The sequence below is a fragment of the Lethenteron reissneri genome, chromosome 27 (genome assembly GCF_015708825.2).
Source record: "Lethenteron reissneri isolate LAM-NWPU_2019-01 chromosome 27, ASM1570882v1, whole genome shotgun sequence".
Classification (NCBI taxonomy): Eukaryota; Metazoa; Chordata; class Hyperoartia; order Petromyzontiformes; family Petromyzontidae; genus Lethenteron; species Lethenteron reissneri.
In genome coordinates this window covers 16,943,043-17,010,960 of record NC_083805.1, presented here as the reverse complement: position 1 = coordinate 17,010,960, position 67,918 = coordinate 16,943,043, and the positions used below count along the sequence as shown (strand labels likewise).

Genomic DNA, 67,918 nt, shown 5'->3' with positions numbered 1-67,918 from the left:
AAAATCAGCAGGGGATCAAATATTTTTTCCCTCACTGTAAGGGTTAGGTTAAGGGTTCAGTGGGTTAGAGGTTTGGGGGTTTATGGGTTAGGATTTTAGAGGGTGATGGGTTAGACCGTTATGGTTTTAAGGGTAAAGGGGTTTGAGGGTTGGGTTTTAGAGGGTTACAGTTTAGAAGGACATGGGTTTAAAGGGTTCTCGGTTTAGAGAATTAGGTGTTTAGAGGATTTATGAGGTTTGATTGTTAAAGGGTAGTGGTTTAGAGGGTTAGGAGTTTATAAGGTTATGGGCTTAGGGGTAAAGAGGTTTTGGGTGTTTCAAGGGTTATGATGTTTCGGGGTTGTGTGTGTTAGAGGTTGAGGGGTTTAGAGGGTTAGGGATTTCGGTGTATTTGGGTTAGGATTTAAAAGGGTGAGTTTAGACAGATAGGGTTTTAAGGGTAAAGGGGTTTAGTTAGAAGGTTATGGGTTTAGAGGGTTTGGGGTTTAGAGAGTTGGGTGTTTAGAGGGTTCATGGGTTTTGATTGCTCGGTGTATTGGTCTACAAGGTTAGGAGTTTTAGAAGGTTATGGGTTTAGAGGTTTTGATGTTTAGGGGATTAGGGGTTTATAAGGCGAGGGGTTTAGTGGGTTACGGTTTTACAGGTTTAGGGGTTTCGACGGTTTGGGGTTTATAAGGTTAAGGGTTTAGGCAGTTAAGAGTGTGGGGGTTTATGGGTTGCCGTTTTATAGGGTGAGGTGTTTAGACGGTTGGGGTCTTAAGGGGAAAGTCCTTCAGAGGATTTGGTGTTTAGAGGGTTAGAGTTTAGAACGTTTTGAGTTTAGAGGGTTTAGAGAGTTACATGTTTAGAGGTTTATGGGTTTTAGAGGGTTAGGGGTTTAGAGAGTTACGTGTTTAGAGGTTTATGGGTTTCAATTGTTGGATGTTGAATGGTTTAGATGGTTAGAAGTTGAGGAGGTTATAAGGGTATGTGTTTAGAGGTATCGGGGTTTCAAGGGTTAGGATTTCCAGTGTTAGGGCTTTAGTGGTTTGAGAGTTGAGGGTTTAACACCTAGACTTTCACAACTAATATTGTCCGTAAAAGTGTTTTTTTTCGTTAGTCTCCAACACTTAATGGAACTTTTTGTTGATGTGACAAATTTTACTAATTGGCTGTTTCGGGTGGTGGTTGGTTTAATGACACGTTTATATTACATAATCGAACAAAAAAACCTTTATGGGTTTAGAGGGTTACGGGTTTAGTAGATTATGTGTTAGAGGGTTAGCATTTTAGGGGCATAGGTGTTTTAAGGGTTATGCGTCTAGAGGGTTCGTTCTTTAGAGGGTTGGGGTTTAAATGTGTTGGGATTAGGTTACGGATTTAGGGTTTAGAAGGTTAGGGTTTCAAGGTATAGAGGGTTAGGGATTCAGAGGGTTTAGAGGGTTTGGTTATTAATGGCTTAGACGATTAGGGTTAAAAGAATAAGGGGTTTAGAGAGTGAGGGTCTTGGTGGGTTAGGGTTTAAGGGTAAAGGGGTTGAGGGTTAGGGGTATAGGAATTTAGAGGTTAGGGGTTGAGATGGTTAGGGTTTTGGGGGTTTAGAGGTTAAGCTTTTAGAGGGCGAGGGTTAAAGATTAGGGTTGTAAGAGTAAAGGGGTTGAGAGGGTTAGCGGTTTAGATGGTTATGGGTTTAGATAGTTAGGGGTTTAGAGGGTTTTAATTGTTAGAGGTTTAGTGGTTAAGGTCTCTGTGCGAGTCCAACATGTTTGCATGAGTCTATGGTAAGATAAAAAGAGTTCAGTTTAATTTGTATATTTCGAAACAATTTGTTTACCTTTCCTGTGATGTTTTTGTATTGTATTTTGTTGTTATTTCTGACCCACCCGATTGGACGTCTGTGAAAACAGATCGTTATAGCTCATCAGATTCATCCAGTAGAAATAAATATTCAAATTCAAATTCTATTGACCTCTGTGCGAATTTATGGATTTCTGTGTGAGTTTTTGGGCCTTGAGTGTATGGATCTCTATGTGAGGCTATGGGTCTCTGTGCATGTCTATCGGTCTCTGTGAGTATGGGGTCGCTGTGTGAGTCTGAGTGTCTGTAGGAATGTATGGGTCTCTGTTGGAGTCTATGGGTTTCTGGGTATGGTTGTTTGTGCAAGTCTTACATGCACAAATTTAACTTAAAATGGCCATTGAGGGTTGCAGAATCCAAGTTGAATATTAAGTTCCTGCAGTGCAAGCCAGCTCTCTAGTCGTGTCATCAAACAAGCCCCTTTAATTCTTTATAATAATAAAATAGACTAGTCCAGGAAATCCACACTGAGTCACAGTCGGGTCCTGAATTGTTTTTTTACATTTTCGACGTATGAATGATGAGTTCTTACACAAGTGGGGGAAACCGGAGCACCTGGAGAAAACCCACGCATATGAGGGGCAGCACTTTAAACCGTGCAGGCAAAGATGGCGATTATCCCACTTTCTGTACTGCCTTCTCCTGGCCAGCCAGCCAGGAGAAGGCACCTCGATGCCCACGGAAAGGGGGTTTCACAACATTCACTGTGTAATCCACTCACCCTTGCTGCCTTCCACTGCTGGATTACAGGCTTGCAACACCACCGCCTGGCGAATAATAGTAATAATTAATAGTTTTATAGCGCGCACAAGAACGACTCAGAGGCATGAGGAACCACAGCCGTGCAGGAAGGAAGCCACGTGGTGAGCCAGTACCAACAATTGTCCAAGCTCTGCGGTCCTCTATGGAGGCATTATGCGCTAATTAATGACGAGTGTTTATACCAGTGGGGGAAACCGGAGTACCCGGAGAAAACCCATGCGTGCGAGGGTGAAACACTCTATCCCTGTACAGGTGAAAATGGCGATTAGTCCACTTGCTCTACTGCCTTCTCCTGGCGAGTCAGGTTATGGCACCTCGACGCCCACGGGAAGGTGATTTGGCAACATCATTGTGCGGTGATTCACCAACCCTCGCTACCTTCCAGAGTGCTGGATTAGAGACGTGCACTACCACCAGGCGAATGATAACAATAATAATAACTTTCTACTTCTAACTTGATAACAATAGACGAAAAATAACAACAGGAAAATGAAACGACAGTAATTATTATTTCCACTTAGAACTTGATAACAATAATTATTTCTACTTTTAACGAAATAACAATTATTTCTACTTATAACGTGATTACAACAATAACTGTTTCTATTTTTACTTGAAACAGGCGAATGATAACAGGCAAATGATAAAAACAGGCAGCACATCTACGCCTCTACATAAGGAACGAAACAGGTGAATGTCTCCTCAAATCTGGCTGTCGCCTGATGAAACTAGTTGTAATTACTCGCGAAACGTCGTACTCAGATTGTAAATGTTGAGGCTTGACTCTCCAACACACCGTGTGCTGTACTAGTTACAAATTGGCATGTTCTGACAACCCTTACTAGTTGGCTGTGTCGGGTGGTGGTGGGTTTTAACGACACATTTAAATATTTACGCGATCTACCCAAAAAATAAACCTCTATTATGGATGATATGGTCGCGAAAGTCTACGTGTTAAACAAACGCGAAGGAATCAGAGGAAAATCGACGTGACCACGAGAGAAGATGCAAACTCCAAATATACAGACATCAGGGTTGGGGTCAAAAATATGAATTCCAATATACCAGTTTAACACGTCGGCTTTCGCGAGGGGGTTTGCATTCGTCACTGTGGTGCCTCATTATCTGACTCACCCACCCACTAAACTACTAAAGCCACCCACACACTCACTCACCCACTCACTCTGCCACCCACTCACCTTGCCACCCACACACCCTGCCACCCACTCACCCTGCCACCCACTCAACCGCTAACTCACTCGCTCAAGCACACACTCAGCCACTCAAGAACTTACCTGTGCACCCACCTACACACCCACTCATTAAATCAACGACCCACCCACCAACCCACTCACTCACTCTAGACTCCACTCACCCACCCACTCACCTATTCACTCCCCCACTCACACACCCACCCATCCACCCACCCACTCTCTAACTCACACACTCACCCACCAACCCAACCACCCACTCAATCAATCACCCACCAACCACTCACCCACCCAATAAACGAAAACGGAACTATTTCTCATTGTACCAGCTAAGGCCCACAGAGCTATATAGATCTTTTTCAAAAGCGACCTTGTTACAAATTACAGGTAAACAAAGTGGCTTATCACATATACATTTATTGCAGCCAAATCCTCTGAATGCAAGTTTATTCTCAATGCAGAGGTAAAACCCCGAGGACCCGGAGAAAAATCCACGTGACCACAGGGAGAAGATGCAAACTCGAAATATACAGGCGGCAGGGTCGGGATCAATTCCATGACCTCCTGTATACTATGCAAGCTATTTAACAACTCACCACCATGGTGCCCCATTCTCTGACTCACTCACCCACCCACTCGCACACTAACTTCCCCACTCAACCTCCTACACTAACTTACTCACCCACCTACCAGCCACTCACCCAAACACCAACCCATTCACCTACTGACTCGTAACACTTACTCAAATACTCATCCACTCACACAATGACCCAGCCACTGACTCGAACACCCACCAACTTACCCACCCAACCCCCATTCAACCACCCAACCACCAACCCACCCATTCACTCACTCACCCACTCGCCCACGAAACAAAAAACTAAACTGTTTTTATTTTACCAGGTAAGGCCCACAGGGCTATATAGATCTTTTCAAAAGCGACCTTGTTACAAATGACAGGTTAACTAAGTGGCTTATCACTTACACATGCATTGCAGCCAAATCCTCTGAATGCAAGTTTATTCTCAATGCAGAGGGAAAACTCCGTGGACCTGGAACAAAAATCCAACAACCACGAGGAGAACAAGCACAATCAAATATACTTGCGACAGGGTCGGGATCGAATCGACAACCTCCTGTATACTAGGTGAGGAAGTTACCATCTCACCACCGTGGCACCCCATTCTCCGACTCACTCATTCACTCAAACACCCACCCATTCACCTATTCACGCACACCACTTACTCAAATACCCACCCTCTCACTCAATAACCCATCCACTCACTCATGAACCCACTGAAGCACTCACCGATACAAAAACCCACTCCCACTCACTCACCGACTCACTCACCCATGAAATCGCACACCCATCTTCTCAACCACTCAGCCAGCCACCACTCAATCTCGTACCCACTAACTCTCTCACTTCCTCACCAACCTACCAACCCACCAGCGACGTGCGGTCAGGGGAGGCAGAGCCTCACCTGTCATACTCCAATGACAATAGTTGTTATGAAAAGTAAAAAAAGAGAATAATAAAATAAAAATTTAGATTTTTCCACTGATCTGTGTTATAAATGTCATTTCTGTACGATTCCAATCATTTTTATAGTCAAAATTGCCAAATTTGCGGAGCTCCGCTGCAAATACAGGAAGAGACGAGAGGCGAGGCAGCGACGAGCTCAGCCTCCCCTGATTACGCAACCCCTCAGTAACTGGATGGAGCGCGGGCAATAAGCGCGTGCCTGTTACTATCACAGTATGTCACCAATGTAATGTTTGTAGACCCCTTCATTTCATGTCCTCGCCTTCCATACTCCAGGTAACTTATTTCACATATGTGTATTGAGATATTTAGCCTCGCTGGTCTCGTCATGAAACTGCAATGAAAAAGCACCAGGGGAGGCAGCCATCACATTTGCCTCACTGAGGAGGATGCGTCTAACACGCCCCCTCCGTGAGGCTACGTCCCCTCAGTGTGAATCTGGCCTGACACAAGCCAGTGCCTCCCCAGCCATTGACCTCACCACACGTCACTGCAAACCACCCACCCATCTCCTCACTCAACCACCCACCCAGTCGATCATCCACCCACTAACACGCACCCACCCAACAAATCACTAACCCACCCAGCACTCACTCACCGAGCCAGTCAATCTCTAACCCACCAACTCACTTTTAAACTGACTCTCTCAACTACAACTCACCCAGTCACTAACCCACTCACTCAATTTATAACCCACCCACTACCCACATAACCTGCTACCCACACACTCACTCATCTACAAATCCACTCACCCCCTCACTCATCCATCCACTCACATACTCACCCAGCCACTCACCGACTCACCCAGTCACATACAACACTCACCATGCCACCCCACTCAATTTCTAACCCACCCACTCGCCCAACCACTCCCTCAGCAACTCACCCACTAACCACGTAATTATTCACCCACCCACCCATCACTCAACCACCCAATAATTCAACCACCAAAACATTCAACCACCCACTAACTCAACCACCCACTACCACCCACTAACTCAACCACCGAGCCACTCACACTCACCCACTCACCCACCCACCCACCCACTCACCCGCCCACTCACCAACACACTAAACTAAATCTAAATTGTGGTTGTTTAACCAGGTAAGGCCGACAGAGATAAACATCTTTTTCAGAAATGACCTGGTTAAAAATTATAGGTCAACGAAGTGGCTTATGACATGTATTGCAGCCAAATCCTATAAATGCTTGTTGATTTTAAATGTGGAGGGAAATATACAGGTGTCAGTGTCGGGATCAAACCCACAACCTTCTGCATACCAGGCGAGGTAGTTAACATCTCGCCACCGTGGTGCCCCACTGTCTGACACTCCCACCCACTAACCCACACACTCACCCACTCATTCAATCACCCACTCACTCAACTACTGAGCCATTCATACACTGACCCACTCACTAAGCCACCCACTCAATCACTAACCCACACTCATGCACCCAGCCACTCACTCACTCAGCGACTCACCTACGACGCATCACCCCATCCACTCACTCATCCACCCACGCCCCACCCACTCACGCACGACCCACTCATCCACACAATAACGAATATTTAATTGGTTTCATTTTACTGGGTAAGGCCCTGAGCTATAGATCTTTGTCGGAAGCCACCTCAGCACAAATGACATTCAATTAAGTGGCTTTTCACGTAGAATGTTATTGCAACCAAATATATAAATGCATGTTCAAATGTGGAGGGACAACCTGGAGAAAATTCCACGCGACCACGGGGAGAACATAGAAACTCCAAATATCCACGCGGAAGGGCTGGGATAAAATCACCCACAATCTCTAACACACTCACTCACCACTTCCTCAATCACTGACCCACACTCACAGACCACCCAGTTAATCACCCACTCTATGTGTAGTCCTTAGCTCTTCTGGTAATGTGAGATATTCTTCCTCCCAGCGGTATTTTACCAGGTAAGGCCCACTGAGCTATAAAGATTGTTTTCAGAAGCATCCTCGCCACAAATGATAGTTCAACAAAGTCACTGTAAACATTTATTGCACCAATTCCTGTTATTACATGTTTCTAAATGTGGAGTGAAATATACAGGCGTCAGGTCGGGATCGAACCCACAACATAGCAGGCGGGTAGTTAACATCTGCCACCGTGGCGCTCAATTCTTTGACTCACCCACTCAACTACTAAAGCCACCCACTAACCGACTCACAAACCCACTCACCCTGCCACGCACTCAATTTCTAACCCACTCACTATACCACTCGTCCACGCACCCACCTACACATGCACTCACCAACTCACTACCCAACAACCCACCCACCAACTCACCCACCCACTCACTGACCAACTCACGCACCAACCCACCCACTCACACTGTGACCTACTCCATATCTAACCCAACAACTCACTCACCCAGCCCTCACCTACTAACCTAACCACCCCAAACTCACTCACCACCCAGGCACTCAACACCCACTCACCCAACTGTAAACTAATTTTTTTTTACAAGGTAAGGCCCACAGAGCTATACAGATTATTCAGAAGCAACGTGGCCACAAAAAACCCGAGGTCTCGGAGAAAAATCCATGAACCACGAGGAGAACATGCATCTCCAAATATACAGGCATCAAGATCGAGACCGAACCCATAACCTCCTGTACAAAAGGTAAGGTAGTTAACATCTCGCCACCATGGGGCTCCACTCTCTGACTCGCAGCCACCCACTCACCTACCCATTCAGCCACATACCCATTCAGCCACATACCCACCACCTACCCATTCAGCCACATACCCATTCAGCCACATACCCATTCAGCCACATACCCACTCACCTACCCATTCAGCCACATACCCATTCAGCCACATACCCACTCACCTACCCATTCAGCCACATACCCATTCAGCCACATACCCATTCAGCCACATACCCCTCACCTACCCAATCAGCCACATACCCATTCAGCCACATACCCATCAGCCACATACCCATTCAGCCACATACCCATTCAGCCACATACCCATTCAGCCACATACCCATTCAGCCACATACCCACTCAGCCACATACCCATTCAGCCACATACCCACTCAGCCACATACCCACTCAGCCACATACCCACTCAGCCACATACCCATTCAGCCACATACCCATTCAGCCACATACCCATTCAGCCACATACCCACTCAGCCACATACCCACTCAGCCACATACCCATTCAGCCACATACCCATTCAGCCACATACCCATTCAGCCACATACCCATTCAGCCACATACCCATTCAGCCACATACCCACTCAGCCACATACCCATTCAGCCACATACCCATTCAGCCACATACCCATTCAGCCACATACCCATTCAGCCACATACCCATTCAGCCACATACCCACTCAGCCACATACCCACTCAGCCACATACCATTCAGCCACATACCCATTCAGCCACATACCCATTCAGCCACATACCCATTCAGCCACATACCCACTCAGCCACATACCCACTCAGCCACATACCCATTCAGCCACATACCCATTCAGCCACATACCCATTCAGCCACATACCCATTCAGCCACATACCCACTCAGCCACATACCCACTCAGCCACATACCCATTCAGCCACATACCATTCAGCCACATACCCATTCAGCCACATACCCACTCAAAGACCCACACACTTTGCTAACCACTTACCTACGCACCCACCTACACAACCCACTCACTGACTCACTCACTCAACAATTAATTCACCATCCACTCACCATTTCACTCCCCCATCGTACCCCACCCATCCACCCACTCCATTTCTAACTCACAGACTCACCAGTCCACCCACTCACCCAGCCACTTACCTACTCACCTTCTCACCCTGCCACCTACTCGACCTGCAACAGACCTACCTACCCAACGAGCCACCTACCCCCTAAACTAAAACTACTTTTTATTCACCAGGTAAGCCCATTGAGCTATATAGATCCTTTTCAGTATAGACCTGTGAACAAATTATAGATAAACGAAGTGGCTTATACATAGACATTTATTGCAGCCAAATTCTCTAAAACGCATGTTGATTCTTAATGCAGAGGGGAAAACCCGGAGGACCTGCAGCAAAATCCATGCGACCATGTGTAGAACATGCAAACTCCAAATACAGGCGACAGGGTCAAAATCGAATCCACAATCTCCTGTATACCAGGCGAGGCAGTGCACGTCTCACCACCTTGGCGCCTCACTCTCTGACTCACCCAATCCAATCACTCACACGCTAACGTACCACTCAACCTCCCACATCAACTCACCACCACTCGCTGACCCCACTCAGTCAACAAACTCACCCACCCACCCAATACTCCCTCACCGAGCCACTCAATCTCTAACCCACCCACTCACCCAACCACCCACTCAATCTCGAAACCACACAAAACCCTGCTACTGACTCAATCTCTTAACCAAAGCTCACAAACCACCCATCCACTCACTCACCCAGTGACTAACCACTCACTCGATTTCTAACCCACCCATTCACGCACTACCCACCTAACCTCCTACCCACACACACTCACCCACCCACACATCCATGCACCCACACACTCACCCACTCACTCAACCATCCACTCACTAAACTCACCAGCCGTGCACCTACTCACTCACCCACTTTCAGATCCACTCACCCTGCCACCTACTCGATTTAAACCCACCTATCACCCACCCACCAGCCACCACCCGCCTACTCCCTCAGCCACTCAGCCACTCACCCACTACCACCGTAATTACTGACCCACCCACTTTAATCACCTACTAACGTAACAACCCACAAACTCAACCATGAGTTACTCGAACTTACCCACTCACCAAGCCACCCACTGAATCTCAAACCCACACTGATGCACTCACCACCCGCCCACAACAACCCTTAACTAATAAAAAAAAAATTTCCCCAGTAAGGCCCACTGAGCTATATAGATTGTTTGAGAAGCAGGGTTGTATCGAACTACGAACTTAAAAATACCAGGCAAGATAGTTAACAATTTGCCAACATGGCACTCCACTCTCTGACTCTCCCACCCACGATAACACACACTCAAACACCCACCCACAAACTAAACCATCCATTCATTCAACCACCGAGCCAAGCACACACTCACCCACTTACCAAGCCACCCACTCAATCTATAGCCCACACTCACTCACCCAGCCAGACCTACTACCCATCAAACTATTCTTAGGTTTTTTCGGTAAAGTCACGTGGGTAAAAAATGAATTAATAAAAGTAAAATAAAAACACCCATCAAACATCGCACTCACTCATCCACTCACCACCCAGCCACTCCTCTGCACACTAAATGAAAATTACGCTTTTTATTTTACCAGGTAAGGCACTCGGCTATATAGATATTTCAAAAACCATTTGACCACAAATATTCAACTCAATTAGGGGCTTTTCACGTATAAAGTTATAGCAGCCAAATTCTATAATTGCATGTTTTTAAATGTGGAGGGAGAACCCGGAGCACCTGGAGAAAATTCCACGCGCCATGGGGAGAACATGCAAATATACAGGTGTCAAGGTCGGGATCGACCTCACGACCTCCTTATAAAAGGCGAGGTAGTTAACAGCTCGCCACCACGGCACTCCACCACTCACCCATTCAAAACCACCCACCAACCCACTCACAAACCCACTCACCCTGCACCCACTCAATCTCAATCCACTCACTCAACAATTTACTCACCCACTCACTACTCAACTAATCACACCCCACTCCACACCCACCCATTCACCCACTCAATCTCTAACCTACCCACCAAATCACTCAATAACCACCTACCACTCACCCACCCAATAAACTAAATTAAACAATATTTTTTAATTTTACCAGAAAAGGTTCAGATCAGAGGTACGGGTACCGTTCCCTACCCGTACCCTACCCGAAATGAGTGACAAACGGTTACTCACCAGTGACTCACGGCCTATCCGTAACCGTACCCGGCCGCCAGGGTCGCAAACGGCTACCGACCGTACCCGGCGGCGGGTACGGGTAGCCGGGTATCGGGTAGGGTACGGGTATCGGGTACCCGGTTGCGACCTCTGGTTCAGATAACTAAATTAATATTTTCAGAAGTGACCTGGTTACAAATGATAGGATAACGAAGTGAATTATCATGGAGACATTTATTGCAGCCACATCCTCTAAATGCATGTTGATTTTAAATATGGGAGAGAAAACCTGGAGAACCCGGAGAAAAATCCACACGACCACAGGGAGAACATGCCAACTCCAAATATACAGGTGGAAGGGATGGGAGCGAATACACAAAATCCTGTATACTAGGCGAGGCAGTTAAACATCTCACCACCGTGGTGCCTCACTCTTTGATTCACCCACGCACCCAATCACACACTAACAACTCACCTGCTCAACCTTCGATATTCATGACCCACCACTAACTGACTCACACCCACTCACCCAACAATCTACTTACCCGCCCACTAACCTATTCACTCAACCCCTCACTCACCCACTCCCCCACCAATATCGCACTGACCTACCCACGCACTCACTCACACAGTCACTCACTAATTCACCCACCCACCACCCACTCACCTATTCACCACACTACTCAACCATCCACCCACTCATGCCCATACACTCACTTACTTATCCAGGCACTCACCTACTCACCCACCGACTGAATCACCCATTAAGCCACTCACCCACTCACCCTCCCAATCACCTAGTTAACACCCACTCAATCTCTAACCCACCAATTTTCTCATCCACTCACCAACCCACCTCTCACCCACTCCCTCATATCAATCCTTCAAACCATTCACTCACCCACCCACCACCCACTAATTCACACAATCACCCACACACCCACTCAATCTCTAACCCACACCCACCTACTCACTCACCCAACGACTCACTCAACAATCCACTCCTCCACACATCATATTCACTCACATTCAACAAACCCACTTCTCTAAACACACTCACTCACCTACTCCCTCAACCACTGACCCACCCACTCACCCACCGACTCACCCACCGACTCATCCATAACTCACTCACAGACCCACTCAGTTAATCACTGTGTAGTCCTCACCTCTTCCAGTATTGTGAGATATTCTTCCTCCCAGCGGTATCTTCACGACAACGCCCTGGGGGGTGGGCAAGCCTCTCAACGAGTCGGGCGAGCGGGGCAACAGCCTGGTCATGTTGGGTTCTAGCGCAGTGCGGCACACGCATACACACAAGCAGACCACCACACATATGAACACAATAACAACAGTGGGAGCCACTCACGCGATAGGGATGGGCCGCATGGTCCACTCCAGCTCGATGTACGGCTTGCCCGGATACAATGTTAACTACCTCGTCTGGCATACAGGAGGTGTCGGTTAGATCCCAACCCGACACTGTATATTTGGACGTTTGCATGTTCTCTCCGTGGTCAAGTGGATTTTTATTCTGGATCCTCTGGATTTTCCTACACATTTAGAAACAGGCGTTTAGAGTAGTTGGCTGCTATAAATTTCCACATAAGGCACCGGTTGTTGACTATCATTGTGGACAGGTCACTTCTAAAAAAGAGTTATGTTACTCAGTAAGATGGTTGAGACACAGGTGATGAGCCTGTGTGTAAGGGGTTGAGTGAGTGAGCGGTTTAATTCATGATTGAGGATCTGATTGTTGAGTGAATGGCTGATGGTGAGTGAGTGAATGGTGAGTGACGTGGCCGAGTGAGTGATTTATGGAGCGATTGGTTCAGTGAGCGAGTGGGTGGTTGAGGTGAGTGAGCTGAGTGGTTCAGTGAGTGAATGGTTGAGTGAATTAGTGAGTGATTGAATGAGTATTTGAATGAGTGAGTGTTTGAACCCATGAGTGAGTGTTTGAGCGCATGAGTGTGTGGTTGAGTGAGTGGTTGAGTTAATGACTGGAGTGAGTGATTGATTGAGTGGTTGAGTGATTGGCATGGTTGAGTGAATGGTTGAGTGAGTGGTTGAGTGAGTGGTTTGAGTGAGTGAGTAGTTGAGTGAGTGGTTTAAGTTAGTGGATGAGTGAGTGAGTGGTTGTATGAGTGGCTGAGTGAGTGAGTGGATGAGTGAGTGGCTGGCGCGCACCTTGGCTGCGTTGTCCAGAGTGTCCCGCTGGTGCAGCCCACTGTGTTGCTGCACTCCGCCAGGGTGAGAGCGGCGGTGCCGCTCCCGCAAGCTGCTATCAGCGACTACGCCATCTTGCCCAGCCCCCTCCTGGCGAGCACACAAGCATGCCCTGGAGCTCCCATCACATGGTGCTGGCAATCTGAGACACCCGCCTGTAGCACACACACAGAAGAAGAGATACGGGAATGGATTAGGGAGACCCGGGTGACGAGAAGGTCACTACTTCGCCTGGTATACAGGAGGTTGTAGGTTTGATCCAAACCCTGATGCTTACATATGAGGAGTTGCGTGACTTTTCTATGGATCCTCTGGTTTTGCCCTCCACATTTATAAATATGCATTGACAGTATTTGGCTTATTACATTTCATCGTGATAAGCCACTTCATTGGGCTATCATTTGTGGCAAGGTCATTTCTGAAAAAGAGCTATAGAGCTCAGTGGGCTTTACCTGGTAAAATGAAAAATGCGAGTGGGTAGATGAGCGAGTGGATAGGGAAGTGGGTAGGTTAGTGGAAAGGTCAGCGAGGGGTAGATGAGCGAGTGGGTAGGTGGTTGAGTGAGTGAGTGGTTGAGTTAATAATTGAGTGAGTGATTGTTTGAGTGAGTGGCTGAGTGAGTGAGTGGTTGAGTGATCGAGTGAGTGGTTGAGTGAGTGGGTTAAATGAGTGGTTGAGTGAGTGGTGAGTGATCGAGTTGGATTGAGTGATCAGAGTGGTTGAGGTGAGTGGGCTTGAGTGAACTTGGAAGTGGTTGAATGAGTGAGTGCGTCGGAGCGGCTGAGTCAATGAGTAAGTGAACTGAGTAAGTGCCTTGAGCTGAGTGGCTTGAAAGGGGAAACTGGTTGAATGAGTTGAGTGATTGGTTGAGATGGATTTAGGAAGTGATTAAGTGAGGGAGTTGGTTGAGTCGAGTGAGTTGAGTGGTGAGTGAGTGAGTGGTTAGACTGAGTGAGTGGTTGAATCATCAAGTGAGTGGTTGAGAGAGTGAGTGGTTTGAGTGAGTGATAGAGTGTGCAAGTGAGTGGTTAAGTGAATAAGTTGTTACGTGAGTGATTCAATCAGTGGTTGAGCGAGTGAGTGTTGAGCGAGTGAGTGGTTGAGCGAGTGGAGTGGTTGAGTGAGAGGTTGAGTGAGCTGATAGAGTGTGCAAGTGAGTGGTTAAGTGAATAAGTGGTTAAGTGGAGTGATTAATCAGTGGTTGAGTGCTGAGTCAGTGGTTGAGTGAGTGAGTGAGTGGTTGAGCGAGTGAGTGAGTGGTTCAGTAGGGGTTGAGTGAGAGTTTGAGTGAGTGAGTGGTTGAGTGATCGAGTGAGTGGTTGAGTGAGTGTTGAGCGAGTGAGGGGTTCAGCGAGTGGTTGACTGAGAGGTTGAGTGAGTTAGAAGTTTAGTATGCAAGTGAGTGGTTGATTGAGCGAGTGTTGAGTGAGCAAGTAGTTGATCGAGTGAGAGGTTGAGTGAGTGAGAGGTGAGTGAAATGGTTGAGTGAGCGGCTGAGTGAGTAGTGGTTGAGTAGGTGGTTGAGTGAGTGGTAGAGTGAGTGGTTGAGTGAGTGAGTGGTTGAGCCAGTGAGTGGTTGAGCGAGAGAGTGGTTGAGCGAGTGAGTGAGTGAGTGGTTGAGTGAGAGGTTGAGTGAGTGGTTGAGTGAGTGGTTGAGTGATCGAGTGAGTGGTTGAGTGATCGAGTGTGTGGTTGAGTGATCGAGTGAGTGGTTGAGGCGAGTGAGTGATTGAGTGAGCGATAATTGAGTGAGTGAGTGGTTGATTGAATGGTTGAGTGAGTGGTTTTAGTAAGTGGTTGAGTGAGTGGTTGAGTGATCGAGTGAGTGGTTAGTGATCGAGTGAGTGGTTGAGTGAGGTGGTTTGAGCGAGTAAGTGGTTGAGTGAGTGGCTGAGTGAGTGCTTGAGTAAGCGTTTGAGCGGTGTGAGTGGTTTGAGCAAGTGAGTGGTTGAGCGAGGTGAGATGGGTTGAGTGAGTGGTTGAGTGAGTGATTGAGTGAGTGGTTGAGTGATTGAGCGAGTGGTTTGAGTGAGCGAGAGGTTGAGTGCGTGAGTGGTTGAGTGAGTGTTTGAGCGAGTGAGTGGTTCCGTGAGTGGTTGAGTGAGAGGTTGAGCGAGTAGTGATTAGTTGAGTGTGCAAGTGAGTGCTGATTGAGCGAGTGGTTGATTGAGCAAGTAGTGAGTGTGTGAGAGGTTGAGCGAATGGTTGAGTGAATGACTGAGTGAGTTAGTGGTTGAGTGGGTAGTTGAGTGAGTAGTTGCTGGAGCGATTGAATGGTTGAGTGAGTAAGTGCTTGATGAGTGGTAGAGTGAGTGAATGGTTTGAGGTGAGTGAGAGTGATGATTGAGTGGTGAGTAAGTGAGTAAGTGAGTGAGTGGTTGAGTAAGTAGCTTAATGAGTGCGCGGCTGACTGGTTAAGTGAGTCGTTGAGTGAGTGGCTGAATGAGTGAGTGGCTGAATGAAAGAGTGAATGGCTAAGTGAGTGAGAGAGTAATTGGTTGATTGGTTGAGTAAGTCATTAAGTGAGTGTGTTGAGTGAGTGAGTGGTAGAGTTAGTCGTTGAGCGAGTGGTTGGGTGAGGGGTTGAGTGAAGGTTGAGTGAGTGAGTGGTTGAGTGAGTGCTTGAATGAGTGGTTGAGTGAGTGGTTGAATGAGTGGTTGAGTGAGTGATTGAGTGAGTGACTGAGTGAGTGGATAATTGAGTGAGTTGGTTATTGAGTGAGTGGGTTGAGTAGTTGAGTTAGTGGGTTGAGTGAGTACTTGATTGAGCAAGTGAGTGATTGAATGAGTGAGTCTTTGAGTGCATAAGTGCATGGTTGAGTGAGTGGTTGAGTTAATGATTGAGTGATTGGTTGAGCAAGTGGCTGAGTGAGTGAATGGTTGAGTGAGTGAGCGGTTGATTGAGTGGTTCAGTCAGTTAGTGGTTGAGAGAGTGAGTGGCTGAGTAGTTGAGTGAGCGAGTGGTTGAGTGATTGAGTGAGTGACCAGCTGAGTGTGTGGCTGAGTGAGTGAATAACTGAATGAGTGAGGTGGCGGAGTGAATGAGTGAGTGGTTGAATGATTGAGTGAGTGGTTGAGTTAATTATTGAGTGAGTGGTGAGTGAGTCAATAGCTGAGTGAGTGAGCGGCTAAGTGGTGAGTGAGTCGTTGAGTGAGTGTGTGGCTGAGTGAGCGAATGGCTGAATGAGTGGAATCAATACAATTAATCTCGATTCATGATCAACAAAGACCATATATGGGAAACTCTCTGATGGGTGATTTTGATTGCATCATATTGCAGCGCACCTTTGATGATGTTATAAGCACTTGCCCCAACAGTCTGTTAAAGGCTACAAGGGGATAGAGAGAGAGAGAGAGGCGGACCATAGTGAGGCTGGGTTCCCCTCCCCTACCCCAGGTGAGGGGCTGGGGGGGCCGTTCCAGGATCCTCTGGAAGATTCCGGGGGTGGAGAGTCCCCGGGACAAGTATAAAAGGCGGCTCTCTCGTCTGTTCGAGGCAGTGCTACGAAGACGAAGACCAGCTAGGCTAGGACCCTGGAACCCGGGACCTGACGTCCTTGTAAGGGCCGGGGCCGAGCGCGGACCAGTGGTCAGGAACCCGTACCTTGGCTGGGTCGGGTCAGTTAGCCTCCCCTAGGGTACAGATAGCCGGAGGGCTGAGAGCCAGATTACCCAGTGCGAGTGCACACTAGACCCGAGGCCGTGCCTCCCTAGATAGTGGGAGTTAAGGGAGTTCTGTATTGTCGTTTACAAGAAACCGTGTTGCCTCTAACAGACGTTTCCAGTCTCCGTGGAACCAACTACAAGTCTACGTGTCTGGGGGTGAGGGGGCGGGTCGCGAAGGGGAGGGGCATGGGCGGGGGTTGCCAGGAAGGGGGAGGGTCGCGACGGCGGGTCGGGGAAGGGGGGGCATGGGGGGCAAAAGGGGGGCCACGATGGTGGGGAGGGCGGGGGCATGTGGGGGGTCGCGAGGAGGCGCGCGGGAGTCATGGGGAGGGAGTCGTGAGGGAGGGGCATGGGGGGTTGTGAGGGGGGAGGGGCAGGGGGGCAAGGGGGGTCACGAGGGCGGGGGGGGGGCTGGGGGTCACGAGGGGGGTCACGATGGTGGGGGGAGCGGGGGGGGGGCAAGGGCGGTATGAGGGGGCTGGAAATATCCGCTGACATGGGCAGGAGGATGGACACATCACAGTCAGTTAAGACTTTACCTGGTTAACGTCCTTCCAATGATTGCTCAGTTTGTACCCATCCTATCGGTTGAAGGTGTGTCTGTGTTTATATATCTGGATGGCTTCATGAACAAATCTCTGAAGGTAGCCGGTAGGTTTGCAGAGTACCTCCGTCTTGGAACAATCTATTTCGTGCCCTCGCCGAGGAGACCGCTCTCCTATCTTACAGTTACATGCGAATTTCTCACATTAACATCACTAGCCCCGACCACTTCTTTATGGCCCTTGGGCTACACCCATTGCAAGCCTTTTACAACAGTCTGCCTCAGCAGCAGACCATGCTTTCCCACCTGATGACGGACGCTTGTGTTGCGCCTGAAACGTCGTGATTTATTTTATACCTACGTGACTTTACCGAAAGATCCAAAGAGTACGATGATGGTTACGATAATCGGGAGGGTGACAAGATGTTAAATACCTCGCCTAGTATACAAGAGGCTGTGGGTTCAATCCAGACCCTGATGCCTGTATATTGGAGTTTGCATGTCTCTCTCGCCGTGGTCGCATGGATTTTACTGCAGGTCCTCCGGTTTTCCCCTCTACATTTAAAAACATGCATTTAAAGTATTTGTCTGCTATAAATTTCCACTCGATAAGCTACTTCATTGGGCTATAATTTGTGGCCAGGTCACTTCTGAAACAGGACCCTGCGGGGTGGGCTGGTAGGAACGAACAATTGAATGGCTATAATAAAATGAAATGGCAAAAAATGGCCGCCAATAAGTGGATGCCCCGTGGCCCCGCCCTCCACCCGCGTAACCCCGCCCCGGCCACCCGTGGCCCCGCCCCATCTCGGTGTCCTCGCCCCCAGCTCGTTGCCCCGCCCCTTACCGCCGTAACCCCGCCCCAACCCCGCGTAGCCCCGCCCTCCACCTCGTGCCCACGCCCCCTGCCGCCGTTGCCCCCCCTAGCCCCGCGTAGCCCCGCCCCCTGCTGCTGTAGCCCCGCCCAATACACCCCTAGCGGGGGAGAGATTCCCAGGCATGGCTCTAGGCTGGAGAGCCGCCGACGAGGGGGGGGTAGGGAGTTGTTTTTAATGTAAAAGCTTTAAATATAAATGTTTCTATAAAAAAACATCAGGTAATGTAACATTGTTAAACATTAACTCCCTTTCACACACGCGGGGGAACGATACGAAGGGAGAGTTTGAGGCCTATGTCTAGGCTTTAGGCCTAGCTGAAGGCTTTAGGCCGCCGTGAGTTAATTTTTAATTTAACTGTTTTTATTATTTATGTAAAAGCTTTAAATTTAAATATTTCTATTTAAAAGCATCAGGGAATGTAACATTGTTAAACATTAACTCCCTTGCACACACGCGGGGGAACGATACGAAGGGAGAGTTTGAGGCGTTGTTCGAGGCTTTAGGCCTAGCTGTAGGCTTTAGGTCGCTGTGAGTTAAATTTTAATTTACAAGTTTTAATTAAAAGCTATCTCAGGGAATAATAAGGGAATGTTACACTTGTTTAGCCAGGAAAGCCTCATTAATTGAAATGTTTTAATTAAAAGCTATCTGAGGGAATTATAAGGGAATGTTACACTTGTTTAGCCAGGAAAGCGTCACTGAGTAAAGGTTTTTGTAGGGTCATGCCAAGTGTTTGCAGTAGGGGGCGATGTTGCTACACGGACGGACGGACGGACGGACGGACAAACGGACAAACGGACGGACGATATAATCTATTGTAGGCTGGTCCACTTCGTTCCTACCACTATAAGAGCTATGTAGCTCATTTGGCCTTACCTGGTATAATAAAAAAATTACATTTTATTTAAATCAGCTCCCTTAAATAGTAAAAATGTATTTTTTTTAATGTCTGAAAAAACAATGATTTCTATAAATAATACCAGTGTCTTCATGCTCACTTTTATCGAGCATCGCGCAGAGCTCATCTGCAATGGTGGCACTGCACTCGGAGTGACGAGTCCACATTGCAAGACTATCCGTGGAACAACCGATATACAGTGATACCTCGGTTCACGAACTTAATTCGTGAACTGACTCTGGTCGTGAACCGAATTGGTCGTGAACCGAGGCACAGTTTCCCATAGGGTTCAATGTAAATCCGCTTAATCCGTTCTGACCTTTTTTTTGGTTTTTGAAGCACAAAAATATGAAACAAATGACAATACACATTACTGTAGTACTGTACAGTATAGTAATGTATAAAGAGAGAACACTAACCTTGCTTGAGATGACTTCTGGCATGGAGGAAGGCAGGTGGGAGGCGGGTGGGAGACAGTAAGCACTCAAACGGGTGAACTGTACAATACAGTAAGTACAGTATTGTACAGTACAGTAGTACAGTACAGTACTGTATGTGCTAAAAAGCACACCAAAAATCAAAAAGTCACTGAAAGTGTCTTCACAGTACTCACAGTACTTCTTTCTGTGTCTCTTCTTCTCTCCACGATCTTCCTACAGTAAGTCACGACCATGTGACAGCCTGTAATTAGCATAAAAATGGGCGCGGCTCCTGTTCGTGAACCGAAGCGGAGTTCGTGAACCGGAGCATATTTTTATGAAATTTTCTGTTCGTGAACCGAGTTGTTCGTGAACCGAAGCGTTCGTGAACCGAGGTATCACTGTACTGACAAAGCAGAATATCAATGCACTAAAATGTCAGTATACATTTTAATTAAGGTGAAATAAATTGCAGAAAACAATAGGTTTAAGCTATGGTAATATAATTAAATTAAACTTTTTTTTACATAAATATCGCTATGCTTGCCTGAATTTTAGTTTGAAAAATAATTACATTCACATTTGGTCATTTGTTATGCAAGCAAAGTTATTGTTTTAATTCAGAACTTTTGCGTTAAAGTAAACAAACTGGACAGCATAATAACACTCGAGATATATATTAAACATCGTATCGCGCGGCGTTGCGGCAAAGAGATCGACGAGCAAAGTGAAGAGTCCCAAATTAAAATGGCGCTCGGGGGGGTCGACTCGGCCATTATCGTTTCGAGGTTCATAAAATACGCACCGCTTTATGTATGTTTGTTGAACTTCTTTCGCACCGTACATATTCGACCATGGTATTCGGAGGTGCAGGGGAAAGACAAGAAACTAATCGCATCTATATTGAGTTTTCAATCTCGATTCAAAAGATTTATCAGAAGTCAAGAGCGAAAGTCCTATGGAGGGACTGGTACCCGGCGCAGGAATGTGCAATGTCCATCGATGTTCTCAGACGCTGATGGAAACGAGTACAATCCCATCGCCGTTGGGAAATGTTTAATTCCGAAAAAAAATCGTTCCTCAATTATTGCGACGGGATGGGTCGTTGTCTAACCAGCAGTTGAACTCGCACGTTTCTGCATGCGAGTCAAGCGTTCTGCCACAGTGCCTCTCAGCAGTACTCGAATACACACACATTTTAATACCATATTTTAAAAAGGGCCGGCACATTGCAACAAATAAAACAGCAATTCCCCCATTTGACAAATTGGTGACTTGGGCCCGAAATGGCGTCTTTTTGCAAATGTCAGCGCCCTGATTCTTAGAGTGGCATCATTATCACATGCGTGTGAGCTTTTCAATATTCATCCGGGCACGGTGGGCTGTGGCGACCCACCCCTGGTGTGTGTCTGTACATGGGGAAGGGGGGGGGGGTAGTGTAGTGGTTACCGCGCTGCGCTACAAACCTAGAAACCCGAGTTTGATTCTCGGCCAGAGCTGACATTGCACTCTGCCTCTCTGGAAATGGACCATTGCCCGAAACGTTGCCAATTACATCATTTTTCTTTTTACGGCAGTGTTATTGACAAATGTGTTGAGGCTTTTTTTTATTTGTGCCATCTGGTGTCTGAACTTTTCTTGAGTATTTGCAGTGTGTGAACACTGGAGAGACAAATGCGGTTGGATGTTGTGATGACCACATAACTCCCTCGTATGTCGCTCGAACCTAAACAGGCACTCGTCAACAGAACTCACCCCAATCTAAAACGTTATGTATTATGTAACTTTGCATCAAACTAGACCCAATAACGTAAAGAGAGGTGATTCAAGCAAGTGCGACTGCTGATGAGACACTGAATGTTAAAACCAGTCTGGAGTTTTCTTGTCTTGAAACAATGCTGCTGAATGTATGTACTTCCCAGAATGCTGTGCAGCTGATGGGTTGTGATAAGACATTTATGTTTTATTTGGAGATACAAATATGTGAGGACAATTTTGTACGTCTGCACGAAATGAAACATTTAATTTTGTAAGGCAGTAGTGTTTAGCAGCCATCCGTCCACCACCGACAACTGCCTCATTCCACCCTCCCCCACCTGCTACACGCAGTCATTCATGACCTGCAATTAGATGATTAACCGCAGTCAGCTTTAATTGATTACAGGAAAGGTCGATCAATTGTAAAATGTAAAAGTAAATAACAGTAATACATTAAAAGCGAGGCTGGCAGTTGAGGCTCAGGAGCATTGGCCATTGTTTTTTGTGGCGAACTATTGTGGGCGTTTGTGCCAGTTCCAAGGCAATGTGATAGCAGCAATATTTTTGAAAATCTCACATGTGCCTTTGCATGTCCATAAAATCCATAAAATATACGACTTATAAAAAAGCTTTGGCAGGTTATTCGCAGACACAAGCAAATATTGACAAATTAAATCTTGTTTGAATCAGAAGGACCAGTGGAAGGTCATAGGGCAATTAAACCGATCGATTTACATTTGGCATTTAAGGGTTGCTATATGGCAACGCAAGGGGTAATCTACTTCAAAGCTATCAATAACACTCTTTGCACCCCAATATTCATCATTTTAAGTCACCAAGTGGATTATTGCTAAATATTCATTGATAACTTTGCTTCCATCATTGTTGACTTTCCCCAACTGAAACAGATTTGTATATGTGACGGGGCTACTGCCCCCCGATTCCTCTCTGTGTGACATAACTCTGGCCCCTTTAGCCCCCCTTGTTCATTCAAACACCCTCCGCGTGCCTTCCCTCAAACATTGGTAATAACTAGCCGCACGCTACTGTTCAACTCCGTGCACGCTCTAGAAATCGCATGGCAGTAGCCGAAACGTCGTGAGAATTATTTTATTTTATTATGTTTTATTTTTATTATTTTATTACTTCCCTTCTACGTGACTTTACCGAAAGAACCAAGAAGATGAATCCCTGCAGTTACGAAAGCTTTAAATCGAAATCCTGGTCAATGTTTTTAAGGCCAGGCTGGGAGATCGAACCGCGATATTTTAAGTCAATCGTGACAACCATTCCACAGTAATGGCAGCAGCCCTTTTGCAGAAATAAAATATTGGAGAGGGCTTCACACAAGAAACAAGAAGATTTAGTGGTTTGGACGTGGCTCTCCAATGAGTACAGAGAGGGTACCACACGTAGCGGTGCATACTCGGGCGCAAGGAAATAGAAGCAGAGACAAAGAATGAGATAAATCGATGCAATAAAGAATTGGCAGTGGTGCACCAAGCACGACCCCTTGCTGAGCGCTGCAGCAGCAGCCCCCCCCCCCATCCCCGGACCCCTCCCCCCACCCTCCACTTCTCACCCTGACGCCACACAACCCGTGGGTAGGCGATGCCCTCTGGTGGACAAGGCGCGGTACAGGCGGCAGCACGAGACGCCAGCAGCGTTGCGTTGCCAGTGTTACTCCCCGAACACCTCCGTACACTTACACACCACTACACACACCTCTATACACTTACACACACCTACACACACCTCTATACACTTACACACACCTCCACACACACCTCTATACACTTACACACACACACCTCTATACACTTACACACACACCTCCATACACTTACACACACCTAGACACACCTCTATACACTTACACACACACCTCTATACACTTACACACACACACCTTTATACACTTACACACACACCTCCATACACTCACACACACATACACACACCTCTATACACTTACACACACCTCTATACACTTACACACACATACACACACCTCTACACACCTACACACACCTCTATACACTTACACACACCTACACACACCTCTATACACTTACACACACCTACACACACACCTCTATACACTTACACACACCTACACACACCTCTATACACTCACACACACCGACACACACCTCTATACACTTACACAACAACAACAACCGCCATTCGCCACTAAGTGGCGGTGACGTCACCACGACGCTTGTGCTAGTGTAGTAGAGTTCACGACTCTTGGACGCCGGAGTTGGAGGCACACGGGTTTATTTCACACAGCACGGTTGTGGCATACAACACTAGAGGGGGTGTCGGCCCCCTCACCCGGCTAGCTGGGGATACACGCGCTAGCTACTCCTAGCCTGCCTCCTAGTCCTCCACTAACGGGCTAGGGGAGGCTATCTGGCCCGACACTGGTAATTCGGGCCCGGTACCCTGAGTCCCAGACCAGCTCTGACAAGAGCACCGGCTCTGGCTCTCGGGACCACGCCGCTGGCTCGGTCCTGTTCGGCCCTGATAAGGACGGCGAACCAGGGGAGTCCAGGGCTCTAGCTAAGACGTCTTCAGTCTTCACTGGTTAGCTTAACATCAACTCCCCGAGCCCTCCGACACATCCCCTTTTATACCCAACCCCCCGCTGAGGGGTGGGGCCCCGGGGGATCATAACCCCGAATCAGCCCCCCCAGGGTGCCTGGCGCGGACGTCGTAGAGAGCACCTCCCCGTGCACTCACGTAGCCCCGCCCACTGTGTTTGTTTGCCATAAGCTGCCATGCATAACGGGCTCTCTCTCTAACACCCCTACACTAGGCCAAGTGCACCTTGAGGCCACGTGAAGTGTCGAACGCCCGCTGGCAGGAGGTCACGGGGCAGACCCAGGTGCCACGGGTCGACTGACCGAGATGACCGAGATGACTGGCTGATGCACCACCTGTGCCCCCTACTGTACCAACTACCCAGTAGCGTCCTTCACGAGCCTCCTCCACTGAGGCCGATCTTGACACCGCTGGTACCAGTCATCGGCAAGTCCACTCAGTTCCACGTCCTCCTGTACCACATCACTCAATCTCTTCTCTAGCCCGTGCCGCGCCCGTTTAGCCCCCTCGATCCGGCCGAACAAAAGCTGTTTAGGCATGCGGTGGCTGGGCATGCGGGCTACATGGCCCAGCCAACGCAGCCTTGCCTGCCGGAGGAGCTCACCGATGGGATTTTGCCCAGATCTTTCAAGGATTTGTGAGCTCCTCACACAATCCAGCCTGGTTAAACCCAGGATGGATCGTTAGCAGGCCAGCCTAAATGTTTCCAACCGGCGAAGATGCTCTATTAGGGGGGTCCACGTTTCGCAAGCGTAGAGAAGGGAGGGAATGACCGTGGCCGAGAAGACCTGAAGCTTCGTGCAGAGCGACAGACCAGGTAGCTTCCACACAGCGTTACGCAACCGATGAAAAGATATTGCCGCTCGACTGATTCGGAGTGAGACCTCTGCTGTTAAACTGGAGCCGGTCATAAGCACACTGCCCAGGTATGGGAAACTCTCCACTCTCTCCACAACTGCCCCATCACCGATTGGGAGTTGTGGGGGTGGAGTGTCCGATGGTACAAAATACCCAGGCAGGTGCTTAGTTTTGGTGGGGCTGATGGTAAGGCCCCCCCTTTTAGTGGCACGCTCCAGTCTCAGCTGCAGCGTCTCCAACTCCTCTTCTGAATGAGCAGCTATTACCAAATCATCGGCATACATAACGTGGTTGACCAATAGGGAGCCATCCCTTGATCGCACCCGGGCGTCGATCAGCCTCCCATTATATCTGTACCAAATGGAAATTCCCCCGGTACAGCTATTGAAGGCTTCACGAACTACGCAGTCGAAATAGATGTTAAATAATGTGGGAGCCAGAGGACATCTTTGTCGCACCCCAAGGTGTACAGGGAAAGGCTCTGACTCCCGGCCACGTAGTTTTACCCGGGCCTGCTCACCATCATGAAGGTCCTTAATGATCGTGAGAAGAGGGTCAGGGACTCGGAAAGCACGAAGAACAACCCAGAGCCCAGGCCTACTGATGGTATCATAGGCCTTGACCAGGTCAATAAAGCAGAGATGTAGGTCTTGTTGGAATTCCAAACACCTCTGCTGTAGCAGACGGACAGAAAATATGGCATCTGTGCAGGACCGCCCTTTCCTGAAACCGCATTGGGGCTCCGCAAGCCTCTCCTCAGCGTGCCTAGCAAGGCGATGTTGAATAATCCTTGCGAGGACCTTTCCCGGCACACTGAGGAGTGAGATGCCCCTGTAGTTGTTACAGTCTGTGCGGTCCCCCTTCTTAAAGAGGGGGATCACCAGGGCATCCTTCCATTCCTGCGGAACCCGACCAGTGGTCCAGACTGTTGTTATGATGTCATATAGGGCAGTCTGTGCACAAACGCCACCCTCCCTGAGCATTTCGCTTGGGAGATCATACACACACCTACACACACACCTGTATATACTTACACACACCTACACATACACCTCTATACATTTACACACACCTACACATATACCTCTATACACACACACCTACACACACACCTCTATACACTCACACACACCTACACACACACCTCTAGACACTTACACACACCTACACACACCTCTATACACTTACACACACCTACACACACCTCTAGACACCTACACACACCTACACACACACCTCTAGACACTTACACACACCTACACACACACCTCTATACACTCACACACACCTACACACACACCTCTATACACTCACACACACCTATGTAATAAGAGCCTATGTCCGGCTCACGTGGTGATCGGCTCTGCCGGTCCTGCTTTACAGCCAATGGGGGGAGAGCCTGGGAGCATGGCCCTGGCGTGATCGAGGGGTGCCAGCTAGGGTGATTGGTTTTGCTGGTTTTGGCCTCAGCCAATGGGAAGACAAGTCAGGGGCATGGTCCCGGGAGTTGATGGGGAATCTAGAAGATTCGGCGCAGGCTACCAAGGATTGGCTGGAGCATACCACGTCACCCAGGCATTAAATAAGGGGAGAGATGAACGACACGTGGTCAGACGAAGAACGAAGGAAGAGAGGGGCTAAGCGCGAGCGGGGCTCCGAGTGCCACGTGGCGGTGCGTCTCTTGTGGTCTGTCTGCCCACTTCCCGTTGCCTGCCAGCAGCGGGGAGTACTTGTGAACTGGAATAAATAAAAGGACCGATTCCACAAGTCGTCTCCAAGAGTATTATTACACCTACACACACACCAATATACACTTACACACACCTACACACCTCTATACACTTATATACCTACACATACACCTTTATACACTTACATACCTACACATACACCTCGATACACACACACCTAAACACACCTCTATACACTCACACACCTACACACACACACCTCTATACACTCACACACACCTACACACACCTCTATACACTTAAATACCTACACATACACCTCGATACACACACACCTACACACACCTCTATACACTCACACACACCTACACACACACCTCTATCATCATCATGGCTTGGCTTCGCGAACGAAGATCTAGGAAGGACATCCACGTCTTCTGCAGGCACGCTGGTGGCTGAAGAGGCCTATGCGGGACAGGCAGGTCCTGCCACAACAGCTGCAAGTGAAGGTCTCATCTGGGATGGGTGCTGAGGGATCACGGTTCTTCCTCCTTCTCCTTTTGTCCTCCATACGGGCCCTGCGGGTATCTTCGAAGAAGGAGGTGGCCTGGTGGACTGTGTGCCGCCAGGAGTTGCGATCAGCTGCTTGTGTTGCCCACTGACGGTGATCGATGCAGCAAGCAGTGAGGGACTTCTTCAGGGAGTCTTTGTATCGCTTTCGTGGTGCCCCTATGTCGCGATGGCCAGAGGACAGTTCCCCATACAGCACAATCTTAGGCAAGCGGTGGTTCTCCATCCTGGCGATGTGCCCTGCCCAACGAAGCTGTGTCTTGAGGACCATGGCCTCGATGCTGATGACCTTCGCTGACTTGAGGACTTCAGTGTTGGCGACGAAGTCACTCCAGTGAATATTGAAGATTGTGCGGAGGCAGCGCTGATGGAAACGCTCGAGGAGACTCAGGTGACGACGGTACGTGACCCATGACTCAGCGCCATACAGGAGAGTGGTCAGCACAACAGCTTTGTAGACGTTGACCTTTGTGGCTCTTTTAAGGTTTCTGTTGTTCCAGACACGTTTGTATAGTCTGCCAAATGCACTGTTTGCCTTGGCCAGCCTGTTGTCGACCTCTATACACTCACACAAACCTACACACACCTCTATACACTTACATACCTACACATACACCTCGATACACACACACCTACACACACCTCTATACACTCACACACACCTATATACACTCACACACACCTACACACACCTCTATACACTCACACACACCTACACACCCCTACACACACCTCTATACACTTACACACACATCTCTATACACTGACACACACCTACACACACCTCTATACACTCACACACACCTACACACATCTCTATATACTCACACATACACACACACCTCTATAGACTTACACACACCTACACACACCTCAATACACTTACACACACCCTTCAACATACTAATGTAGTGGGTACAATGGAGAGAGGCAAGACCACTCAGCTCCACATGCTCCCGTACCGCATCAGTTAATCTCTACTCCAGCCCATGTCGTGCCCAAATCTTGACTTAACGCTTTCATCCTGTGTGGAGGTGTGAGTAAGGGTATAGAGGTGTGTGTGTAGGTGTTTAGTCCGCATGCCCAGCCACCACATGCTGTGTGGAGGTGTGAGTAAGGGTATAGAGGTGTGTGTGTAGGTGTTTAGGTGTATAGAGGTGTGTGTGTAGGTGTGTAAGTGTATAGAAGTGTGTGTGTAGGTGTGTGTAAGTGTATAGAGGTGTGTGTGTGTAGGTATGTGTACGTGTATAGAGGTGTGTGTGTAGGTGTTTAGGTGTATAGAGGTGTGTAGGTGTTTAGGTGTATAGAGGTGTGTGTAGGTGTGTGTAAGTGTATAGAGGTGTGTGTGTGTAGGTGTATAGAGGTGTGTGTGTGTTGGAAACATTTAGGCTGGCCTGCCTACGATCCATCCTGGGTTTAACCAGGCTGGATTGTGTGAGGAGCTCACAAATCCTTGAAAGATCTGGGCAAAGTCCCATCGGTGAGCTCCTCCGGTAGGCAAGGCTGCGTTGGCTGGGTCATGTAGCCCGCATGCCCAGCTACCGCATGCCTAAACAGCTTTTGTTCGGCCGGTTCGAGGGGGCTAAAACACGGGCTAGAGAAGAGATGGAGTGATGTGGTACAGGAGGACGTAGAGCTGAGTGGACTTGCCGATGACTGGTACCAGTAGTGTCAAGATCGGCCTCAGTGGAGGAGGCTCGTGAAGGACGCTACTGGGCAGTTGGAGGCAGTCGCCCTCCAACAACAACGGAGGGCGGAGGAGCGACACTCACAGCAACAATCAGAGCGCCGGGTTGCTAAAGCACAGCAAGTTGGTACGGTAGGGGGCACAGGTGGTGCATCAGCCAGTCATCTCGGTCATCTCGGTCAGTCGACCCGTGGCACCTGCTGGGTCTGCCCCGTGACCTCCTGCCAGCGGGCGTTCGACACTTCACGTGGCCTCAAGGTGCACTTGGCCTGGCACAAGCGTCGTGGTGACGTCACCGCCACTTAGTGGCGAATGGCGGTTGTTGTTGCATAGGTGTGTATGTGTAGGTGTGTAAGTGTGTAGAGGTGTGTGTGTGTAGGTGTGTGTAAGTGTATAGAGGTGTGTGTGTAGGTGTGTGTAAGTGTATAGAGGTGTGTGTAGGTGTGTGTGAGTGTATAGAGGTGTGTGTAGGTGTGTGTAAGTGTGTGTAGGTGTAAGTGTATAGAGGTGTGTGTGTGTAGGTGTGTAGAGGTGTGTGTGTAGGTGTAAGTGTGTATAGGTGTGTGTGTGTAAGTGTACGGAGGTGTTCGGGGAGTAACCCTGGCAGCGTAACGCTGCTGGCGTCTCGTGCTGCCGCCTGTACCGCGCCTTGTCCACCAGAGGGCATCGCCTACCCACGGGTTGTGTGGCGTCAGGGTGAGAAGTGGAGGGAGGGGTCCAGGGAAGGGGGGGGGGGCTGCTGCTGCAGCGCTCAGCAAGGGGTCGTGCTTGGTGCACCACTGCCAATTCTTTATTGCATCGATCTATCTCATTCTTTGTCTCTGCTTTTATTTCCTTGCGCCCGAGTATGCACCGCTACTTGTGGTACCCTCTCTGTACTCATTGGAGAGCCACGTCCAAACCACTAAATCTTCTTGTTTCTTGTGTGAAGCCCTCTCCAATATTTTATTTGATTTCTGCAAAAGGGCTGCTGCCATGACTGTGGAATGGTTGTCACGATTGACTTAAAATGTCGCGGTTCGATCTCCCAGCCTGGCCTTGAAAACATTGACCAGGATTCTTACAATTCCCTGTTTTTGTCCACCCACAGTCCATCGGTGGGTCGAGTGCAGTGGGCTAAATGGCGAGTACTCCCACCTCTTTCAAGACGTATGGTCAGTGTGGAAAAGTTGGCCAAAAAATACCCACCGGATCAGCACTCTGGACCTCCCTCTAGTGGGGGTTCTTTCACCAGCAGTTGCATGAGCAAGTAATTGCAGGGCTGCACCATTAACCTCACGTGTACAACAATCATCTGGTTTCCGTGCATTTCAGAACTCCTTGATCCAGACCCCAGCATCCCAGTGGTGCAGGCTCAGTGCTCTGCATCGGTGTTACCATTGCGCCGTTGCATCTCTGCAACCACGTGCCACCCGTTGCCGCGTGTAACGTCGCTGCACCCTGTGCACCGCACGTGTCAACAGCCCCTGCCGCTGCTCCGCCGGGACACCGGCTTGATCCTGACGATGTCTCAGGAGCAGGCCGCCTGCCTCCTGGCCAACGCCTTCTTCTGCACGTTCCCCCGGAGCAACGCCACTGGGACCCGGAGCGAGGACTCTGCCTGCCCCGACATCAACGTCAACAGGTGCAGCAGCAGCAGCCCATCACTGTGCATTACACACCGAACACCGTGTGTCATGCAGTACACACACACAGATGCCATGCTCTCTCTATGTAGAGTATTTCTTGCGGTATATGTAGCGTCGGAAATGCAAAGCACACACCACACTGTATGCTTACCTGTAGTTGCAGGCACGAGTCTGCAGGGGGTGCCACCCTGAGTTAGAGAGAGAACCGGGACCGTTGAGAGGCCGAGTCCCCCCCCCCCCCGACCCCAGGTGAGGGGTTGGGGGGTTATTCCAGAGCCACCTGGAAGGTTCCAGAAAGGGGGCAGTACCGGGGGTGGAGAGTCCCCGAGGTGGGTAAAAAAGACGGACCCCAGGACGGCCCGAGGCAGTGCTCTGAAGACGAAGAATGAAGACCGGCTAGGCAAGGACCCTGGGATCCTGGGACCCGGGACCCGACGTCCTTTAATGGGCCGGGGCCGAGCACGGACCAGTGGTCGAGACCCGCACCTTGGCTGGGTCGGGTCAGCATAGCCTCCCCTAGGCCACCCTTAGTCGGAGGACTCAGAGCCCGTAGCCCCAGTGATAGGGCACGTTAGCCCGGAGGCCATACCTCCCCAAGTAGTGGGAGTAAAAGGGGCTTCTGTTATAAGATTTAAATAAACAGTGTTGCCTCTAAGCTACGTCTCCAGTCTCCGTGGGAACCCACTACATATACACAAGAAATGCTGTTCTACACATAACGGCCATGCCATGTTTCAGTTCAAAGTAACGCTGCAGTACGTGCACAGGCTATGCTCCTTTACACATACTCTGTATTATACGGCACACACTTTCATGGTGCTGTGTACACGGTATATGATGCGTTACACATAGGCCATGCTGTATTATAAACTCCGTTCAAAGTATCAGTTTATACGTAGCCAATGCCACTGTACAAAGACAAAAATCCCCCTCATAGCCTTAACAGATTTTTGAGGCAAGTGGTGTTAGTGAGCACCTAATGAGGACTGGCACAGTACACAGGGGAGTGGGTGGCCAACACCATGCCCAGCCGCATTTGTCTCCCTCGTGGTGATGTGTACACACTGCATCAGGTACTCATTTGAGGTTGAGTCGACCATGGGGAGGCCCAGGACCGGTTCAGATATTTCCCACTGTTATACCGGTAGGAACAACAGGTTCCACACTGCCCACCAGGGATTATTTGTCTGTCGTGCATATGGGGAGGGGAGGGTGGGGGTGGGAGGGGTGGGGCTGGGTGGAGAGGGGAGGGTGGGGAGGGGCTGGGGGAGGGGAGGGTGGGGAGGGGCTGGGGGAGGAGGGGAGGGGCTGGATGGGGAGGGTGGGGCTGGGTGGGGGGTGGGAGGGGTGGGGCTGGGTGGGGAGGGGCTGGTCACCCCGTGGTGCCCTTATAAAACTCAACGTTTAACCTACACACTACACTATACACGACACGATAAACTACACCAGGGGTCCTCAAACTACGGCCCGCGGGCCACATGCGGCCCACCGAGGACATTTATCCGGCCCATGGTCACTAATTGGGCTGCGGTGGTGGGCACTCATTGGGCTGCGGTGGCGAGCACTGATTTGGCTGCGCTGGTGAGCACTGATTGAGCTGCGGCGGTGAGCACTGATTGAGCTGCGGCGGTGGGCACTCATTGGGCTGCGCTGGTGAATGGTTCAATGGGCCAATTGACTGGACTTGCCCCCCAGGCCTAAGGCTGCCAGCCCTCCCCTGGCTGTACTTGACTGGCTCTCCCTCCCTCAGCTCACTCACTTGCCCCTCGGCTCCACTCCCAGTGATATTCCTGTGTGCTGAGTAAATGATAGAGGGGTAATAACAGAGTGATCTCTGATCTCTGGAGGGGCTGCCTGCTGTTTTCCCGTGCTGGTCAGTGACAGACAGCCGAGGAGTAGGAAACCCAATTTAAATGACAGTAAGTGCATTTATATTCTGATTGCTATTCAGTTGTATGAGGTTATATGTTGTATGTTGTGTAAGCCCCGGTTCATACTGTTGCGATCTCTGAGCAGTGCGAGTTCAGCCATATGCTTGTATGGCTGAACTTGCATTAGATTCGGAAGAAAAAAGGCACATGTGCCTTCTTTTTTCCTGCAGTGGAATCGGATCGCATGGGTCTTCTCCCCCATGCGATCAGATTCCTATGCGAGTTCGCAGATCGCACTGCGATCTGTGAACAAAACTGCAGGTGTAATTAACTTTTTAATGGCACCCGCACCAGTGTGAGCCTGGGGTAAAAGCGGAGTTCCCCCAATCAGACAGCATTGATGGGCAGTGCAGTCTGTATGTCTCTGTGTGGGCAAAGTTATTGCTGGTATATTGTTTTTGTAGCGCTGTATATGTATATTGGTATTTTACTAATAGCAATTTTGACTCCCTTGGAAACAATGATGTCAAGAAAGAGAAAAATTGACTCGGAGTGTAGGATATTCAAAGAACAGTGGACTTATGATTACTTTTTCATGCAGTACAAGGAAAGAGCTGTGTGTCTGATATGCCAGAACATAGTGTCTGTGTTCAAAGAATACAATTTACGTCGACACTATGAAACTCAACATAAAGATAAATATGATTGGTCGGAGAAGTGAAAAAAGATAAAATATTAAAACTGAAAAATACACACTACAATGACAATAGTTTAAAGTTTAAACTATTGTCATTGTAGTGTGTATTTAATGTGGCGCTGCACTCTGATGTTTTAGGAGAAAACATTTATTAAAAAGTCTATTTAATTAAGTAGAACGTGTTGTCTATATTTATTTAAAGTTGCGCATTTTGATGTGACGTCACATTTATCAACCCCACCCCCCCCCAATCGTCACACATGTCTGACCCCCCCCCCCCAGGTGCGTGACGTCATTTATGGACGGCCCCCGAGTCCCCTGCCTCTGAGAGTTCCCAGCGGCTTGAACAAAAAACCTTCAACCTCGACAGACAACGCGAGACCACTACCACCTCTGCCATTGCCTCATGTCAGCACTGTACTGGCCTGCGTGCTGAACTTCTTCCGCACCGTACGTAGCTAGTCCGAGGTGCTAATTTAGGATCCCTCTCCAACTTCCACCTCTTCGCTGCCCCCCCCCCCCCTAGGGCAGACGTTGACAGCGGGCACGGGCTACGGAGCATGGATCCCGTGCAGGAGAAATGTCGAATGTGCGTGGGGAGCGTCAGCGCAGCACGCGGACACGGCGAGTCCAAGGTGCACGCACACCACAGGCGGCGCAGGCGAGACCCCAGCAAGTCTGGACTTGCGCGAGAAAAATAATAAAATTATCATCTAAATCACTCAACACGAATTGGTTAACGCTTGTCACTTATAATCCAGAGTGACGCCTCGCGTGTCGCTTGTTGTTGTGTTTGTTACCCGGGCATGGCAGCTGCGCGTATTGTGCGTCGTGTTGTGTGTGTTAGTCTGTAAGTTCGTTGTGAATGTTGTGGATTTGCTCTCCAGCACACAACCGATTAGTGCGGTGCTCGTCACGAATTGGCCACGTTCTGTTTACGTGACAAACCCCTTACTAGTTGGCTGTGTCGGGTGGTGGCGGGTTTAACGACACATTTATATTTACGCGATTTAACCCAAAACACGTCTAGTATGTAACTGTGTCTGTATGTTGTATGTATCTGTGTATGTATCTATGTACCCGTGTATGTATGTTGTATGTATATTGTATGTATGTAACTGTGTGTGTAACTATGTATGTTGTATGTATGTATCTGTGTATGTATCTGTGTATGTATCTGTGTGCGTAAGTTGAACTTCTTCCGCACCGTACGTGGCCACGCGTGGTGATCGCGGGCGAGGCCGAGCGACGCGAGAGGGGTGAGGGGGGGGCAGCTGCGGGTCGCCCCCCCCGCGCCCTGGGGGCTCCGTCACCGCCGCCATGGGGGCTCCGCGCGGGGGCGCCAGGAGGAGGAGGCGCCGCGTGATGCACAAGTCGCCGCGTGGCCCCGCGGTGAGCGCCGGGAAGGGCCGTCACCTGACAGTGGCGCCTACGCACGAACCTCCAGCTCACCAGGGGCCATGTCACCGCCGTCTCTCGCCTCCACCGCCTCCACCGCCGCCGCCGATATTAACGCGGCAGTGACGAGTCAGACCGCGGCAGTCATCGCAAGGGACGATTCGGACATCCCCCACGCGAGCTCGGCACGAGATCCGTCTTCGTCGTGGTCATCCTGCACGTGGTGCCGAGGGGCTGCTGCTGCTGCTGGGAGCGCGTCGCGTGCAGGTGCCCGCGTGAGCTCGCCCGGGGGGAGTTGTCGGCACGACGACCCGAGCCGCAGCCCGAGCCGAGCGGTGACAATGGGTCTCCTTGCGTCGCGAGTGGCGTCGCTGCTGGACGGAATGTTCACTCAGCAAGCGCGCGTGCTGCTGCTGGGTTTGGACGCGGCCGGGAAAACCAGCATCCTGTACAAGCTCAAGCTCGACGAGTTGTGTCCACTGGTCGAAACTTCACTCGAGCGAACGCCGTCATTCAAACCAACAGCTCGCTGTGTGTGCCTCTGCGTGTGTGGATGTCTCTTGGTGTGCTGTTGCTCTGGTTGTCCCTCTGGGCTGCCCAGAAATATCTTTCCATGTGTGTCTTCTCTGTGTATGTACCTCGTGTCTGTTCACGAGTCCCTGTCCTCTGTTTTTACGTTGGCATGTTCAGCCCAGATGATGAACACGAGAGGTGTATGTCTTTTGAAATACGTGGTCAACCAGGTCAGTGTCTTACTGTGTTGTTGGCCGACTGGTTTGCATCACGTGATTGTTTCTAAGGTCTGTTGAGTTTCTCGTCTCCCATCTTCTTGTTGCATTTGCTTACGTGTAGTTCGCCGTTCTCTATGTGCTATGTACGTGATGTCCCCCTGTGTGTTCCCTCTTTCTATGTTTCACCCCATTTTCACCTGATGATGAGCGCTTGTGTTGCGTTCGAAACGTCGTGATTTATTTAAATTTAATTTATTTAAATTTTATTTTATTTCTACATACGTGTCTTTACCGGAAAAAAAACAATGAGTAAAACAGCTTGTTGTGAAAGACCCAATGCAGAAGATCGCTGGGTTTGGTCTTCCACGAAGCTGCTCACGGTCCACCCTAAACCGCAACCACTGCACAAAACACGGCAGTAGATGCGGATACCCTGATGCACAAACGTTAAATTAGAAACTCTCCAGGAGCCTGCGACTGTGGCCATCCAGAACAGACCGTGCAACGTGTAACGGCGCAATGCCCGGTCCACAAACACGACGGAGACGTCACAGCGAGACACTCACTACCACTGCTTCTCACGCGGTGATCTTGGCTTGCCCACCTGGATGTGACTTCATAGTCGTCTGCTGTGCACCTGCATCAGCAGCCACACGAACGAAGCAGCAGCAGAAGAAGAGAACGCGGTCGCGTCCACGTGCACGCGCCACGCGACTGCGCGTGCCTCTCGCTGCGAGTGAACCTCCGCATCGTCGTCAACTGCGGACTGCAGGTTCACATTCGACGTCGGCTGTCGCTCTGTGATTCCACACTGGGGGGCAAACGCCTCCCCCGAGTTGATTCCGTTGCGCGCTTTCCTTGCAGCCGTCGCGTCGCGGCCTCCGGATGCTTTGGGTTCATCTCGCCATCTCTATGGGTCAACTTTGACCGCTCGTGGTTTAGATATATATATGTGAATGGCATCTGTAAATTAAAAGCGGCACAATCTCTGCAAGTTCTTTTTCATTGAAGGCACTTTAATGGCTCGTCTCATTTTCAGAAATACTTTTATAGACCAATAACATTTCCGAACATCTGGAGATAATTGTAGGATATATTTTTCCCGTCTGTCATACAATGAGATTGTTTGACCCTAATGGTTAAATTCATCAACTTACTCAATTTCCGTGCCCTTTGCGTTCACATGTTCTCTTAAACTGTCGTCAATTTACTTGTTTCTGGCTTTGCACTGCTCCATAAAATCTGTAATAAATTTTGAAACCTATTTTCGTGATAAATAATAAACTAGACAATGTAATCAGCGCAATGTAAATGTTTTAAATGTTTATGGTTCATATTCTCTCTGATTTCGTTACCCCGATGGTGATACGGGCGTTACCTTCACTGTTCGTGTCCTTCAGAGTGACAGATTGTTTACACTCCTCGTTGTCTTACACTCGCTAACTACGGATGGTGTACAGGACATGTAATGGAATGCCTTGTGGTATAAATCTATGACAGCTTGATCAATGTATTTGCCGTACGCGTTGTACTTGTCTGTTATTTGATTGAAGGTGGCCTGATGTTGATAATGATTTCATGAATTCTGTTTTCTTCGTCGGTTTGTTGTTGTCTAATGTATCACATTTTTAGTGGATAATGTTGATGAATATTTTGTAGATGCACGAACCGAGGCTGATAGTCGTATGATTATTAAGATCCAATCGTCACGTTTGTGCAATAAATAGTTTGGGATCAGACAGTGTCGTTACCGTTAAATGTTCTCGGATTGTGCGACCTGATTTACATCTTGCTTCAAGCAGTTCTTCTTGACTCGAGTTTAAGATTGTTGCCCAAGTTTTCATCTTCGGACGATCGCACGATTTAACGTGCCTATTAACGATGTAAAAGTATCCCTAGACGCAGCTGATGATACAACTACTGGCTCCACAGAAGCAAATGAAACGTGTTACTGCATTTTAGAGCCTTAACATTCACCACTTATCATCAGCGCCTCCAGCCTGCCACTGTCGAAGATATGGGGATGAGGCACCAGTAGCCGTCCTGCAAACCTCAAGGGTCAGAATCAGAACCTTTATTCATACCGGAGGAATCCGATGAGCTATAAAGCTCTTTTTCACAGGTGTACAGTAGGGACACGGGGTCAGAACGTTACAACAAACAATACAAAAACACGAAAGGAGTGGAAAAGATAGGAAAGAGGAAAAAAATATATTTAAACATAAATATACAAATAAAACTAAACGTGTGTTTTTATTTTCCAGATAAGGCCCACTGAACTATATATATTCTTTTTAAGAAGCGACCCGGCCACAAATTTTAGCTCAACGAAGCGGCTTATCACGTGGAAATTTATAATAGCAAAGTAATATAAATAATCTAAACGCTTGAAAGTTGATTCTAAATGTGGAGTGAATCCCGGAGGACAATCCACAAGACCACGGGGAGAGAGAGAGACATTCACACTCCAACTATACAACAAACGTCAGGGTGAGGATCGAACCCAAGCCCTCCTGTATACCAGGCGAGGTAGTTAACATCTCGCCACCGTGGCGCTGTCCACACACGGCAGGCCGAGTCCAGTGACTCTGCAAGAAAGAGACGTCACCATCTGCGGGTCACCCAATGTGTGTTGCCGGAGCAAGGTCTCCTCGCTCTCGGGAGTCCAATGGGGTCTGTCACCTATCCTGAAGCCTCACATATCAGAACGACCGCGAACTGTTCTACATTGTGCAGTGTTTGTGGGATCTGAAGAAGGTGGTTGCGATGGTGACGGTGAAACCACTCCGGTTCTCGTCGTCTTGCTGGTAGGGTTCAACATCAGGGGAATCCGCCATCTCATTTCAGTTTCTGCCGCAACAGCCCCGGCTCGTTCTGTGATCTTTACCCGTCAGAATGACTGCGATTCCCTTCGTTTTGGTCTCCCTGCCTCTGCCCTCACTCCCCTGCAACAAATTCAAAAGGCTTCAGTTGATTATCTTTAATTCTCACACTTCCCCTCTCCACTGGCTTCCCGTTCACTCCACCGCTGTATTTTCAAATACCTCACGCTCGACTTTAAATCTCTTCATGGCCTTGTCCCACCTCATCTCGCCTCTCTCATCTTCCATAAACCTCCTCGCATCCTCTTCATTCCCTTTCTTCTCTCTATCTCTATCCCTCCTCCCTGGCCCAATTCCGTTTTCAATTCTTCTCCCTCATTGCACATCTCCACTGGAAAAGAAGTCCTCTACATTGAGCAGCCCTGCTACCCCAAGTCTCAACACTGCCTATAGACTCAACATTGCCCACAGACTCAACACTGCCCACAGACTCAACACTGCCCATAGACTCAACATTGCCCACAGACTCAACATTGCCTATTGACTCAACACTGCCCATAGACTTATCACTGCCCGTAGAATCAACATTGCACCATAGACTCAACACTGCTCATAGACTCAACATTGCCCACAGACTCAACACTGCCTATAGACTGATCACTACCCGTAGAATCAACATTGCACCATAGACTCAACACTGCCCATAGACTCAACACTGCCCATAGATTTCGATTTAAAGCTTTCGTGACTGCAGGGATTCATCTTCTTGGTTCTTTCGGTAAAGTCACGTAGAAGGGAAGTAATAAAATAATAAAAATAAAACATAATAAAATAAAATAATTCTCACGACGTTTCGGCTACAACGCAAGCAGCCGTCTTCAGGTGAAGAATGAGACACTACCAAGCTAGGAGCTTATATATAAGCTGCGTTGGAGGTGGAAGAGCGCCTTAACAAAAAGAATGTGCATATGAAGAGGAATTTAGCATATTCATGGAAAATGCGTAGGAGGTGGGCGGGGGGGTTTCAAAGTCATATTATGCCCATGCATTATGCAGGATCAGCAGCACCAAAGGGGGGTGCAGAGAGTAGCAGTAACAAAGGAAAGGAATGTTAATGATATGTAGCTGCAGTTACTCAACAACCACGTAGAAAACTAAAGTATAAACTACATAAAAAACTAAAGTATAAACTGCATAGCACCATCAGTATACTTACTATACTCTACAATAAGCTGAGTTACTAACAGCAAGTAATACATTACAATTCTACGTCGTATAAATTATATAATATGCTTCCATCTAAACTTTATTCTCTTACATCACACGAGCATATACCGTACTATATACTGCCATAGATAAACCCAACATTAAATTATATACTGTATTGCTGTAAACCAACCTATACCTTATACATTTTAATATAACACTATGTATTATTTTACCCACCCTAATGTGTATCGAAATGGTTTATTACGTCCTTCCAATGATTGCTAAGCCAGAATCCATCTTCTCGGTTAAAATTGTCTCTGTGCTTGTATATGTGGATCGCCTCATGAACGAATCTCTCATGATAGCCAGATGGCTTGCAGAGAACCTCTGTCTTGGAACCTCTGTCATCTGGCCACATGGCCGTGCTGCTCTAGACCAATTTCTCGACCACATCAACTCCATACACCCAGCCATCAGATTCACCATGGAAGTCGAAAAAGATGGCAAGCTACCCTTTTTGGATGTCCTAATCAAAAGGAGACCTGATGGTTCAATGAGCCACTCTGTCTACAGGAAAGCCACCCATACGGATGCTTACCTAAAACCGGATTCCCACCACCATCCATCCCAGAAGAATTCCCTCATCAAGACTCTATATCATAGAGCCCAATGCATCTCCGACTCAACATTGCACCATAGACTCAACATTGCACCATAGACTCAACACTGCCCATAGACTCAACATTGCCCACAGACTCAACACTGACTATAGACTCAACACTGCCCATATACTCAACACTGACTATAGACTCAACACTGCCCATAGACTGATCACTGCCCATAGACTCAACACTGCACCATAGACTCAACACTACCCGTAGCCTCAACACTGCACCATAGACTCAACACTGCACCATAGACGCTCCACTGCACCATAGACTCAACACTGCCCCATAGACTCAACACTGCACCATCGACTCAACACTGCCCATAGACTCAACGCTGCCCATAGACTCTCTACTGCCTCTGTACATGAAGCAATCCTCACATGGCCCCTGTCAACTCCATCATTTCAATTGCGTCATCGTGTCGTGAGCTCCGTCAAGCGTCTTGAGTGAAGGCGCTGTCCATTTCATTCGTTCATCGCGCAGGGCTCGGGGAAAGGACCTCTTGCGACTCGCAGCGTTCCCATGAACTGCTTCTTGCCGCCCGAACACCGCTGTTCATCAGATGCTTAGAAACGTGATGTCTTTGTATTATTACACGCTTTTATTTAACTCACTCTGTCTGTTGTTGTCGTATCCTCAAATCTTGTAACTGAATTTTAACCCACTTCCCAATGTGGTATCGACTGCAAAACTTGGTATACTTATGTCATACTGATGACAATACTATATTCTATCATAAAAAACATAAAAAATATATATTTGTAAACATTATTTTTTATATGTTATGTTTCGGCTTGGGTCTCATTGTCCACGCTCAACTGATGTTGGCTGTAAATCAGCACGGTCCCTGACGTGATGGCAAGCTTCGGGGCCACTTCCTGGAGTCGTGGAGTTCTGCCATTACGAATACGGTACATTTCATTAAAGCGTGTTTTAAAAAAAAGTACTTTTAAATATTACTTATTACCTCAACGGTTAGAAATGGGTGGACCAGTGGGCGTAGTGGTTAGCACACTGTTGTCTGAACCTGGCCACATGAGTTGGATTCCTGGCCACGACTAACATGACCAGCGTGGTGAAGTATGATCACACAACCTTTAATGACTGATAGGGAATACGGTGGTCTTCATCCGGCAGTCCCGCGGGACGAAACTTTTTTACTTTTCTAACTTATTACAAAACATGTATTTGATTAAGTTATGTTTATTCATTTCAATGGCCAGTAATAAGAGGCACACGTTATTACCAAGTGTGAATCATTATCCAATTTAGCTCATAGCTGCTCACCAATGACATTCTAAAGTTGACAATGTTTATTAAAAGTCTGAAGTGTTAGAAGAGAACAGCGGTCTACTTGTTGACTTCTTCATTCACCACTTTAATTTAAAACGGGGACACGCAGTGTGGTGTCAGGGAGTGAGCTCACTTCCCAGGTCACTCGAGCGAACGAGGGGCCGTCCATAAATGACGTCACGCGATTTTGGACGATTTTTGACCCCCCCCCCCACCTCGTCACACGGCGTCACGAAAAGTCAGACCCCCCCCCCTCAAATATGACGTCACAAAGCTCTGCCCCCCCCCCCCCATCCAAAATAAAACACGCTTCAAATCGCTTTAAAGTTTAGAGAGTTACGTGTTTAGAGGTTTCTGTGTTTCGATCGTTGGATGTTGAATGGTTTAGATGGTTAGTAGTTGAGGTTATAAGAGTATGTGTTTAGGGGTTTAGAGGTATCTGGGTTTCAAGGGTTAGTGATTTACAGTGTTAGGTGTTTAGTGGTTTGAGAGTTGAGGGTTTGACACCTAGACTTTCACAACTAATATTGTCCATAATAAAGTTTTTTTTTGGGTTAGTCTCCAACACTAAATGGCACTTTTTGTTGATGTGACACATTTTACTAATTGGCTGTTTCGGGTGGTGGTTGGTTTAACGACACGTTTATATTTACATAATCTAACAAAAAAAACCTTTATGGGTTTAGAGGGTTCCGGGTGTAGTGGATTATGTGTTTAGAGGGTTAGCATTTTAGGGGCATAGGTGTTTTAAGGGTTAGGCGTCTAGAGGGTTCGTTCTTTAGAGGGTAGAGGTTTAAATGTGTTGGGATTAGGTTACAGATTTAGGGTTTTAGAACGTTAGGGTTTTGAGGGTTAGGGTTTTAGAGGTTGAGGATTTAGGAGGTTATGAGTTCAGAGGGTTAGGGGTCTAGAGGGTTAGTTCTTTAGAGGGTAGTGGTTTAGATTGGTTGGTATTTAGAATGTTAGGGATTTAGGGTTTTAGAAGGTTAGGGTTTCAAGGTTTAGAGGGTTAGGGATTCAGAGGGTTTAGAGGGTTTGGTTTTTAATGGCTTAGACGGTTAGGGTTAAAAGTATAAGGGGTTTAGAGAGTGAGGGTTTGAAGGGTAAAGGGGTTGAGGGTTAGGGGTATAGGAATTTAGAGGGATAGGGGTTGAGATGGTTAGGGTTTTGGGGGTTTAGAGGTTAAGCTTTTAGAGGGCGAGGGGTTTAAAGATTAGGGTTGTAAGGGTAAAGGGGTTGAGAGGGTTAGCGGTTTAGATGGTTATGGATTTAGATAGTTAGGGGTTTAGAAGTTTAGAGGGTTTTAATTGTTCGATGTTTAGTGGTTAAGGTCTCTGTGCGAGTCCAACATGTTTGTATGAGTCTATGGTAAGATAAAAAGAGTTCAGTTTAATTTGTATATTTCGAAACAATTTGTTTACCTTTCCTGTGATGTTTTTGTATTGTATTTTTGTTGTTATTTTCTGACCCACCCGATTGGACGTCTGTGAAAACAGATCGTTATAGCTTATCAGATTCATCCAGTATCAATAAATATTCAAATTCAAATTCTATTGACCTCTGTGCGAATCTATGGATTTCTGTGTGAGTTTTTGGGCCTTTGAGAGTATGGATCTCTGTGTGAGGCTCTGGGTCTCTGTGCATGTCTATCGGTCTCTGTATGCCGTATGGGGTCGCTGTGTAAGTCTGAGTGTCTATAGGAATGTATGGGTCTCTGTTGGAGTCTATGGGTTTCTGGGTATGGTTGTTTGTGCGAGTCTTACATGCACAAATTTAACTTAAAATGGCCATTGAGGGTTGCGGAATCCAAGTTGAAAATTAAGTTCCCTGCAGTGCAAGCCAGCTCTCTAGTCATGTCATCAAACAGCCCCTTTAATTCTTTATAATAATAAAATAGACTTAGTCCAGGAAATCCACACTGAGTCACAGTCGGGTCCTGAATTGTTTTTTTACATTTTCGACGTATGAATGATGAGTTCTTACACAAGTGGGGGAAACCGGAGCACCTGGAGAAAACCCACGCATACGAGGGGCAGCACTTTAAACCGTGCAGGCAAAGATGGCGATTATCCCACTTTCTGTACTGCCTTCTCCTGGCCAGCCAGCCAGGAGAAGGCACCTCGATGCCTACGGAAAGGGGGTTTCACAACATTCACTGTGTGATCCACTCACCCTTGCTGCCTTCCACTGCGATTAGTCCACTTGCTCTACTGCCTTCTCCCGGAGAGTCAGGTTATGGCACCTCGACGCCCACGGGAAGGTGATTTGCCAACATCATTGTGCGGTGATTCACCAACCCTCGCTACCTTCCACAGTGCTGGATTAGAGACGTGCACTACCAACACCAGGCGAATGATAACAATAATAATAACTTTCTACTTATAACTTGATAACAATAGACGAAAAATAACAACAGGCAAATGAAACGACAGGCGAATGAGAACAGTAATTATTATTTCCACTTAGAACTTGATAACAATAATTATTTCTACTTTTAACGAAATAACAATTATTTATACTTATAACGTGATTACAACAATAATAACTATTTCTACTTTTAACTTGATAACAGGCGAATGATAACAGGCAAATGATAAAAACAGGCAGCACATCTACGCCTCTACATAAGGAACGAAACAGGTGAATGTCTCCACAAATCTGGCTGTTGCCTGATGAAGCTAGTTGTAATTACTGGCGAAACGTTCTACTCAGATTGTAAATGTTGTGGCTTGACTCTCCAACACACCGTGAGCTGTACTTGTTACAAATTGGCATGTTCTGCGTACGTGACAACCCTTACTAGTTGGCTGTGTCGGGTGGTGGTGGGTTTTAACGACACATTTATATATTTACGCGATCTAACCCAAAAAATAAACCTCTATTATGGATGATATTGGTCGCGAAAGTCTACGTGTTAAACAAACGCGAAGGAATCAGAGGAAAATCGACGTGACCACGAGAGAAAATGCAAACTCCAAATATACAGACATCAGGGTTGGGGTCAAAAATACGAATTCCAATATACCAGTTTAACACGTCGGCTTTCGCAAGGGAGTTTGCATCTCGTCACTGTGGTGCCTCATTATCTGACTCACCCAACCACTAAACTACGAAAGCCACACACACTCACTCATCCACTCACCCTGCCACCCACTCAACCGCTAAATCACTTGCTCATGCACACACACAGCCACACACACAGTCACTCAAGAACATACCTGTGCACCCACCTACACACCCACTCATTAACTCAACGACCCACCCACCAACCCACTCACTCACTAACCCACTCACTCTAGACTCCACTCACCCACCCACTCACCTATTCACTCCCCCACTCACACACCCACCCAACCACCCACGCACTCAATCAATCACCCACCAACCACTCACCCACCCAATAAACGAAAACGGAACTATTTCTCAATGTACCAGCTAAGGCCCACAGAGCTATATAGGATATTTTTCAAAAGCGACCTTGTTACAAATTACAGGTAAACAAAGTGGCTTATCACATATACATTTATTGCAGCCAAATCCACTGAATGCAAGTTTATTCTCAATGCAGAGGTAAAACCCCGAGGACCCGGAGAAAAATCCACGTGACCACAAGGAGAAGATGCAAACTCGAAATATACAGGCGGCAGGGTCGGGATCAATTCCATGACCTCCTGTATACTAGGCAAGGTAGTTAACATCTCACCACCATGGTGCCCCATTCTCTGACTCACTCACCCACCCACTCGCACACTAACTTCCCCACTCAACCTCCTACACTAACTTACTCACCCACCTACCAGCCACTCACCCAAACACCCACCCATTCACCTACTGACTCGCACCACTTACTCAAATACCCATACACTCACACAATGACCCAGCCACTGACTCGAACACCCACCAACTTACCCACCCAACCCCCATTCAACCACCCAACCACCAACCCACCCATTCACTCACTCACCCACTCGCCCACGAAACAAAAACTAAACTGTTTTTATTTTACCAGGTAAGGCCCACAGGGCTATATAGATCTTTTTCAAAAGCGACCTTGTTACAAATGACAGGTTAACTAAGTGGCTTATCACTTACACATGCATTGCAGCCAAATCCTCTGAATGCAAGTTTATTCTCAATGCAGAGGGAAAACTCCGTGGACCTGGAACAAAAATCCACACGACCACGAGGAGAACAAGCACAATCAAATATACTTGCGACAGGGTCGGGATTGAATCGACAACCTCCTGTATATTAGGTGAGGAAGTTACCATCTCACCAACGTGGCACCCCATTCTCCGACTCACTCACTCAAACACCCACCCATTCACCTATTCACGCACACCACTTACTCAAATACCCACCCTCTCACTCAATAACCCATCCACTCACTCATGAACCCACTGAAGCACTCACCCATACAAAAACCCACTCACCCACTCACTCACCGACTCACTCACCCATGAAATCGCACACCCATCTTCTCAACCACTCAGCCAGCCACCCACTCAATCTCGTACCCACTAACTCTCTCACTTCCTCACCAACCTCCCAACCCACCAGGGACGTGCGGTCAGGGGAGGCAGAGCCTCACCTGTCATACTCCAATGACAATAGTTGTTATGAAAAGTAAAAAAGAAGAGAATAATAAAATAAAAATTAAGATTTTTCCACTGATCTGTGTTATAAATAACATTTCTGTACGATTCCAATCATTTTTATAGTCAAAATCGCCAAATTTTCAGAGCTCCGCTGCAAATACAGGGAGAGACGAGAGGTGAGGCAGCGTCGAGCTCAGCCTCCCCTGATTACGCAACCCCTCAGTAACTGGATGGAGCGCGGGCAATAAGCGCGTGCCTGTTACTATCACAGTATGTCACCAATGTAATGTTTGTATACCCCTTCATTTCATGTCCTCTTCTTCCATACTCCAGGTAACTTATTTCACGTATGTGTATTAAGATATTTAGGCTCGCTGGTCTCGTCATGAAACTGCAATGAAAAAGCACCAGGGGAGGCAGCCATCACATTTGCCTCACTGAGGAGGATGCGTCTAACACGCCCCCCTCCGTGAGGCCACGTCCCCCTGAGTGTGTGAATCTGGCTCTGACACAAGCCAGTGTCTCCCCAGCCATTGACCTCACCACACATCACTGCAAACCACCCACCCATCTCCTCACTCAACCACCCACCCAGTCGATCATCCACCCACTAACACTCACCCACCCAACAACTCACTAACACACCCAGCACTCACTCACCGAGCCAGTCAATCTCTAACCCACCAACTCACTTTCAAACTGACTCTCTCAACTACAACTCACCCAGTCACTAACCCACTCACTCAATTTATAACCCACCCACTACCCACATAACCTGCTACCCACACACTCACTCATCCACAAATCCACTCACCCCCTCACTCATCCATCCACTCACATACTCACCCAGCCACTCACCTACTCACCCAGTCACATACACATCCACTCACCATGCCACCCACTCAATTTCTAACCCACCCACTCGCCCAACCACTCCCTCAGCAACTCACCCACTAACCACGTAATTATTCACCCACCCACCCATCACTCAACCACCCAATAATTCAACCACCAAAACATTCAACCACCCACTAACTCGACCACCGAGCAACTCACACTCACCCACTCACCCACTCACCCGCCCACTCACCAAAACACTAAACTAAACCTAAATTGTGGTTATTTTACCAGGTAAGGCCGACAGAGCTAAACATCTTTTCAGAAATTACCTGGTTAAAAATTATAGGTCAACGAAGTGGCTTATGACATGTATTGCAGCCAAATCCTATAAATGCTTGTTGATTTTAAATGTGGAGGGAAATATACAGCTGTCAGGGTCGGGATCAAACCCACAACCTTCTGCATACCAGGCGAGGTAGTTAACATCTCGCCACCGTGGCACCCCACTGTCTGACTCTCCCACCCACTAACCCACACACTCACCCACTCACTCAATCACCCACTCACTTACTCAACTACTGAGCCATTCATACACTGACCCACTCACTAAGCCACCCACTCAATCACTAACCCACACTCATGCACCCAGCCACTCACTCACTCAGCGACTCACCTACGACGCATGAACCCATCCACTCACTCATCCACCCACGCACCCACTCACGCACGCACCCACTCATCCACACAATAAACGAATATTTAATTGGTTTTCATTTTACTGGGTAAGGCCCTGAGCTATAGATATTTGTCGGAAGCCACCTCAGCACAAATGACAGTTCAATTAAGTGGCTTTTCACGTAGAAAGTTATTGTAACCAAATTATAGAAATGCATGTTCAAATGTGGAGGGACAACCTGGAGAAAATTCCACGCGACCACGGGGAGAACATAGAAACTCCAAATATACAAGCAGAAGGGCTGGGATAAAATACACAACCTCCTGTATACTAGGCGAGGTAGTTAACATCTCTGCACCATGGTGCCTCACTCTCCGACTCACCCACCCACTAACACACGAACTCACCTCCCATATTCACACACCCATCTACCCAAAAACTCAACCACCCACACATTCACGCAAAAATCCACTCACCCACTCACTCACTTATTCATTCACCCACTAAACCATGCACCTGTCCACTCACCTATTCATCCACCCACTCACACACTCATTAAGCAACCCACCCACTTACCCTGCCACCCACTCAATCTCTAACCCACTCACTCACCCAGCCACGCAATCTCGAACCCACCAATTCACTAATCCTCTCACCAACTCACCTCTCACCCACTCCCACACCCACTCACGCGCTGACCCACCCACTCACTCACCTCAACCATTCACAAACCCACCCACCCACTCATTCACCCAACCACCCACCACCCACTCAATCTCTAAACCCATTCACCCACCCACCCACTCAGCCACCCACTAACTCACCCAATCAATCTCTAACCCACTCACCTACACACCCACCCACCCACTCACCCAGCCACTCACCCAACCACTCCGTTTATTCACTCCCAAACAACACACCCACTCACGTCACCCATGGCTTACCCTATCACCCACAATCTCTAACACACTCACTCACCTACTTCTTCAATCACTGACCCACACTCACAGACCCACCCAGTTAATCACCCACTCTATGTGTAGTCCTTAGCTCTTCTGGTAATGTGAGATATTCTTCCTCCCAGCGGTATTTTACCAGGTAAGGCCCACTGAGCTATAAAGATTGTTTTCAGAAGCATCTTCGCCACAAATGATAGTTCAACAAAGTCACTGTAAACATTTATTGCACCCAATTCCTGTTATTACATGTTTCTAAATGTGGAGTGAAATATACAGGCGTCAGGGTCGGGATCGAACCCACAACATTCTGTATAGCAGGCGAGGTAGTTAACATCTTGCCACCGTGGCGCTCAATTCTTTGACTCACCCACTCAACTACTAAAGCCACCCACTAACCGACTCACAAACCCACTCACTCTGCCACGCACTCAATTTCTAACCCACTCACTAAACCACTCATCCACGCACCCACCTACACATGCACTCACCAACTCACTCACCCAACAACCCACCCACCAACTCACCCACCCACTCACTGACCAACTCACGCACCAACCCACCCACTCACACTGTGACCTACTCCATATCTAACCCAACAACTCACTCACATCAGCCCCTCACCTACTAACCTACCCACCCACCAACTCACTCACCCACCCACGCACTCAACCACCCACTCACCCAACTGTAAACTAATTTTTTTTTTACAAGGCAAGGCCCACAGAGCTATATAAATCTTATTCAGAAGCAACGTGGCCACAAAAAACCCAGAGGTCTCGGAGAAAAATCCATGAACCACGAGGAGAACATGCATCTCCAAATATACAGGCATCAAGATCGAGACCGAATCCATAACCTCCTGTACAAAAGGTAAGGTAGTTAACATCTCGCCACCATGGGGCTCCACTCTCTGACTCGCAGCCACCCACTCACCTACCCATTCAGCCACATACCCATTCAGCCACATACCCATTCAGCCACATACCCATTCAGCCACATACCCATTCAGCCACATACCCATTCAGCCACATACCCATTCAGCCACATACCCATTCAGCCACATACCCATTCAGCCACATACCCATTCAGCCACATACCCATTCAGCCACATACCCATTCAGCCACATACCCATTCAGCCACATACCCATTCAGCCACATACCCATTCAGCCACATACCCATTCAGCCACATACCCACTCAGCCACATACCCACTCAGCCACATACCCACTCAGCCACATACCCACTCAGCCACATACCCACTCAGCCACATACCCACTCAGCCACATACCCACTCAGCCACATACCCACTCAGCCACATACCCACTCAGCCACATACCCACTCAGCCACATACCCACTCAGCCACATACCCACTCAGCCACATACCCATTCAGCCACATACCCATTCAGCCACATACCCACTCAAAGACCCACACACCTTGCTAACCACTTACCTACGCACCCACCTACACACCCACTCACTGACTCACTCACTCAACAATTCATTCACCCATCCACTCACCATTTCACTCCCCCAATCATACACCCACCCATCCACCCACCTCTATCTCTAACTCACACACTCACCAGTCCACCCACTCACCCAGCCACTTACCTACTCACCTACTCACCCTGCCACCTACTCGACCTGCAACAGACCTACCGACCCAACGAGCCACCTACCCCCTAAACTAAACTACTTTTTATTTCACCAGGTAAGGCCCATTGAGCTATATAGATCCTTTTCAGAATAGACCAGTGAACAAATTATAGGCTTATCACATAGACATTTATTGCAGCCAAATCCTCTAAATGCATGTTGATTCTAAATGCAGAGGGGAAAACCCGAAGGACCTGCAGCAAAATCCACGCGACCATGTGTAGAACATGCAAACTCCAAATATACAGGCGACAGGGTCGGGATCGAATCCACAATCTCCTGTATACTAGGTGAGGCAGTGAACATCTCACCACCTTGGCGCCTCACTCTCTGACTCACCCATCCACTCACTCACACACTATCTTACCCACTTAACCTCCCACATCAACTCACCCACCCACTCGCTGACCCCACTCAGTCAACAACTCACCCACCCAACCACTCACTCAGTTAACCACTTTCTCACCCACCCACTCACCCTACGACCACTCACCAAGCTACACACTCACCTACCAACACACCCATTCACTCACTTGCTCACCCACCCACTTACTCACCCAACCACTAACTGACCCACTCACCCACCTACAAACTCACGAACAAAAAACACCCACTCAACCCATTGCTCACTGTTGTATGTGTTATGATTATGAAATTTGATAAAAATAAAAAAATTAATAATTTTCCGAAAAATGCGCAAATCGCATTAATTATGATAGTGTGTGTATTAATACGCATAAATTATGATAATGCGTGTAATTATATGCATAAATTATTATAATCACGGAGATAATCGTAGTAATTTATGCGGAGGCTTGCGATTATGTTAATGTGTGCAGTTACGATAATTTGCTTAGTTTCGTTTATCCAGAGTTATCAATCAGGATAACACGATTATCATAGATTCATTTACCGATTATCCTAGTGTGTGTTATAATATTTTAGGTCTCCATTTTCATATCTCATCGCAGGATACAGTTGTCAAGAATAAGACAGTTTTGCATGGACTTGGAAGGAACACTCGATATGCTTCTGGATTACAATTTTATTCTAACAAGCACGTGACATTCTATCATGCAGGTCAAACATGCGTCAATAATTCATGGGCAAGATTATGCAATTAACTAATATGAACGACAAAAACTTATGCAGTTGTGACATTATGCAATTATGCAATATGAATAACGAAAACTCTTATGCATTTGACTAAAATGAATGAATAAACACTTATGCATTTAGCTAAATTGAATAACTAAAAATTCTTATGCATTTGCGATATTATGCATGAACTAATATGAATAACCAAAACTCTTATGCAATTACGAGATTATGCATTTGACTAAAATGAATGAATAAACACTTATGCATTTAACGAACTGAATGACTAAAAACACTTCTATCAATTGTAACCTCTACTTTTCCTACCAGGCATCATTAGTTCGCCCATGTATTGATCACAATCGGCGACTGGTCGAGTTTGAAAACAAGCATGACACACTTCATATGGCGGTAATAAAAAGCACTTATTGTATCCCAGAGGCGAAAGTATATGTCAATAGATTCATCGGCAAGTCTAAAATCCTTTTTAACGGAATGTTTGATACAATGGTGGGTGAGGGCGTGTGGGCGCGAGAGCGAATCTGGCTCTGTTTTAATTAACTCTTCGGCGAGATTCTGGGACAAAGGAAACTGGTTTGACAAGATTTTCTCTGTGTTTTCTTGAGTCTGTATGTGGGGAGCGATACGACCTCTGTTGTTTGTGCGAGCGGCAGCTGAGACTTTCTCCACTGTGAGGTGAGCGGCGGCGCTCGTTCAGAAGACTTTGACTCTTTTTCTCCACGGCGGGATGACGAGTCGGTTTGGGTTGATGCTGGTCGATCTGGGTGTCGCTCGTTGTCGCTCGGTGTCGCACGGTGGCGCACGGTGGCGCACGTTCAGCGCAAAGTGGTGCACGGTGGCGCACGGTGGCGCAAGGTGGCGCAAGTTGGCGCTCGTTCAGCGATCTCCGCCTTTCCTGCGGGTTGTTCGCTGGTCGTCACTCTGACGAGGAGCGATGCTTCGTTCGTGGCAGGGTGGACGTTGGCGTCTTTGTTGGCTTCACTCGCAGCTCTGCGACTCAGGGTAGCGATTCTTCTCAGGTGGTGCAGACCTCGGCTTGTAGCTACGCGTCGCTACTCCGCGACCCTCGTCATTCTCAATGATGAAAACTTCTTGACGATCTGTGGTGGAGCCGAAGATGGGCTCGTGGCCCGGATGATCTCTGGTGGAGCTCGTGGCCCGGACGATCTGTGGTGGCGCCGAAGCCCGGACGAGACCTGTGATGGGGGCCAGAGCCCCTGACGATCTGTGGTGGCGCCGAAGCCCGGACGAGACCTGTGATGGGGGCCAGAGCCCCTGTCGATCTGTGGTGGCGCCGAAGCCCGGACGAGACCTGTGATGGGGGCCAGAGCCCCTGTCGATCTGTGTTGTATGGATTTTCCTTCGGTTTATATCGGAACTTCCACTCGGCTTCCCGAGTTGTTCAAAGGCTGTGTCATAAAACCTTCCTGTGGGCTGAACCATCTGCGTCCGTGTGTGTGTCCGTCCGTGTGTTTCGCGTGCGTGTTTGTCCGTGTGTGGGGAGACAAAGGCGGTTGTTTCCACGGTGGGAGCACCCGGCGCATGCGCTTATTTATTCGAAGACGTGTTAATTTCCTTTGAGCCATTGCCCCCTTTATGGGTGTCATTTCCTAGCTTGGTGCCTGTGTGTGGAGATCCTCTCGGAAAGACAAAGGCGGCCGTGTTGCTCGCTTCCCATGGGTGTTGTGTTTGGTTAATTTTGAGAGCCTTCTCCGCCCTTGATTCCTCTTCTACTTTAATTCCGTACTTATTATTTGACTTCTTGTGATTATTTAATCTGATATCCCGGCTTATCTTTGTTCAGAATATAATTATCTCTTACTCCATGGTGCCTGGTTCTGTGGTTTTTTTTTTAACAAAACGATGTCCTGCTGACCCCCCCCCCCCCGCCTGCAATTCCCCCCCTCCCTTGTTCCTCTTGTGTGAATTTAGGGGAGTTTTTATTACCTTATTGCCCCCCCTTTCATGTCCTCTCTCCTTTGAAATGGGGTATGCGCGCATCTGTGGAAGTGTGGGGGCCTCTGTGGAAGTGTGGGGGCGTGTTCGTTCCCACGTGGCCGCGTCTATTAAAAAAAACGATATTATCTATGTTGGCAGCATAATTCTTAAAAAAAAATATTAATATTAAAAAAAATAAAAAGGGGGCATATACACAACAGTCCGCCCTTTTGAAAATTATCAGGGGTCGATTTGGCCACTGGCGAATTTTCAAACAAAGTAATGCCCCCCTTTTTTTTTTTTGTCATGAATCCCATCAGCCGCCCTTACTCTCGGCGGTTATTCTTACGACGCGCGTGCACGTATTACGATCTTAACCTTATTACATTTGAAATAAGCAAAGAAAATAAACAACACGTTGAACATCGATATTGCGTTACATCGGTTCTCATACATCATAACTCTGACGAACATTCATTTTTGTTTTTGTTAAATCCTGGGAAACGCTAGGTAGCGGTTTCGAACGCATTTATGCGTTACCTTCCTCATGTTGCCTGGTTTACCACTTATCACTTTGATAATTTGATCACGGTTTTCGGGTTCGTTTTTGTAGTTTCCTCTCTCACTCTCTCGCGTCGTGGGAGTGTGTGGTGAAAAATTGTGCTGCACGTAACCAGAATTCGCGCACACGACCCACTTTGACACTTGGTTCGTGGCATTCGCTCTCTCTGCGATTACATGCACATTTGCCGAGTCAGTGTGTCGATTTAATTCTGTCCTTCGTAATGTTGCCCTCTTTGTTTTTACGAGTGTGTTGGATTTCAACACCATTCCCGATACGTCATGGACATTCGTCTCCATTTTAGCACTCCGATCCACATAATTTTTGGTTTCCCTTGGATATTTTCCATTCAAAGGCTCACGCCTGCGCTCCTCAGGGCGTGTCTCTGTGTTCTCTCTTTGTCTCTGCTGTCTGCTATCCACCGTCCGATCACTCTTCCATTCAGCCCTGTCACTTGCAGCCTGCTCAGGGTTTAACACCTCGGCGGGTGGGGCGCGTGTTGGCCGCTCGCTCGCACTCACTGTGGATGGTTCATCACGTATTTGGACCGCATTCTGTGTTATTCCTCTATTCCCTCCTGGTATAGCCGGTGGAGGAATTGGTCGGAATTGGATCGATTGTGTTTGACCTCCCATCCTGCGATTCTCCTGAATGTTCGCATCCATACCTCCGCGGTCTGTGTAACACCTTCCCGCTAGGTGGTTATCTTCCCATCTCTGTGCGTAATTTGAACCTTGCGTGTGTCGTGGGATGGGGTGTTGATATGGTTCTGCTCTGAACCTCTCCCTCCTGCGATTCTCGTACATTTTTAGCCCAGTATTTCTCCCATTTGGGTGCCAAATTTTTCCTGGATTGTTACCTCGCCATCTTTGTGGGTAATTTTGATCTTGTGTGTGTCGTGGCATGGGGTGTTGGTATGGTTCTATTCTGAACCTCCCCCTCCTGCGATTCTCCTGAATGTTCGGCTTTGTGCCGCTCTCATTCTCGTGCCAACCTCTCTCTGGGTTATTTTGCCATGGGTGCGTGCGTTTCTGTTCTGTCCTGCATTGTGGGACTGCTCGGTGATTTTTATTCCTCTCTGAGAGGCTGGGTTCCTCATCCCTCTCCCTGTGTTCTGGATCCGAATTATGATTCTTAGCTCTGTACAACCATGCCATGTACGCCTTGCTCTCTATGCGGCGTAAGGATGCGGTTTCTGGATTCAAAACCATCCTCACCCTTTCTGTAATCTCTGGGCTCAAGGATTCAAAAAACATAATTTTGAACATTTTATCTCCTTCGTGGTATTGATTCACATCGCCTGCATAATACGCTCTTTTAAATTGGACGAGGTAGTCACGTGGATCTTGGTCCATGCCCTGGGTCATCGATTTTACAGCATAAAACCCCTCAGTGAGTGTCGAATATTCTCCAAACTTCCGAATCACTGCCAGGCTCAATTGTTTAAAATCATTTCTAACCTTGTGTGGTAGTGACTTTACCCATGGAATAGATTCTTTATGTAAGGTCCGTTTCAACAAACTCGCTTTTTCATCCCGTCTCCTCAGCCCTCTAATCATTGCCTCCTCTTCTACGGTTGCGATATGTGTGTGGATATCCATAGTCTTATTGTGGGGGTCAAAATCGGGAATTCTGACTAGAGCCTTGTCCATCAATTTAAGGGTTTTACTGGTGAATAGGTATTCCGAAAGTTGATTGCCGACAGCGTCATCATCAAACAAGTTATCATCAGGCAATCTGTCACTTTGGTCTGTGCTGTGTCGCTTGTGTTTAAGTGGTGTGCATTTTCTGTGTGCGCGCCCAGTGCCGTGTCGCTCGTGTTGCCATTTCCCTTCAGTTTTTGCCTCTGCCCTTAGTGTACCATGTCCTGGCGATTTTACTTTAACATTTTTCCTCCCTCTATCTGTGAAGTTGTCAGTCTCACATGTTTTTGTTTGCATATGTATCTCTCCATCCCTTCTCTCGAATTGTGAGGGTTTCCCTTTGTCAATGATTTTTTGTTCGATATCCATAATTTTTGTGCGATCAATCCCTGGACTCTGTCCACGTACCCAAGAGTGTGATTTAATGTCACTTCCATATTTATTCTGTGGATCCACGTCTGTGAGTTTCGCTGGTGTCGCGAGCACTGATTTCTCTCCCGTTTCCTTTCCAAATTTTCCCTCATTCCACAATCCCTGTCTGTATGCCTGTGTGAGAAGGAATGAGTCCTGTCCTGCCTTCTCTGCAGTTTTTGCATCGTGTTCGCCTTCGTTACCTTTTATCCAGTCAATTAGTTTCCCCCGAGGTGTGTTCGTGTTATCGATACAGCTCCCTTCCCATATGTCTCTCTGACTGTACTGCTTTGTAACAGATTGGTCGGTACGTTTAAATACGAGCTCCCCGTATCCCGTAACCCATTCAAAAATTATTCTTAATCCTAGCATCTTAGGTATGGCGGAAGTTACTTTGACATTTCTTTTCAGAGTGCATATAAAACAATTATCTCACAGAGTGTAGTCAATTTGACTCGAGCTATCTGTTATTTTCCGATTCAGAGTGCGTACCTCTAACACCATTTATCACAGGATGCAATTGGTTTGATACGATATTATCTTAATTCCACTGTCTCTGTTTTAACCTGCTATTCTGGGTTTTAACCTTAGAGGGCGTTTTTTGGTTTTCCGCCCGTTCACAATTACCATGCAATGTTCGATCCTGATATTCTGGTTAACACGAAGTGATTCATTCCATCATCCATGCAAAACACTGTCTGCGAGAGATCCCGGACGACGCCACCCATTATGTTGTATGTGTTGTGATTATGAAATTTTGATGAAAATAATAAAAATTAATAATTTTCCGAAAAATGCGCAAATCGCATTAATTATGATAGTGTGTGTATTAACATGCATAAATTATGACAATGCGTGTAATTATATGCATAAATTATGATAATCGTAGTAATTTATGCAGATGCTTGCGATTATGTTAATGTGTGCAGTTATGTTAATTAGGCTTGGTTTCGTTTATCCAGGGTTATATCAATCAGGATAACACGATTATCGTCGATTAAACATTTACTGATTATCTTAGTGTGTTTATATTATTTTAATTCTCCAGGTTCAGATCTCATTACAGGATACAGCTGTCAAGAATAAGACAGTTTTGCATGGACTTGGAAAGAAGCACTCGAACAGTTGGTGTTAAGCAATTTTAATTCTAAACAAGCACATGACACTCTAGTATGCGAAAGCGAGTATACGTCAATAAATTCATGGGCAATCTTATGCAATTAACGAAATTGAATGACTAAAAATACTTCATCATTGGCGAAATTATGCAGTTAACGAAAATGAATGACTAAACATTTCTTATTCATGCAGCTCGACGGCAGCAACTGCTTTGCACGATCAGTTGATATTGAACGCACCACCTCGAAATGGCAACCCTTTTTGAAACGCAAAGACAGTTTTTCTTTTAAAGTCTTATTCGTGTGCGTGCTGTGTGTGCGTTGTCCCCTCGTAATATTAATTGTGTCGTTAGCTTGTGTGGTGTAGGAGGATACAAACAGCGGCCAGGTGTTCCTCTCGATTGGGCGTGGCCGCCGCAAGCTCCTGCTGCTCCCTCGCTCGGCGTGTCGCTCGGCTTTTGCTCTCTCTCTCTCTCTCCACTGCTGGATTGAGCGGCGTTGGCACGATGTTCTCCTTGAAGATGCTCGGTCGCTCGTGTCGCTCGGTGTCGCTCGGTGTCGCTCGGTGGCGCACGGTGGCGCCCGGTGGCGCAGGGTGGCGCAGGGTGGCGCACGGTGGCGCAAGGTGGCGCACGCGCTTTCTTGGTGGCAGCCCCCGGCTTCTCCACTGCTCGATTGATTGTTGAGTCGGCACGATGCTCGCTTGGTCGATCTGGACGTCTTGTGTGTTCACACTGGTCGTTGGTCGGTGTGCCCTCAGGCACACGGCGCATTCGATGGCGCTGTCCTCTCCCTCGCAGCCGTTTGACCAGGCTTCCTCCACTGCTTCGCGCTCTCTGCTTTGCTCGCTTGGTCGACGCTTGGCGATCTCCGCCCTTTTACAGGTTGATTGCTTGTCGTCACTCGTCACTCTCTCTCTGCTCCGTGCTTCCCCTTGTTCGTGCGGCTGCCAGCTTTACTCGCACTTAACTTCGTTCTGCGAGAAGCGACATCTGCTATCAGCATCGGTGTTTCGTTTCCTCACGACGCTCCGCCAGCCGGAGCACGGCTGAAACCCAGCCCCGACCCAGGTTGAACTCAGACTTCTGCGACTCGAACGACCCCTCCTCGTTCCATCTCTCCTCGAGGCACGATCTGCCCCAACTCTCTTGCGAGCCCCGTCGCAACGCTGCGTCGCACGCCGAGTTGCGAGACTGAGCACGACTCAACCCAGACTGCCCGTTCGCTGTGTGTGTGCCTAACTTAAACGTGACTCCCTTCTCTCTCTCCGCGTCTCTTGCGAGAGAAAACAAACAACAAAACAGATGTCTTTGGAATGTCAGGCACCGATTCCCCCCTGTGACCTTTTTGATCCCTCCTTGCTTGCCCTGCGTGGGTCATTCTGAGGTCAGACACCGCTGGAAGACAAAGGTGGTCGAGGAGATGTATGCAATACATTATGTGGTCCTGTATGTTACATTTATTCTTGAGTTATATTTTAATGTCCTGAGGTTAAGTGCAACTAAGTTTCCACTTATGCTTCCTTAACTGTTGGAATTCGTAATTATTATTTTTTTGGTCAGGTAGATAGAAACATACAATACAAAAATAATATATATACGGTGAATACGAGAAATACAAGGGAATTACTAATAAAAAAGCCCCTATTGTTTGTTGGTTCATTCTTTCTGTTAAGTTTCTACTTTTCGGTTAGGAAAACGCCAAGAAAACGCGAAGCTTCAACCGTCATTCACTCTGCACCTTATCTGTACATCTCCAGATGTCTCGGGAGGTTTAGTCCATACATCTTTTTGTCCGTCTGGATGTCTATGACCTTTTTGTGACCGAATTCCTATCATTTCAACCGCCCTCCATGTCTCATGGACTCCCGGTGTGCCCGTGAGTTGTTTTCATTATTTAATTTTAAAAAAAAAATAGATGTTAAAAAAAAATATTTTTTTCTTAATTATTCTTAATATTAATAACGGAAAACAGGGCATAGATACAACATCACCCAACCCCTCACTCACCCACTTACTGAATCACCCACCCACGCACTCACCGACCCACCAACTCACTTCACCCACCCAATACTCCCTCACCGAGCCACTCAATCTCTAACCCACCCACTCACCCAACCACCCACTCACCCAACCACCCACTCAATCTCGAAACCACACACCAGCCCTGCTACTGACTCAATCTCTTAACCAAAGCTCACAAACCCACCCATCCACTCACTCACCCAGTGACTAACCCACTCACTCAATTTTTAACCCACCCATTCACGCACTACCCAACTAACCTCCTTCCCACACACACTCACCCACCCACACATCCATGCACCCACACACTCACCCATTCACTCATCCATCCACTCACTAACTCACCCAGCCGTGCACCTACTCACTCACCCACTTTCAGATCCACTCACCCTGCCACCTACTCAATTTATAACCCACCTACTCACCCACCCACCGAGCCAACCACCCGCCTACTCCCTCAGCCACTCAGCCACTCAGCCACTCACCCACTACCAACGTAATTATTAACCCACCCACTAATTTAATAACCTACTAACGTAACCACCCACAAACTCAACCACTGAGTCACTCGAACTTACCCACTCACCAAGCCACCCACAAATTCTCAAACCCACACTGATGCACTCACCCACCCGCCCACTCACCAACACCCTTAACTAAATCAAACATTTTTTTTTCCCCAGGTAATGCCCACTGAGCTATATAGATTGTTTTGAGAAGCAGGGTTTAGATCGAACCTACAAACTTAAAAATACCAGGCAAGATAGTTAACAATTTGCCAACATGGCACTCCACTCTCCGACTCTCCCACCCACAATAACACACACTCAAACACCCACCCACTAACTCAACCATCCATTCATTCAACCACCGAGCCAAGCACACACTCACCAAGCCACCCACTCAATCTCTAGCCCACACTCACTCACCCAGCCACTGACCTACTACCCATCAAACATCGCACTCACTCATCCACTCACCCACCCAGCCACTCATCTGCACACTAAATGAAAATTAAGCTTTTTTTATTTTACCAGGTAAGGCACTCAGCTATATAGATATTTTTCAAAAACCACTTGACCACAAATATCAACTCAATTCAGTGGCTTTTCACGTGTAAAAAAGTTATAGCAGCCAAATTCTATAATTGCATGTTTTTAAATGTGGAGGGAGAACAAGGAGCACCTGGAGAAAATTCCACGCGACAAGGCGTCAGGGTCGGGATCGAATTTACGACCTCCTGTACAAGAGGCGAGGTAGTTAACAGCTCGCCACCACGGCACTCCACCCACTCACCCATTCAAAACCACCCACCAACCCACTCACAAACCCACTCACCCTGCCACCCACTCAATCTCTAATCCACTCACTCAACAATTTACTCACCCACTCACCTACTCAACTAATCACACCCCCACTCACACACCCACCCATTCACCCACTCAATCTCTAACCTACCCACCAAATCACTCAATAACCCACCTACCCACTCACCCACCCAATAAACTAAATAAATTTTTTTTTTTACCTAAAAAGGTTCAGAAAACTAAATTAATAATTTTCAGAAGTGACCTGGTTACAAATGATAGGATAACGAAGTGGATTATCATGGAGACATTCATTGCAGCCACATCCTCTAAATGCATGTTGATTTTAAATATGGAGATAAAACCTGGAGGACCCGGAGAAAAATCCACACGACCACAGGGAGAACATGCCAACTCCAAATATACAAGTGGAAGGGATGGGATCGAATACACAAAATCCTGTATACTAGGCGAGGTAGTTAACATGTCGCCACCGTGGTGCCTCACTCTTTGATTCACCCACGCACCCAATCACACACTAACAACTCACCTGCTCAACCTTCGATATTCACTCACCCACCCACTAACTGACTCACCCACCCACTCACCCAACAATCTACTCACCCGCCCACTAACCTATTCACTCAACCCCTCACTCACCCACTCCCCCACACAATATCGCACTGACCTACCCACGCACTCACTCACACAGTCACTCACTAATTCACCCACCCACCACCCACTCACCTATTCACCCACCTACTCAACCATCCACCCACTCATGCTCCCATACACTCACTTACTTATCCAGGCACTCACCTACTCACCCACCGACTGAATCACCCATTAAGCCACTCACCCACTCACCCTCCCAATCACCTAGTTACCCACCCCCTCAATCTATAACCCACCAATTTTCTCATCCACTCACCAACCCACCTCTCACCCACTCCCTCACCTAATCAATCACTTCAAACCATTCACTCACCCACCCACCCACTAATTCACACAATCACCCACCACCCACTCAATCTCTAACCCACACCCACCTACTCACTCACCCAACGACTCACTCAACAATCCACTCCTCCACACACTCATCTATTCACTCACATTCAACACACCCACTTCTCTAACACACTCACTCACCTACTCCCTCAACCACTGACCCACCCACTCACCCACCGACTCACCCACCGACTCATCCACTAACTCACTCACAGACCCACTCAGTTAATTACTGTGTAGTCCTCACCTCTTCCAGTATTGTGAGATATTCTTCCTCCCAGCGGTATCTTCACGACAACGCCCTGGGGGGTGGGCAAGCCTCTCAACGAGTCGGGCGAGCGGGGCAACAGCCTGGTCATGTTGGGTTCATAGCGCAGTGCGGCACACGCATACACACAAGCAGACCACACACATATGAACACAATAACAACAGTGGGAGCCACTCACGCGATAGGGATGGGCCGCATGGTCCACTCCAGCTCGATGTACGGCTTGCCCGGATACAATGTTAACTACTTCGTCTGGTATACAGGAGGTTGTCGGTTAGATCCCAACCCTGACACCTGTATATTTGGAGTTTGCATGTTCTCTCCGTGGTCAAGTGGATTTTTATTCTGGTCCTCTGGATTTTCCCTACACATTAGAAACAGGCGTTTAGAGTAGTTGGCTGCTATAAATTTCCACATAAGGCACGTTGTTGACCTATCATTTGTGGCCAGGTCACTTCTAAAAAAAGAGTTATGTTACTCAGTGAGATGGTTGAGACACAGGTGATGAGCCTGTGTGTAAGGGGTTGAGTGAGTGAGCGGTTTAATTCATGATTGAGTGACTGATTGGTTGAGTGAGTGGCTGAGTGAGTGATTTATGGAGCGATTGGTTCAGTGAGCGAGCGGGTGGTTGAGTGAGCGAGTGAGTGGTTCAGTGAGTGAGTGGTTGAGTGAATTAGTGAGTGGTTGAATGAGTATTTGAATGAGTGAGTGTTTGAACCAATGAGTGAGTATTTGAGCGCATGAGTGTGTGGTTGAGTGAGTGGTTGAGTTAATGACTGAGTGAGTGATTGATTGAGTGGTTGAGTAAGTGGATGGTTGAGTGAATGGTTGAGTGAGTGGTTGAGTGAGTGAGTAGTTGAGTGAGTGGTTTAAGTTAGTGGATGAGTGAGTGAGTGGTTGAATGAGTGGCTGAGTGAGTGAGTGGATGAGTGAGTGAGTGAGTGGCTGGCGCGCACCTTGGCTGCGTTGTCAAGAGTGTCCCGCTGGTGCCGCCCCACTGTGTTGCTGCACTCCGCCAGGGTGAGAGCGGCGGTGCCGCGCCCGCAGCTGCTCCAGCGACTACGCCATCTTGCCCAGCCCCTCCTGGCGAGCACGCAGCATGCCCTGGAGCTCCCATCACATGGTGCTGGCAATCTGAGACACCCGCCTGTAGCACACACACAGAAGAAGAGATACGGGAATGGATTATGGCGACCCGGGTGACGAGAAGATCACTACTTCGCCCGGTATACAGGAGGTTGTAGGTTTGATCCAAACCATGATGCTTACATATTCAATTCTGCTCGTCCAGGCGGGGAGAATCCAATCACATTTATTCGATGCGATGTTTCTCATGGGATATAATAAGCGACAACATTTGGACCCCAAACCGAGAGGATTCTGGGATGTTTGTTGTTTTTTGACAATAACTCTGGAAGGAAACGTCGCAGACCCATCAAGGTGGGACTCGTACTGCTCGCCTCGTCGAGAGTCATCGAAATATATGAGTGGTTAAGCTGTGGGAAGTGGAATGGACGAGCGACCAATAAAACAATATGTATTATGGGGATTAATGTTTTTTGCTATTCACAAAATAAAACAAAAGCAGTCATGCAAATATCTGATTTAACACAGCACAGGAAAACCAGTTGCACCATTAAATTCCGCTCGTCCAAGCGGGGAGAATCCAATCACATTTATTCGATGCAATGTTTCTCATGGGATATAAGCGACAACATTTGGACCCCAAACCGAGAGGATTGTGGGATGTTTGTGGTTTTTTGGCAATAACTCTGGAAAGAAATGTCGCAGACCCATCAAGGTGGGACTCGTCCAGCGACATAATGGTTGAGTGACTGGTTGAATGAATTCGGGAATGGTTGGATGAGTGAGTGGTTGAGTGAGTGGTTCAGTCAGTTAGTGGTTGAGGGAGTGAGTGGCTGAGTGAGCGAGTGGTTGAATGAGTTAAAGAGTGATGGTTGAGTGGTTGAGTAAGTGATTAAGTGAGTGAGTGGTTGAGTGAGTAAGTAGCTTCGTGAGTAAGTAGCTTCGTGAGTGCGCGGCTGAGTGGTTGAGTGTGTGGCTGAGTGAGTGGCTAAATGAGTGAGTGGCTGAGTGAAAGGGTGAGTGGCTGAGTGAAGGAGTGAGTGGCTGAGTGAGTGAGAAAGTAATTGGTTGAGTGGTTGAGTAAGTCATTAAGTGAGTGAGTGGTTGTTCTAGTGAGTGGTTAAGTGAATGGTTAAGTGAGTGGTTAAGTGAGTGGTTAAGTGAGTCCCCAAGCCGAGAGGATTCTGGTGAGTCGTTGAGTGGTTTGGTGAGGGGTTGAGTGAAAGGTTGAGTGAGGGGTTGAGTGAGTGAGTGGTAGAGTTAGTCGTTGAGCGAGTGGTTGGGTGAGTGGTTGAGTGAGCGAGTGCTTGAGTGAGCAAGTGAGTGGTTGAGTGAGCAAGCGAGTGGTTGAGTGAGCGAATGGTTGAGTGAGCGAGCGGTTGAATGAGCGAGTGGTTTAGTGAGCGAGTGGTTGAGTGACTGAGTGAGTGAGTGGCTGAGTGAGTGGCTGAGTGAGTGAATGGTTGAGTGAGTGAGAGCGTGATGGTTGAGTGATTGAGTGAGTGGGTGGTTGAATGATTGGTTGAGTGGTTGAGTTAATTATTGAGTGAGTGAGCGGCTGAGTAGTTGAGTGAGTCGTTGAGTGAGTGTGTGGCTGAGTGAGTTTGTGGCTGAGTGAGTGAATGGCTGAATGAATCACAGCTATGATAAAAATGGACATCAGCATGTTAGTGGTCTTGTATTCACTCAGTAAATGAAGTTTAATATAAAATTGTACACTCACAGGATCGAAATAAAGATGACATTGCACATCGGAGTAAACCGAGTCGCGGCTATGATGAAATTTTGCATTAGCATAACATTGATTTATTAGCATACAAAATGACTTTTTGCAGAGCGATTTAATACAAAAGTCTGATAGACTACATGAATTTTTTTAAAAATAAAAAGTACATACAAACCAGGCATCAATAACGTTGCTTTGTATGATCTGTGAAACGCAGAAATTTTCAGATAAAATCGGACATTTTGAGCTTGCTGCTGTATCGACTGAGTGGAATCAATACAATTAGTATCGATTCACAATCAACAAAGACCATATATGGGAAAATCTCTGATCGGTGATTTTGATTGCATCGTATTGCAGCGCCCCTTTGATGATGTTATAAAGCACTTGCCCCAACAGTCTGTTAAAGGCTATATTGGGATCTTTGTGTGCGAGTAGCTCACAGATCCTTGAGAGATCTGAACACTGTCCGATCATCAGCGAGCTCCTCCGGCAGGCGAGGCTGTGTTGGCGGTTGTCTGTGCATTAAGAGGTGTTAACTATCCCACGCAGAGAAGTCTGCTTACAGAACATAAGAGGTTCTTCACGTACCGTGCGCCGTGTCACCTGAATGTTAAATGGGGCTCCGGCAATTCAGTGTCCAACGCCGAATCATCTTTCACCATCACCACGCGTCTATTAAGGCCAATGTGACGAGGCCATAGATAGACGCCGCGTTATAATGGGGGGGGGGGGGGGGGGGGGGGAGCAAGAAAACCGTCGTACTACGTGACATCACAACACCCTGCATACAGCCATAGTGGCTGATTAGGGTGCGCATCATTTACAAATATGTGGTTTAAGTGGTTGAGAGTAGATTTTGGTGTAAATTGATCACGATGCTTTGCGTAGCCTGCATTTAAAATTTCATGCGTGGGTGCGTGAGCAGATATGAGTGGGTGAGTGCGTGAGTAAGCCGGTAAGTGAGTATGTGGGTGGATGGAGGGAGCTGGGCGGGCACGGCATTGGCTGGAGTGGAGGTGGACTGATGCGGTACGGGAGGATGTGGAGCTGAGTGGGCTTTGCCGACGACTGGTACCAGTGGTGTCGAGATCGGCCTCTGCGGGGAGGCTCGTGAAGGATGCTTCTACTTGGCAGTTGGCGACAATCGCCCTCCAACAACAACGGAGGAGTGATACTCACAACAACGATCGGAACACCGGATGATAAATATGCAGCAATTTGGCACAGTACGGGGTACAGGTGGTGCTGCCAGTCATCTCAGTCAGCCAACCCATGGCACCTTGGTCTGTTCCACTGTTCCAGGACCTCCGGTCAGCGAGCCTTCGACACTTCACGTGGCTTCAAAGTGCACCTGGCCTGGCACAGGCGCTGTGGTGACGTCACTGTCACTTAGGGGAGAATGCTCCTCCCACTACTCCTGCTTGTTGTTGTACTCGGGAAGGAGAGATAAAACTAGACTAAAATCTCAACGATTTTCATTTTACCAGGTAAGGTCCACTGAGATAAACATCTCTTTTATTACGCGCTTTTATTTAACTCACTCTGTCTGTTGTTGTTGTTGTCGTATCCTCAAATCTTGTAACTCAATTTTAACCCACTTCCCAATGTGGTATCGACTGCAAACTTGGTATGCTTATGTCATACTGATGACAAAACTACATTCTATGAAAAAAACGTATTTTTGAACATTCATTTTATATGTTATGTTTCGGCTTGGGTCTAATTGTCCACGCTCAACTGACGTTGGCTGTAAATCACCAGGGCCCCTTACGTTATGGCAAGCATCGAGGCCACTTCCTGGAGTCGTGGTACATTTAATTTAATTAAAGCGTTTTAAAAAAACAAAGTACTTTTAAATATTACTTATTCAGAAGCGACTTGGCACCAATAATAGCTCAACGAAGTGGCTCATCATCACGTGTAAATTATAGCAGCTAAATACTTTAAACGAATATTCATATTCTTGGTTCTTTCGGTAAAGTCACGTAAATAGAAAACCAAAAAATTAGTAATGAAAATGAAATAAATATAATAAATTGCCGTTATTATTATCAATTTATCTTATTTTTTTTATAAAAAAAAATAGATTTTTTGTTTTCTATTTAGTTGACTTTACCGAAAGAACCAAGAATATTCATTCCTGCAGTCACGAAAGTTTTAAGTCAAAACTTTAAACGAATGTTTCTTAATGTGGAGAGAAAAACCGGAGGACACGGAGAAAAATCCACGCGACCACGGGGAGAGACAGAGACACGCAAACTCCAAATATACAGCAGGCATCAGGGTCGGGATCGAACCTACAAACTCCTGTATACCAGGCGAGGTAGTTAGGGGGGAAAGCAGAGACAGCGAGAGGGAAGATAATTAGTCAAACTCACACTCAGTATTACTCACCAACCACGATACACTCACCATCACACTCACCATGATACTCACCATCATACTCACACACAAGCCAACACACATTAACAGTCGCCATTCACTACGACGTGGCGGTGACGTCACCACAATAACTCAGGTTCCATGGTTTGACGGCTGTGCCAGGCTAAGTGCAGGAGGAGGTCACGGGCCAGACTCAGGTTCCATGGGCCGACTGCTCTGCCTGGCTCGGTACAAGAGGAGGGCTAGACCCTGGTGCTATGGGTTAACTCGTGTGCCACCACCTGCACAACCACCACAGTAACAACCACACAACTATAATCACAACAATAACCACGACCAACAACTGTAACCACAACTATAATGTAACCACAACTATAATGTAACCACAACTATAATGTAACCACAACTATAATGTAACCACAACTATAACTTAACCACAACTATAATGTAACCACAACTATAATGTAACCACAACTATAATGTAACCACAACAGCAGCAGCAGCAGGGCCTAGCTCTGCTTGAAGCTGCGCCGTGAACTCCGCAGAACGTGACGGCTGTGGGCCAGGCGCCTCCTCTGTCTCCTCCCACCGCCGCCGCCACTGCTGATGTGGACACACCGCGCGAGGTTCTCACCTTCAGGCTGAGTCGACGTAGAGGAGGCCCAGCGAGCCGCCGCTTCAGAAGCTTCCGCTCGCCACTGTCGGTGGCCGTGAGCGGGAATCCAAACCAGCCGCTCGCCACCCACAATCCACTGCGCGCGCCGCCTCCACTCGGCCCCGACCCCAGCGGAAGTGGCAGCGGGGGGAGGGGGGTGGGGCATGGGGGGTGAGGGGGAGGGGCATGGGGGGGGGAGGGGGGTGGGGCATGGGGGGGAGGGGGAGGGGCATGGGGGGGGAGGGGGAGGGGCATGGGGGGGAGGGGCATGGGGGTGAGAAGGAGGGGCATGGGGGGGTTGAGGGGGGAGGGGCATGGGGGTGAGAAGGAGGGGCATGGGGGGTGAGGGGGGAGGGGCATGGGGGTGAGGGGGAGGGGCATGGGGGGGGGAGGGGGATGTGGCATGGGGGGGGAGGGGCATGGGGGTGAGGGGGAGGGGCATGGGGGGTGAGGGGGGAGGGGGGAGGGGCATGGGGGGGAGGGGGGTGGGGCATGGGGGGTGAGGGGGAGGGGCATGGGGGTGAGGGGGAGGGGC

At 47.9% G+C, this 67,918-nt stretch overlaps 1 long non-coding RNA gene across 2 annotated transcripts; it reads right to left on the bottom strand.

Moving 5' to 3' along the window:
• Positions 1 to 36,959: 36,959 nt before the first annotated feature.
• LOC133348661 (uncharacterized) lies at positions 36,960 to 67,534 on the bottom strand. Of its 2 annotated transcripts, none has more exons than XR_009755819.1 (4): positions 67,363 to 67,534; positions 62,488 to 62,678; positions 61,510 to 61,613; positions 36,960 to 38,353 (listed from the first exon to the last, which is right to left on the bottom strand). It is a non-coding gene; the product is annotated as an uncharacterized LOC133348661 (long non-coding RNA). The 2 variants fall into 2 exon arrangements; XR_009755820.1 differs by having other exon boundaries at positions 36,960 to 37,451.
• Positions 67,535 to 67,918: the final 384 nt, after the last annotated feature.